Source organism: Equus przewalskii, chromosome 22, assembly GCF_037783145.1.
Source record: "Equus przewalskii isolate Varuska chromosome 22, EquPr2, whole genome shotgun sequence".
NCBI classification, from domain to species: domain Eukaryota; kingdom Metazoa; phylum Chordata; class Mammalia; order Perissodactyla; family Equidae; genus Equus; species Equus przewalskii.
Window position 1 is genome coordinate 8,918,090 of NC_091852.1, and position 60,948 is coordinate 8,979,037.

Sequence of the window (60,948 nt, forward strand, 5' to 3'; positions counted from 1 at the left end):
TTTCCTCTGATATTTTGTCCTATCAAATTTATCTTTCTCAAATTATAAAGATTTCCCACCCTCTCCAATAAAGATATTGCTAAATTTTCTAGGTGAAATTCCTCAGACAGTTCATTACTTGTCTTGATAACATGTGGAGGGTGGGAAGGGGTTTCCATTTTGATATTTTTGAATTTTTTCTCTTTTCACCTAATTTTTAACCCCACTGTTCCCCACGGGACAATCTGGTTTTATAGGTCAAAAATATTAAATATTGGCAATTTTGTATGTTTCAGCCTAATACCTAAAAGTCAAATACAGGGGCCAGCCCTGTGGCATAGTGGTTGAGTTCAGCGCACTCTGCTTCAGCGGCCTGGGTTTGCAGGTTCGAATCCTGGGCACAGACCTACACCACTCATCAACCATGCTGTTGGTTCCTCCACATATAAAGTGGAGGAAGATTGGCACAGATGTTAGTTCAGGACCAATCTTCCTCAGGAAAAAAAAAAGTCAAATACAGTCTCTATTTCTAGGTTTAGGTAGTCAACGATACTGTGAATTTTATTTCTTGCTTCTTTATTTTCTTGGCATACAATATACTTTAAAGTAAATGTGACCAAGCCAAAAGATTTACTGTGTAAATAGCAGTAAATCGTATACAGATATGAGTTAATGGTTTATTAATATGCGTCTTGAATTTCAGTCTCTCACAACACATCTAGAGCACCAGTTTTGGGGTCCCCAGCACTTCCCTGCCTTGTCTGACATGGACACAGTAAGGCACTAGGGGGAGGAATCAATCTACTAAAGAAGTTCGAACCTGTTTGTGACTAAGCAGAGAACTGCAAATTAAGTTTGTAGCAATATGGAGTTGATTGTTGTGCCTAGCAATGACACTGCCAGCAGCCCAGGCTTGGGCAGAGGTCAGAGTTGTAGTGGGCCCTGACAAATGTCCCCTCTCTCCTGATGGGGACCAGCTGGCCCTTCACACGTAAACAAGGAACAGGGAGCTCAGAGTTTGCGATGTCAGCGTGTTAGTGACAGTGCCAGGGAAGGCGGAGAGTCAGGGAATGTGGCTACTGAGCCTACATTTGTTCCCTCAGAGAAAGTGAGTGACTCAAACCACTATCAATCACTCACAAGGGCAGAAAGTCACAAGCAAATCGCAGGCCTCATCAGACATTTCTTGTGCCGATACACCCGTAAGACAACCGACGGGGAGGACTCCCACAGAGTGGTAAAAGTTTATGAGTGAAGTGATTAAAAGCGGCTTTGAATCCAGCTTTTAAAAGTGTGAACAAAGCAGTAACTCAGTAGCAGTTTCCCCAGGACCCCACAGCCAACTATTTCAATCCAGTGAGGGCACACGGAGGGGCAAAGCCTGCCTAGGAGAGGGGACGGCAGTGCCACCAAGCCAGGGGCTCAGGCTGCATTGGTTAGAGCCTCCTTTGTGTCACCTTGAGCAAATGACCCCACTGAGACTCAGTTTCCTCAGCTGCAAAATGGGAGACACCTAAGTCAGTGTTGTGGTGAGAATCAGCGGTGCCTGGTCGTTAGTGTCCTCCAAGCTTACAGAACAGGGCTGGGCATGCAGCAGGAGGTCAGTAAACAAGAAGCAGAATGAACACTTATTTAGCACTTGCTCTGTGCCAGGCATTGTTTGAAGAACTTTAAGTGTACCGTTTATTTAATTTTCTCAATAACACAAAGGCAAGCGCTAATATTATCTGTGTTTTATAAGTGCGAAAACTGAGGCATAGCTGTAAGTTCCCACATCTAGCAAGGGAAGGAGTTGGGCCTCCAACCCAGGCTCTCAATGCATCCCAAAACCCATGCTCTTCACCAATAAGTGGTGACTACCCTTTGTCCTGAGAATGGCCCAGCGAAGACAAGATGACCTTAGAGTCCCTCCTTCCCCTCCCTCCAACTCCCTCCACCCTAGGAACCCCCTCTCCGTGCCCTCACAGGTGGCCTCAGGTCTTTTAGGAGCTCCTAGCCCTGCAGGGATTGCTGAGGCCGAGCTAAACTGTTCTTGGTGGAGGGGACACCATTTGAGAGACTTCAAGCTTTGCTCTGAGAGCTGAGCCTAACCTTCATTTTGTAACTGATTTACTCTACCCGAAGTCAGCTTTGGCTACCTTCTACGAGAACTGGGTGGACTCAGGAAATCCTCAGCTGGCCAACCAGAAAGTTAAATAAGAAAGTCGTCAGGCCCCGAAGCCTAATTTTCAGATGTCAAGCAATTTAGAACAATGAGTCACTCTTTCAAAATAGAAATAGTCATCATCCAGTGTTTAAGTTCTTGCAGCATAACATAGTGTACTGGCTAAAAACAGCCTAAAAGCTTGTGTTTTGGTCCTAGCTCTTGCTGTGTGACCCTGAGCACATTTTTTAACTCTCTGTGCTTCAGTTGCCTCATCTATCACATGGGAAAAATAATAGGCTCTACCTTAGAACTTGTTGTAAGGATTAAGCATCTGTATGTAAATACTTTAGAATTCGCCTGGCACATCATAAGAGCTACATAAATATTAGTTTTTATTATTGTTAATTTGTTCTACTATGTTTCAGTACAGGTAAACAGACTTTGCAGTAGTGTCTTTAAAGACTAACTTTGCTGATGCTTTATCCCTTTTGAAAATGGCTTCTCTATTTTTACCATCCCACTACCCACCATCACCCATCCCCTATAAACCCCCTCCTCACTATCTCCTCTTTTCCTTAAAAGCAAAGGAAATTACATTTAAAAGCCTCGTGGAATTACAACACTCAACATGCTCATAAAAGTCAGGAAATGCAAAAGTTAGAATTCTCTGAAGACGTTAACTCAGAATCGTGGCTTTGACATAATATTTCAGAGGGCGCAGTGGAGCTTCCTGAAGTTTCTGGTGGTGAGCTTTGAGGCCTTCACTAACGGCCCCCTCCTCACCAGCTGCTTCTGTCTTGCAGAATTCCCCCTACAGACATCAGCTGGCCTCTGGACTTGCCATTTCAAAGGAATACCACCCTTGCCCCCAGACTCAACCACCTCACAGGGTAGTGGTTCTCAGACTCGAGTCAGCATCAGATTCCCCCGGAGGGCTTGTGAAAACACAGCTCGCTGGGCCTTGCTCTCAGAGCTTCTGATTCACTGGATCTGGGGTGGGACCTGAGAATTTGTATTTCCAACAAGGGCCTGGTGATGCTGATGCTGCTGGTCGGGACCACACTTCGAGAACCACTGCCATGGGCATTTCTCTCCATATCAACCCCTGTCCTTGCCCTCAACCCCCATAGACCCCTACCAGCCGCATCAAAAATGGAATGAAAAATTCTGTCCATGGATATACATTACTGCTCAATTTTTTGAGAAATGGAAAACAAATTCTGTTCAAAGCCCAACACAGCCTTGACAAAACAAGACTCACTTTGTTTCAGCTGCTTCACTCATTCCACCACCCACCTTTATCCTTCCAGTCAGTTCCCGCCTCTGTCGTTGCACAGATGGTCAGGATTGTGTGTCTGTTTGTACACCGCCAGCCCTGCTTGTTTACATGCACACATTTGTGTGTCTCCTTCTCCCCCATTAAACTATAAAGTCCTTGAATGTCTTTCTCTCTAAGGCTCCACAGCACCTGATGCGGAACACAGTGGGTGCGTAATCCATGCGCTTGACTGATAAATGTTGACTATTTTCTTGAACCTGGAAAGCAGAGTGAGGAAACAGATATTGCCGTGAGAACTTTAAACTTTGAATCAGGGACCAAAGTGTGTTTATCTTTGCAGCATTAATGTAGCCAAAAGATGACTTTCCACTCACATATAAATATGCGATACGTTGCCAATGAGCATTTTAAATGCTTTGATGCCATCCTCAGAATGGCACAGAAATACCATCTGTGCATCTTCTTCTCACATAGTTATCAAAAGTGAGTAATTTAACATAGGAGAGTTTGTTGCATCCTTACAGGGAATTGCAAGAGAGATACCAAGTTCTAGAAACATTAGTGTAACTGTAATCAACTTTTATTTTATGGGAACTTCACGTATGTCCACCAACTACAGCCCAATTTTTTCAGAATTAAATAAAAGAATGGTTAGCCTTGAATGGTTTCTGAGAGTTAATAATTAACCCGGAAGTTATTATTATTATGTACTGATTTACAAATCACATGAACTTGAATCATCAAAGGATGAGATCATTATTGTTTTATCTATTGAACAGCCAAGAGTTGAACTGCACCAAGTTCAGGACACAGTATATTATCAGTCTTTCCCAAGCAAGCAAAGCTGCGAGGGAGCCAATCAGAAGGCAGAGTTTCTGTCTCAATGTCCTCTGAGGTCTAGAATGTACATTCACCATAATGACATTGGAGGTCAAATATTTACCCAATTCTGTTGAAAGAAGTCAGCGTTGTACCTAGTTCCAGTTGACATGACAACGTGTGGCCTTTTAAGATTTTTTTTAAAGGACTTAATGCTACATCTAACCTTCTTCTGATCCTATTCTCTTCCAATCATTAAATTAAGGAGAATTTTGCTGGTGCATTCTGAACACTTGGTTTCTTTCAGTTTAAATCTTTCTAAAGTTCAACCAGGGACCAATAATGAGTTTTAACTGAGAACTAAGTGTAGACTGTTTCTGAATTTTTAAAAAAAGTGATTTCATGCTATTGTTACTTTCACCATAAAACATAGTGACACGTGGGTTGATTTCTTTCCTTGGTCTTAGTCCCACTGGTACTTTCCTCCGCCCAAGTCAGGTCTTGGTTTATAAAAGAAGCTGCACCATGCACTTGACCTAGCCTTTTCTTACACATACCACGGAATTACAGGCAGCACACTTCTCTCCCTTGCAATTAGTTAATCTTTTCCCCCAAAGAAACTAGGACAATAGAGGCCAAAGGATATTCTTTTGTCTTTATAGGTGAAACTCATAGTTGCCATATCATATACAGATTTCAATCCAGACTCTTTTTTTTTGTTTCATTTTTTCAACTGAGATATAATTGACATATTATGTACATTTAAGGAGTACAAAGTGTTGATGTGATATATTACAATATGATTACCACTGCAGCATTAATGCACACCTCTATCACATCACATAATTATCATTTCTTTTTTGTCATGGGAACAATTAAGTTCTAGTCTCTTAGCAACTTTGAAGTTTGTAATCCAACGTTGTTGACTATAATCACTACACTGTACATTAGGTTTCTAGAACTTATTCATCTACTAATTGTAAGTTTGTACCCTTAAACAACTTCTCAATTCCCTGGTAACCAACATTCTACTCTCTGTTTTTACGAGTTCAACTTTTTTAGATTCCACTTATAAGTGATATCATATAGTATTTGTCTTTCTCTGTTCAAGTCAGTCAGACTCTTAGCTCATTGGGATGGCTTTAAAACCAAAAAGGCAGGTGTTTCACATTAAAATGTGCCAAGAACAGCTATGGTCAAGAAAATTGGGAAAATAATCCAGATCCTCCTCTGCTATTCCAGAAGCAAAGTTAAAACTGACTTCAAAGGAAACCAATGCTTGGATCAATTCCGAGGAGATGAGAATTCAATTCAGTTCAACCACTGCCGGAAACTGTGGAGAATATGAAAGTAATAGTCAACACAAGCCCAGTCTTTAAGAAGGTTGGAGAACATTAAAGGGATGATAAGAGAACAAAAGCATTTGTGGCAAAGTACTTTTACTCTTCCAGGATCTTGTTGTGGTTTGTCGTCTAAATTGTGTTGAGTTTCCAGTAAATAGATGCCTCCTAGACGTTGGAATTTAGTAAAAGATTATAATCAGTAGTGTAATTAAGCAACGTGTTTTCATTAATAAATACAGATTTTGAAAAGCCAGTTAATAGCCCTTTGCTGAAGAAATTCTTAATGAGAAACAAATATATTTTTAAATCTTTTTGTTTGTTTACTAAATTTAACTTTGTGGGGCAAAAAAAGAACCAGATCTTTAATGAAAACACCTGGAACTCAGCCCATTTTTTGCATTTTGCTTAAAGGAGAATGCAGGCAACGTAGCATCTCTGCAACTGGGCATTGGTTCATTTGCCACAAGGTAAGATTCATAGAGGGTTTAAGCTATTCACACACAAATTAATTGGGGTTGTTTTAGGCTGAATATTCCACAATTTTTTTTTTTTGCATGCCTCACGTTTGTCCTTGGTTTTTAGTCTTTTTTTACTCCGTTGTTGCCTACTACAAAATTAATTTCATCCCCATATAAAAGTCTTCTCAAGTACCCAAATATAAAATTTCATCCATCAGCAAACTTTCAGAATCTCTCTAGCTATAATAGTTCCATGTGTTTCTAAAGACATGTTCCTTTGAAATGTAATGCTGTTGTGAAAACATGCCTCAGAAACTGTTCAAATTCTATAGTGTTCTTCTCCAGTGCTCTGAGGGTACTATTCAGGGTGATGGATGTTACTTGGCCATATGGCGGAATACGCAGAGGAGCTTTGGAATTGGTGGGTTCAAGCCCCATCTCCACTACTCAGTACCAGTGTGATCTATGAAATTTCACTCTGCTCTTCCAAACCTCAGTTTCCTCATCTGTAAAATAGGGATGTAATAAGAACCTCATGGGAATTACTGTAAAAATTTAAGAAGATAATGCATGTAAGCGACTTTGAAGAGTGTCAGCATACAGGAAACACTCAATAAATGTGACGTTGTTGATTGGCGTTAAGTTACTTCCTTCCTTTAAGAAAGGCTTCCTCTTATTGTAGTGATCATTTCGCAATGTAAACAAATATTGAATGATTGTGGTGTACTCCTGAAACTAATAGAATGTTATATGTCAGTTAAACTTCAGTAAAAAATAAATAACTAAAACATCAATGGTATTAAAAAAAAGTCCTCTTTTCACATCAGTTTAAAAATATAGCAACATTTCCCCCCAGAAATGGCTCATCCACATTACTCTGCTACAACACAGTGCCTAACACTTGTTCACCTACAAATTGATCTTCACTCATTCAAGGTATTTATACATATCCAGTCCACAGTATTTATTGAGTGCTTACTTCATATTGGACGTGGCACCTAGGAAAGAAGGTAAGTCTTCCTAGTAAGATGATAATGCCATCCCTACTTTTCAGGAGCTCACAATTTCATGGAAAAAGGTGGATAATTTTTTTAAATTACAATTCAGTGTAAAAGAATTAAGGAAATGGCTGACAGAGGAATCTTTTTGAAAGAGGACATCTTGAAGGATGAATAGGAGTTTGTCAGGAAGAAAGGATGGAGGCTGGGGGAGAAGGAGACTCCATGCAAAAGTCTTGGGAAAGCCAGGTTATTAATCAGAAGTTGCCTAACGATGACAAAATCAGACAAAAGAGAGAAAATAAATGGCAAGGGGAGCATTCTTGCACCTAAGGATTGAGGGGGGCTCTGAACTGTCTCTAGCTGTCCACAGAGAACAGCTCTCACAGACCAGATTGTGTCTGTTATCCACGTCTCACACCTCTCTGCTTGGAAAGCAACAAGCCTTGCCTCTATGACGCTGTTTTCTATACTGGCCACCTATACTTTCATGAGATATTGTTTCTTTTCTTTCAAATTTATACTCTTTATTTACTAAATGGCTTGCTTATAAATGTAAACGATAAAATCCAGGTGACTTTAGGAAAGAAACAAAAACAAAAAAAATGCTCCTCTAATGTCAGTTCTTTTAACATACCTGCTTTAACTCTGTATTCTGTCCTTGTAACCACCCAGAGGGGCACGTCCATCTTCTGATAAGAGCTGTCGAGTGCTCATACTCGTTACACACCAGTCACTTTCCCTCACCTCAGGCGATCCTCCCACCAGCCTTATGAAGAGGAGGTGTGACTCTTTTCCACGTTGTATACAGATGCACGTACACAGATCCGTGATGCACAAACGGAAGCTTGGGGAAATAATTTGCCCAAGGCCACACACTCTTGACAAGGTGTAGACTTGACCATAGGTCATCTGACTTCATAGCTGAAACACTCCACCACCCAGAGCAGTGGCTCCCAGTCCCAGGTCTTGAACTGGGGCCTGGCAGTAAGGACAAGTTCACCATCTGTTGTAAAATGAAAACATAAAATCCAAAAAGCCAACGTAGTGACATTTACATAGAGATAGCTTTATTAAAGCATAGTTCTTTATTGGGATTATGTCTTACAGTTTTTTGATATCATATTGTCGTTTATTTTAAGGAATGATGAAATTGAAGATGGTAGATGCTTTCTTCAAAATGCCCTACTTACAAAACAAAAAAGCCAAAAAGTTGGCATCTGATGTCAGTTTTTTAATTTACAAAACTTGTTTTCTTTCCCAGAAATTCAAATCTAAAATTTACTACTGGGTGAGTAAATATCTTCCTCCCTGTAAGGCACATGTTTATCTTCTGTTGTTCACATGACTAGCCATTGTCATCTTGAACTTTCAATTTTTCATTGCCTGAGTTTTAAGTGCTGCCACCTCTCTTCCCCAAACATGGACCATTTCTTAAATGCATTTATATTTACAGGAGGAGAGTAAGTGAACAGATAATATAATAGCTTTCTTCTGCTGTGGTTTCCACAAGAGTGAAAAGTCCAGCCTTTTCTTATCATAACTGGCTGGAAACATTCCACACTGGCGATGTCAAGTCATAACAATGTGGAAAAAAAAAAGCCCACTTTGCTCTCAGAGCTACACAGTTCTTCTATAGAGAAGACATTCTTAAAAGCTGTTTGCAATATCCTACATTAATTTCGTCTGGCAAGGCATCTCATACAAAGGGGTCTTATAGATGGATTAAATGTGGTTGGGTGCAGAAGTACAGTAAGCCCTCTGTCACATGCTCTTGAGGGTGGACACCACAAACAGGGGCTTCCTTCATAAGGGTTCCTTGCAAATAGCTGACTTGAAGTTTTGTGACCAGTAATAACCTCCTTAAAAATAAACCACTTATACCATCTGCTTAACAGTGCCCTACAAATTATACCAGGAATGCATGGCTTTTCTACCCTGGCAAATGTCTTCCAAGTTGACAAAAGGATAAACAGAGGGAGGAGGCAAGGGTTGGGCAGTGCTCACTCCTTCAATGCCTTCCCTGCGCACCACGATTGTTTGGCCTCTGCCTACGCTCAGCGTCTTTCTGGGCAGGAATAAGTTTGGGACGGGGAAGAGCAAAACCCACCTCTGCATTTCTAAGACCAGACAAATCAAAGTCGGACGAGGCTAGGTTAGAACGAGCAGGCTGAGGAGCTCGAATGAGCCCTCAGACCTGGAGTGGCCCAGGAGGGTGTTAGTTGTCTTCCGGGCTTTGATTGCTGAGCCAACTGATACACAGATGCAAGAGTGGAAAAGTGATCAAAATATTATTTTAAATATCTGACAAATATGTATTAGAAATAACTACTTGGACTGGAGACCAATAAGGTTTTTATGTCTTCCCTCAAAGTGTAGACGTAGGTAAATCCGTACAGGGAGAGCGAGATTTGCAGAGCAATAGTTATCCAACCCAACTCACATCCATTGAGACGTGGCGTCACTTAGATCCTGCTGAGAACATGAGAGAACCCGGCCACATCTGAGCAGAAACAGCTAACTCAGCCTGCTGAGCAATGAGGACTGTGGGAGGGACTTCTAGCACTTCACATTTTCCCTCTCAGTGGGGAGAGCCCAAAAGAGGGTGAGAGGAGACAGTCATTTCTACCCAATGCCCCTCAGAGAGGAAAGCTTCTTGGAAAGGGTAAGGTAGGCATGTGGAGAAGCGGACAAGCAAGAAATGGCAGCATGAGGAGCCCAGAGATCTCCCCAGCAAGATCATAGTTTCTGTAGAGCAACAACTTCAAAATCCCTCCAAGCTCAAAAAACTTGCTTAGACCACCTTTCTGATGGTAAGAGAACCAATTTGGTCCAACACTTATTCTAAAGTGCTGTGCCTTGAGTCACAGAGTTACATAGTTTTATTTGGCTTTTCTGTAGTTGAGTAATGCAAGCAATAGCCAAGCTAATAAATAAAACTTAATTGAGCCTTTCTCTAATGAAGCCAAAAGTGACAACGACAGTGGAATGACAACATTTTCGAAAAGAAAACTCTCTGTTCAGGAAATAAGAAAATTAAAATATAAGGAAAAATACTTGCACTTACACTAAATAAACCATGTTATGTTGGGCGTCATCCAAGCCAAGATTTTTCTCCAGGAAAGTGCAAACAAGCTCATATGGAATTACAGCCTTCATTCCTCACCCAGTGAGCAGTCTCCCAGAAAGTCCGTCTCCACTCTGTCCTGAAGCACCAGAAGGAGAAGGATGTCCCACTGCTGGCTCCAGCTGGCTGTGTGCTCTCTGAGATTAGAGTTTCAGAGGAGAGCATTACAGTGTCGTGTGTGTGTGTGTATGTGTGTTGGAAGGAGCCAGCAGCAGCATCCAGGTGCGCAGGGAGCATCCCAGGTCCTACCCCTGAAGGGTAGCACGAGCAGCATGTCCTCAGTCTGTGGACCAGTTTCTGGTCAGGTGAGCCTGTGGGCTGCTAGCCTGTCTTTAACACCCTCTCTTTCCTCTCAGGCCCTCTCAGCCCTCGCTCAGACAAGAGAGGGGAAAGCAGGCAGAGGTGACACAGGGCCAGGCAAGAGGTGCACTGTGCATAAAAGAAGGAAGACTGAATTCCAGCCACTCCCAAATCCCACGTGATTTGTTGTTCTCCCTTTCAGAAGATTCTTCAAGGCAAAGCTGGGAGCTGACAGTTAGAAATATGATTGTCAGGATGTTGAGAAGAAGGTATGTAGTGGGAGTAAAGAACAGATGTGAGGCAGAGTCATCTGGATACTTGTCTCTGCTAAATCCCAGCTCAGACACTTCGTTGTTGCACTTGGGCCTCAAATGGTGGCCTTTGGCTGACATTTTGGCACTTCTGGGCTTTCTCGACTGTATTACAGATATTTATGTTGGTAGTTGGGCCTCAATGTCTTCAAATGGTAAAAAAAAAAAAGTCTCTTATTTCATCAAATTTGCAAACAATAACTGCAGAAAAACGCAAAAAGTCCAGAGGCCTAATTGAGTTTCCCTCAAACTTATCATGCTCTCCCCTTTTTCAATTCTTTCTACGTTCCCCGAACTGCCACCGTTTTTATTCTTTTCCTATAACGTATTCAGACATATTTTCCCTGGGACCTATGGTGAATACATCCCTTTTAAATCTAGAAATTAACTGCTCTTGAACATTTCTCAATGCAACATGCTTCCAATTCCAATTCCAATTCCAATATAATAAGCTCCTATTTTGAGCAAAGTATCCCATTTTGTGCTTTGGAAAATACAACATGCTAGTCCTGTGTATTTAGTTATCTATTGCTGCATAATAAATTGCTTCAAAACAGCAACTCAAAGCAATAAACATTTCATAGTTTCTGTGGCTCAGGAATTGAGAAGCAGTTTAACTGGGTGGTTCTAGGTCAGGGTCCCTCACCAGGCTACAAATCAAGGTGTGGGCAGGAGCTGCAGTCACTTTAAGTTTCACCTGTGGTGGGATCCACCGACAGGTTCACTCGCATGTGCCTTTCCACAGGGCTGCCTCCATGCTTCTCCATGTGGCCTCTCATCCTCCAATGCCTCCCTAGCAGGAGAGCCTGAGATAGCCTGGGCTTGTTTACATGGCGGCTGGGCTGGGGAGGGTGGGAGGAGAGGAAAGGGGATGTGGAGAGATGAAGAGAAGGGAGAAGAGGAAGAGAGAGTGAGGAAGGGGAGGGGAGGGAGGCTGAGAGAGAAAGAGAGAGAAGGAGGGAGAAAGGACAAGCAAGAGAATGTGACCAAGGTGGATGCCAGCCTTTTTATAACCTTATCTTGGAATTGGCATCCCATGACTACTGCCATAGAAGTAAGTCAATAAGACCAACCCACACTCAAGAGGAGGGGAAGATGCAGGCTGGGAATACCAACAGATGGGGATCATCAGGGACCATTTTAGAGGCTGCCTACCACAGCCCAGCCAGACTCCACATCTTGGACAAAGATTGGCATATACAGACACAGCAGCTGCAAGGAAGTTCTGCAACAATGGTAGAAGGGAAACACTCCAAGATGGTAGGAAAAGGAGAACTTAATTTCATTTGGGAGATGCTGGGAAGGCTTCTTAAAGAAAGCAAAATTTCAACTATGTCTCAAATAGACCTCAAAAATGCGTTTTATGCAGCCAGGACAGCTTGAGCAGGGGAGTTGGGGGGGAGCAGTGGCAGGTGCAGAGAATTTGCATTTCAGGCAATGCTGATGCCCTTGGTCCAGGGACCACACTTTGAGAAATGCTGGCTTGAGCAAAGGCTTGGAAGTAAAGTGTATTTGGAAAGTAACAAATAGATCTTTTTATTTGTCAATTTGGACTGATTCAATTAGTTTCAAGATCCTCTTAGAATCAGTGGAAATGAAAGGTATTAGTCTGTACTTAATGAATCCCCAAACTATCAACTTTTAGTGCTGCGAAGGATTCAGAGAATCTAAATCCATCACATTACGAATGAGGAAAGTGAGGGTAGGGGACGAGCTCAAACAGATGGTTAGCTTTCTTTAAAATCAGATGGATTTTGTGGTTCCCTCACTCAAGGGCTCCTGGAAGAAATATACTAGAGTCCTTTTCCTTTGGAGTCTGAGTGCTTTCTATTTGAAATAAGCTAATGAGTTTGTGATCGACTCTCCCAATGGAATATTCACTCTGTATAAAATGCCCCTACGTTGGTATGGAAGGGAGGCTGAAAGAATGCTCAGAACACCTCTGGGTCCATTATACACAATTCCTTGTGCAAATGCATCTGTGTAACTCCCGCCTGGCTTCTGCAAAATGAGAAGACTTCAACACACACACACACACACCCCCCCACACTCACGTCTCAGCCTTTGTTGTCCTTTTTCTATCACGAGGCTTCCAGCGTACAAATTTGGTTACCTAAACTTCTCTGCAAAACTTGGATTTAGAATGCTATCTTTTTAAAGTCTAAATAATTGGTAAAATCTAAGTGCAAACTGGGAGGATCCATCTTGACTCCTGCAACATGCTTTCTTTGGAAAGAGGGTAGTGAAACTATGCAGTTTATTCCTTGCAATGTATGCACAAAATTAGCTTGGGGCCTTTGTTCTATTGTCTGCACTTTTGTCACCTTTTATTTGACTGTACTTGGGGAAACAGTATGAAGACATTTAAAAGAAGCCCAAGGGAATCTCATTTGCACATTCAAATACAAACGTTTTCAGCATTATTCCCCTCACCCTGGCTTCCCTTACTCTCTCTCTTCCCCCAATTTACCACCTTCCACCCCGCTCTGACATATATTCCTGCTCCAAAAGCAGAGACAAAGCTTCTGAAGGCAACTGAACTGTCAGCCTCTTTCCACTGTGGTTTCTGCGTAAACTTACTTAAGCCCAGGTGTCTCTTTAATTGTGGCTTTCTGAGACGTCCTGGAGCTCACCACCCACACTTCCTCCCGAGGTGGGACCTGTCCCAAGCTGTAACCTCGAATAAGAAGACAAACTACAGACAGAGTTTAGCCAAAACCTCACTGCATCTTCTCCCATACTCAGACCTGGTTTCTGAGCATCCCTTTGACAACTGGTATGAGAAGACGGGTAACTAATGTCTTCTTGAAAAGCTGAGAAGTGATAAGAGCAAACTGTAAATCCATTTTATTCATTGCCTTTAACACTTCAACCACAGGTTGTTTCCTCTTCTCCCACTGAGCACCACTAATGAGCTGCATCAGGTGTACAATGGAAGCAGTGAACCACAGATGGAGAGAGAACACTTGGGAGCAAGCCCACGGGTCAGAGACCCTGCCTTCCCACTTCCCAGGGCTAGGTCAAGTGACTTAACATCTGCAGGCCTCAGGTTCGTCGTCTGGGCCTTAGGTTTCCTCACCTAAAATGGAGGTGGTAAAATGGAGTTGTGGTGAGGATCATGGACTCTATGTGAGTACCCGAACTCCTCATCCTCTCCCTGGGCGACAGCAGGTGTTCAATAATGGCAGTCGTGATGGACCGGGCAGTAAGCTCAACACGTGACTTCTCTCCCAAAGAAGCTCACAATCTTTGCCTATGTTGTTACCAGCTGGCTTTTATTTTTCACCGGCTCAGAACCACTTTTGTGTATCATACTCTCAATTCCAGGTAAACTAGAGAAATCCAAATTTCCCTGAACATTAGTCCAGGGTCAGCCTCTGACTGAAAACCTCTGCATTGCACTGAAATGCCCAGTGTGCTTTTCCCAACCAAGACCAAGTTATTAACAGCATTATTTCCCAAGTCGTTAGTTAGGAACTGTCAGAAAGGAGTCATTCCCTGTATCTTCTGGGGGTTGACAGAAAAAATGAATTAAAAAATGTTGGAGGCAGAAGCATCAGCCACTGACATATATTCATCAGAAACAAAGACGACTTTTTAAAAACGGAATCTGTGGTGCACGCAGACACAAAAAGAAAGACACTTTGGCTGCAAAATCCCCCATCTTCTCTGGGGAGGCCCCTGCCTCCGCCTGCTGTTCATCAGCCTTGATTTTGATGGGGCGATTTTTAGTCAGCTGCCTCGATCATTTTGGCACAGACAAAAATCCTTTAAAAAATGTTACACTTCATCAAAGTGTATCATGAGACTTCACGGTCATTATCTCAATGGCCGCTCTGATGTGCTACAATTGGCAGAGACACAAACGGTAGGGGGTGTATGAGAAGAAAGCCAGCGTTTCGTGCGGAAAGCTGGCAAGCCCCGCCAAGCTTCTGTCAACAGCTCTGCGGTCTGATCCGATGCACTGAGCGTGCTGATGATGCTCTTGTTTCTGGAGGAAGTAAACAAGAAAATGAATTCCACCGCGCAACACAGCCTCTTTGTATCTTCAAAATGGTGTGACTGGACCCGAGCCAGCCGCGTTGAAAGTTTGGCCATTTATGTCATCAGGGCCCCAGTACTGATGGAGGCTTTGATTGCGACTTGGACCCAGCTATAAGACCCTTCAGGGGCAGCCACGCAGCAAATAAAGGCATTGATTGGTTGTTGGGTCAATTTAGCCATAAGGGTACAGAGCATGGCTCTTTTGAAAAGCCTAATGGATTAGCTACACAACCAGTCCCACTGTAGGCCTTATTTTTCAAGTAACTTCATGACGGTTTTCCAGCTTGGCAGGGAACTAACTCTTCCTCCAGAGCGAGCTTCAGAGCTGTTCTTGTTATCAATAGTGGGGCACAGAGCATTAGACACAGCGGGCTTTACAATTTAATGAAAACAGCTGTTGAAACAACAATTAAGGCAAACAATAGTTTGCATGGAAAACTATTAATTATGTAAAGTTATGCAGAAAGTGGAATACTCTTTTATTCAGGGCCTTCTAAAGCAACCGAGCCGCCTTCATTCCGTGGCGCTCAAGTGTCGGGAAGTGGGGGTGCTTGTAGGAAGCAGCCCCATTGCGTGTGGGTTGAATGTGAGCAGAGCTCCAGGCTGCCAGTTTGCTGCAAAGCCAGTAACGGGTAAAATATTCAGGAAAAGAGTATCAGTTAAATTTACGTTACCTTGGGTACCTCAGATCTTTTCATACAAACTCAGAGCTGTGTTTTCACATGTATCTGAAATTCAATTTGAGCTTTGTAGTTGGGATCTCTACTTTTGGTTTTTTTAAAATAACATTTCTATAATATGCCCCTTTCCGGCCTCACTCACCCTGAGAAGTTATTAACAACAACATTATTTTCTAAGTCATTAGTAAGGCACTGTCAGAAAGGAATCATTGTCGAGGAATTGGTGAAAGAAGGTTTTCATTCCATTAGGATGGACTCTCAACCATTCCTCTCCACCTCCTCCTCTAAATGAACAACTCATCTCTCCTTCCACTCTCTCCTCTTGCAGGGGCTTTTAAATTCATTGCCTGCCTCTCTGCAATTTCCATCCTTGACTAACAGTGCTGGGAACTGACTTATGGCCCCTCACCTACCCTGTGTTCCACATCTCACTTTCTTCCTGGTGTGGGAATCACCAAGCCAAGAAGTCCCATTAAGTAGGTTATTAACTGTATACATAAACATTGCCTCCTGCCTACAGGTAGATTTATTCCTTGTTACTTCCAAGTAACTGGTTTTAACACTCTTTCCAGCACGCCCAACACCTTTTATTTGACTATATTGTTTTAGAAAGTCCTTTGGGAATTTAGCTAATTTCATGCTGGAACTTATTAAGTGGGATTTGACACTCTTTGATAATTCCAATAAACCATTAGTCAAGTCTCACTCCCTTCAGGGAAGGAATGAAAGCTTTATTAGTCAGAGGGTCTCTATTCTAAATATGTCACCTGAATTTAGGAGCGTGTCTGTGGTGAAATGCAATTGACTTTGTGATTGAATAGAACTTTCCTGGAAACTGTAAGAAAGCTGTCACTGGCTATCAACAGTAAGAGAGCATCTGCTTTTTTCAGAAAATTCTCATTAGGTTCACCTGTGCATTTTGAAATAATTCAGTGAACTTAATTTCCTGACCTGTGAATGTTAATAAAATGAACAACACACACACACACACAAATTCTTTCTAAAGTATTTGGTTTAATCCTTTCTTCCACCCAGGATACAAAAATACAGAACAATGTCCTTCTCTTCTATGAATAGTTTAAAAATCTTGAGAGATTATATCTTTAGAAGGCCATAGAACATAACTGAGTGTGCAAATGAAATTCATTACTAGGGTCACAAACAATAATCCAATTAACATGTATTTGCATAATGCTTTGAAAATCATTCTAAACTCAAAACCACATTCATCTTTGAAATATAACGCAAAACAAGGACCATGTCCCAGCATATTCCAGTTCACACTTTGCACTGGAGAGTACAAAACAGCATCAAGATCGCAAAAGCAATTATTCCAGTTATCCAGATGTGATTTTTCAATCATTCTAGGAATTTTTTTTTCAGCAGTCCTTATTCCGTGGCACCACTCACAGCTCTCAGGCTGGCATGGTGCTTACATCTCTTCATTATTAATTCAGCTCATGGAGCTTAATTGGACAAGGCTAGAGCGAATTTGACAAACATCACAGCAGCAGAAAAAGCAATCACTCTTTCAAGATGAAAATTTGTTTGATGTCTTACTGTGTAACTCATTTACTCTCCTCGGGAGTCATGTGACCTGAATGTTAATCAGCCATTGATTGGTTTCTCTCCTTGGACAGTCACGTGACTCGAATATTAATGGGCTGGCACTCGGTAGCGGTTCTGTTAGGCAACCTTGTGATTGGCTGCCAGGTTAAGATACGGAGATAAGTGGGTGCTTGATGAGCACTTGACAGAACTTCACAGAAAATTAAGGCCCTAAAATAGCATGAGAAAGTCTTGTCAAATCAAGCATGATTATCATTGAATGCTTAAGGAATTCATCATCTGCATGAAATTGATACACTTCAGCACCAGCAGGCCCTGGAGTCAGCAGGGACTCATCAGATTTTTATTTATATGTGTTCACCAAATCACATTAATTCTGAGAGCTAAAACATGCTAAGGATGAAGGTTATTTTCTGTTCAATCTAATTTATCTATGACAATAATCATCACTAATAATGTGTCAAATTGGATAGCAGTCATTTTATGCATGCATGCTGATTTGGAAAATAGTGTTAAACCATCCCGCGGTAATTAACAACCGGGAAAGGTATGCCAGGCCCGAAGTAATCAGCATATCTAGATGGAAAATTAAGTTTTATAGAATGGATTTATAGATACATATCCTTATTTAATTCGGAATATAAATTATTCCCGGTAAAAGCCGACATCATTTTTATAACATCATTAAGGCCAATAACCATTGAGGGACTCGCATCCTTAATTTGCTCCATCCTTCATTTTTTCTCTCATTTTCTATGGTTAACTTTCTAATAGGTGTCACTTCCTTCTTGGCAAGTCCTCGTGTTAGCCAGGTTTGGTAGGGCTAAGAGATGAATGAATATGCATTGGTTTAAGTGTTAATCATGGATGAAGGACGCCGCATCATACCTCTTAATACGCAATGCTTTATAATTATTTGTGGGGTTGGCAGGAGGGCATGGCAGAGAATACAAAGAGGGGGGTGGGGCCGGACTTGGCCTTTTGGTGATTTTCTATTCTTTCTCCTCACAAAGGGACAATAGGAAATTTTGCAGATTAACTCATAAGGGATTAATGTTTCTTAGGGAATCATTTAAGCCTAAATTGCTTTTGTTGAAATACCTTTTACGGAGCACAACTTGGTTTGTTTGGATTTTTTGTAATAACCTCCTGCTTTATAGGGAATTATTGGAGTAATGGAATACTAGAGTAATGAAATCTTAAAGAAATGTTCATACCCTTTGGTGAGCGGTGCTAAAACGTTTGAGAGGAGAATTCCACCTCAAAAAGAAGGGGGAAAATAAATGCGTATAACTGTTGTTTCTTTCCCATCACTCCCCCTGGCCCACCCCCATCTTAATCTCCTGTGCAACCAGGACGGCCCCTTATTCTCTCCCCCTCTCTCAGGAGGTCTCTTTATTGATTAAATGAATCTGCTCCAAAGGCTGGCTCCCAGGCTCTTTGATCTAATCCGATCTGATTTTATCCTATCGCTTCAGCAGGACATCGGAGAATTAACAATAAGCAGCTTTACCACAAGTGTTTAATAACTCAACACAATCTCCTTATGGCTCCGAGCTGCTCATGTTCCCATCCAGTCCCCCGGCAAACAGTGTAACAGATTGGCCATCCCCCCGAACCTGAGGAATTTTCATGCACTGTGAAACTAATCGCTTCAAGTTCCTTCATAAATCACACAAAGCAGATTTTAGCATCTTAACAAATTGAAAAAAAAAAAAAAAAAAAACCCTAACCAGCAGAGTGGGTTTGGGGGGTGGGGGGTGGCAGAGAAGACTTGCCTTGCAGCTAGAAGGGGGTGGGAGAGGCAGGCATTCTGATATTGCACTGGGGGAGGGGCAGATGTAAAATGACTTGTCTTCTCATGCAATGTGTTTCTCATCTCCTTAAATTTTAATGTGAATGAAATAATTTGGGCAGGCTCAAACCTAAAAAACGCTCCAAGCTCACAATGACCTTATTTTGTTTTTCCACTGTGATGGAAACGATGTGGTTTCAAACAACAGGCCTCCTATTGTTGTTCCTGTGACAGCCCTTGAAGTATGCAAGAAGCACACAATTAAACAAGGATTGTGCGTCCCGCGTGGTGCAGACAGCTGAGATGTTAGGCTGAAATGGTATGTTCTCTGGATTTCAAGCCAGCGTACATACATAAAGGGGCGTCTTAAATGATCACTCAATTACAAAAGGCTATTCTTGAAATGCCATTTTTTTTCCCAGGGCTGTCCCTGTATATACATCCCTATCTCTAAATTGCAATGGCAGAACTTAATTAATATCTGCCTCCCCTCCAAAAGAATGTGTCACATCCCTCTTTTCTAAATACCACAAGCACAGGTAGTGAAGGTGATTCTGTCCTTTTCTGAGGGCAGAAATTTTGATGTAATGCTCACCCTTGCGCCAGAATAGACGGAGATGGGAGTCTGCGAGAAACTGGGAGGCGAAATGGGCTTGTGAAAACTGCCGGATTATTAGTGCCAAGGGGAAAATATCACTCTAGCACTAATCTAAAATAAAACATCTCTTAGTTGCTCTATTTAATACCTACTGTACATCAGAAGTACCTATAAAAACATGTTTCATAACAGAGAAACAGCTCCATCTCTCTCCCTCGGTCACGGCTCCCTCCATTACCCTGGCAGTTCTGTGATTTCTCGCTACATCAGCAGAGTAACGAAGTGCCCTCGAACTGAACATCTGGGGGCAGAAAGAATTTTATGACTCCGGTTTAGGCCAGATTACTATTACTATAGTGAGATCTTTTTCCATATCCCTGGGGCCCAGGGTACTTTCAAACTCACTCAGATACAGCTGGATGCTTCATTATTGCTTTCCTAAGTAAAAACATTTATTTTTATATCCTTCTCTCCACCCACATCCATTCATCAGTATATCCAGATTTTCCCATCATTATATGAGTCCAGCATTTTGAGACACCTCCCCCTCTCTCTGTGCCCCACTCCCCCAATGTCTACTCTGATCTTGTGATCTACTCAATATGGACTGGAACATGAGCATGAATAGTGTTATTATTTCCTCTTTGGCAATGCCTTTTGCCTTAATTTTTTTTTTCCAGATAAACTATGTCATAACAGAAGAATCCCTGTGAAGTTCTCCAAAGAACTCTATGCTGCTTCCAGACCGGGGAACTGTAATTATGCCTTGCATAATTAAAACAGAAAGAACGTCCCCTGCCAACTGTGAGTGCCCCTGTTTACATCACAAAGAGATAGCAAAATGTACTCAGGAAGGTTCCAGCCAAAGTAATTGAGAGGGCTGCCTGAACCCACCTGTGCCGGTTAGGAGAGGGAGAGACGGGGAGAGGAGGGCCCGTCTAGAGGCATGTTGACTTTTCCCACCTGAGCATGATGTCACAGAGTTCAGTGACTTTGGGGACTGGTGTTGACTGAAATCTTGTTGAGCATTTAGTCCAGGTGCTTCTACTGGAGAGCTTCAGACCTGTCACTCCACTGTGTGGTGGCCTTCAGATGTTCTGGATCCCTGCACTCACCGGCCAAAGTTCAGAGCATTAGGCCAGTGGGGGAACATGTTCTTGACATCAAGCACAGCAAAGAGGAACTGCCTGCAGTTCGGTTCAATTCACAAGCTTGTCTTTCTTTGGATCTTTCTCTGTAGGCTGCTGCAGTTGGAACATGAAAAACAGAGAGAGACAGACAAACTGAGGAAGACAGAGAGAGAGAGAAAAGAAAGGGCATTGAGGAAAAAGGAAAAAAAAAAAAACCAAAGCCACAAGTTGAAAAAAAAAATCCCTATAAAATAGAAGCGCATTATGTTTTTGTATATTTTCAAAATGTAGCCAAACTAAACCATTAAATGAGGATTTTGTTTCACAAAGTCTGCAAACTATTCAACCGCTAACCCACTATACCAAGAATGCGGTGCCAACCAAAATATGTCAAGATTAGTAGTACTCAATAAAATCTCAAAACCAAATGACATGCAAGCTGTATTTCATGATTAGAGAGCTTCCTTATGTCAAGGAACATACATATTAACTTGTTTAAACACAGCGATGGGCTGTCACTCTGTTTGTCAAAAGCAGAGGAAGGAGAAGCTAGTGCTTACCAAACCATCCAGATGATACTTCACGCTTTCTATCCGCCTGGCAGACAGCATGGACACCATCCAATTTATCTTCACATCCTCTGAGAGAAGAGGAGCTGAAGGAGTGGGATGGGGAGAGAGAGAGTGAGAGAGACACCACCTCCCACTTTACAAGATAGGGGAGTAAAAGCAGCGTTTGCAATCCCCTTCCCCAAGGCCCTGACACAAGGACAGAGCTGGGATTAGAAGTGAAAATGCCAGGGCTGGCCCGGTGGCACAGCAGTTAAGTTTGCACATTCCGCTCCGGCGGCCCGCGATTCGCCAGTTCGGTTCCCGGGTGCAGACATGGCACCGCTTCGCAAGCCATGCTGCGGTAGGCACCACACATATAAAGTGGAGGAAGATGGGCATGGATGTTAGCTCGGGGTCAGTCTTCCTCAGCAAAAAGAGGAGGATTGGCAGCAGATGTTACCTCAGGGCTAATCGTCCTCAAAAAAAAAGGAAAAAAAGAAAAAAAAAAGAATTGAAAATGCTTACTTTTTTCTACCAAGTCACCAAGTCACCAAAAATTACAAAATGCAAACACCTCGAATCGGTTTTTTTTAATCCTCGAAACTAACATTTGCATAATGCTTTAACAACTACAAAGGGCTCATTTACATTTTCTCACTGAATCCTCACCATTCCTGTAGTATTATCCCCATTTTACAAAAGAGAAGCCCAAGTCTCAGAGAGATGAAATGACACGCTCAGGCAGCTACAGCCCCAAACAAGCAAAACCAGGGCAGGATGCTTCTGTCTCCCGCCTCCAAACCAAATGGGAACTCCACAAAACAATGCTGTTCGTCCCAAGGCAGCGTCTCTTTCTGCACCAAAATGTGTGAGTTTGAGCAGCATTCTAAAAATGGAGAGGGGTAATTATTTCCTTCTCTGACTGTCAACGGCAACGAGCTGCTGTGTGCTTCTACCTGGCAAGAGAATGAAAGGGAGGCTGTTCGCTCATTTACAAAATACCGTAGAAAGGTATGTGACTGTGTTAGGAACACCTGAGGGGGCTTTCAGACGGAGAGGAAAAACCAGAGCTGGTTTCACCCATTATTTGGGTGCTTCTTCACTTGTGTGAGCCTGGCAAGCCCACCCTGATGCTGCTACAGCAACAGGGGCTGCTCCCACACGCAAACTTTTAGCTGCCTCCATTTTCCCACCCACCTGTCCCCCTACATCCACACATATCCTTGTTCTCATCAGCCCTCGTAATGCTGAGGAACCACTGTCTCCCTTTAACTGCCACGTGACTGCCTCGGGGTGTGGTGGAAGAGAACTGGAATTCAAACCAGTGTCTCCTCTGACATATTACAACGCGGTTCCTTCCAGTCTGCCCTTCACTCCTCAGCCTGAGGGGGCCAGCAGAGCCTAAATGTGCCGGTAGTGTCAATTCCCAGCCATCGACCCCCCTCCTTGGCCTGATGAGAAGCCAGGCCTTTCAAGATCTGGGTGCTGCTTAGCATTCTAGCTTCAGCCCCTGACACTCATCCACATACACCTGACTCTGCTTTACTTAACAGATGACTTCCGTTAGGAGCTGAATGCATCCCCCCACCAAAATTCATGTGTGGATGCCCTAACCCCTAGTAACCGAGAATGTGACTATATTTGGAGACAGGGCCTTTAAAGAGGCAATTGAGGCAAAATGAGGTCATATGGGGAGTCCTAATCCAACAGGACTAGTGTGCTCATAAGAAGAGGAGATTAGGATACAGAGAAAGATCACGTGAAGACACAGAGAAGAGACCACATGAAGACACAGTGAGAAGGCAGCCACCTGCAAGCCAAGGAGAGAAGCCTCAGAAGAAACCAACCCTGCCAACACCTTCATCTTGGACATCTAGCCTTCCGAACTGTGAGCAAATTCATTTCTGTTTTCTCAGCCACTCCATCTATATATTTCATCACAGCAGAAGCCGCCCTTTAGGGTGCCATTCCCCTGGTAACGTCTCTGCCCCCTGGAGTTGTGCATTCCAACTGCCCTGACCAGGAGGGTCTCTGAGGATACCCTACAGGGGTGTTGCCCCTGGTTCAGAAACCACAGATTACCCCCTGGAGAGTCCTACAAATCAACGTTGTATTAAAATTTCAGTTTACTAAAGTTTTACTGGTCTTAATACTTCCGGCTGGGATCACCATGTTACCTGTGGAGTAGAAGGATTTCCTATTCTGTATTCAAACCAGACTTTTCCAGGTTTGTTTGTTTGTTTAACACTGTCTTCAGTGGAGCACCATCTCCTCTCTTGTTTTCTTTGATTCAGAAATGAACATGAAACAAGGACTTAATGGGGCCTGGTAAAGACACATCTAGTTGGCCTGCACCTGCAAAGACTCCTCTTCCAAGACTGTTCGATGACCTACTTACCTGAGCTGGGAGCAGAATGGTTAAAGCGCTCGGAGGAAATCCACTGTAAATAGCAAGGCTGTGGTTAACCTAATCCCCTCCAGAAGACTCTCTCCTGAAGTCCCTGTAATCAACCCTGTAGTATCAGGTGAAGGTTCTTGATTATCTCCCTGTGGCATTACGTCTCGCCACACAGTTGATAACAAACTGATGGATTATCAAACAAGATTACAGCTTTAGCAAATAAAATCATGTTTTGTGTTAAGAGAGAAAATGCTTACTACCCCTATCTGCCTGGCTAAATATTTACTTATCACAGGCTTTCTAGGGTCCCTGTTCTTTCAAATCTGATTTTTAAAAAACAACACAGAGGTTAAGTTAACAAAAAGGGAACACACTGTGCTGTGACACTAAGCTAAATGCCCCTCTGGGAGAAAACAGGGGCTGCCTAAAAGGTCCGACTAAGTCAATCCAAGGGCTCAGGTGCTAGTGAGATCAATGGGGACACGCAACAAAAACAGCTGCATGTGTTAGGAGGGGTCCACACACCAGCCTTAAAGGGAACGTAAGTGAAAGAGAGTAGAAATCCAGAGCATGCATGCGGTTGTGTGTGTGGGTAAGAAGGGGAAGCTGGGCTTGGATAAAGACTCATGCTGATCTAGTGCTTTACACCTTTCAAAGCCCTTTCTCCTCAGGACCTATATTCCTCTCCCCATCCCCCATATCCCATTGTCTCCAATCTCTCCATTTTACAGCGGACACAAGTGAGGCCTGGGAGAAGTCAAGTGACTTGCAAAAGTTCTGGAAGGCAGGACTCAGACCCAAATCTTCTGATTCCTAGTGCGGCCCCCTCTTTGCTCCACCATGGGGATGCTCTCCTAAAGGAAAGGAATGGCACAGGGCTTTTTTAAAGTTTCGTGTATTCCTATTGACAAACCTGAAGTTAAATTATTATCTGGTTTAAGACTCGTGGGTAGAAATGGATGTAACTCAAAACAGGAAACGGGCATTTAAAAGTGCTGATCTTTTAAGAGAGAGAGAGAGAAATAGATTGGTTCGGAAGGTTTATACCGGTCAGTCTGTCTGTTACCATCCCAGGCAAGAGTACAGAGCACCGATAACAGCCAACAAGGCTAGTTGTGGAACAAGTTATTTCAAACGATCTGACTTCCTTCTAGGAACGACAGATCTTGCAAACATGGAAGGGCACAGAGGCGGGATTCTCTGCATGTGAAATTCAGAGAAGCTCTTGGTTCCAGTGACTTTCTCACCTGCCACACACAAAATAGCACTGGGCTGACCTTCGCTGCAAAGGAATTTCTGTTCAGTAGACTAGGGAGATCCACAAAAGCACGGGCACCACGCTCTACGCTTCTGCCTACGCTTTGTCGTGAGGCATGTGGTCTTCCAGGCAAATGGACCAGAGGATCCTGGAGGGAGCACATGCTGCCTCTCAGGCACCACCCCCGAGCATCCAGGCTTCTACACACACATTGGCCACCCAATGAACACTACTGAGGGGAAAAAATAAGTATAACACAATAAAAACATAATACTGTATTTCTCTTTTGTAATGGTATATCATCTACAAAATGTATCAAACATAAACTAGTGAAATCATGACTTTTCCCTTTTAATAATTAGAAGTTTGAAAGGAGATAGAAAATTTTAAAAATACAATAAACAATTCATTTCAAGTTATCTACAAGTTTATATACATATCAGCAATGAGAATACATCTCCCCTCCCCCGCAATCTTTTTCCCCCATCTCCAGAAAGATTATCTCTTTACAGTTTGGTGTGTACCCTTCCAGTTCTGTTTCTATCATATACATGTACCTTCTTTGATTACGCATAATATATTTTATATATACACACACACCTATGTACTTCTACCAATATCCAGTTTAGCTTTGTTTAATATTATATAGATGAGGTTATATTTCATACATGGTTTTGCCACATTATTATTTTTTAATATTACATGTTAAAGATCTTCTCAGGTGAGTAGACAGAACTCTATCTCATTCTTTTTAACTGCCACTTAGCATTCAAGAGTATGGGAGTCCCATAAATTATTATGAATCCTCCTATTGATGGACATTTAGGTCCTTTCCAACTTGGGGCTACTATAATCAACAATACCATAAACATTCACATGTGTATTATTTTGTGGGTGTGGTGAAAATTGTGAGTTGAAAGAAATGGCTGTTTTTAATTTTAATAGACACTGCCAAAATAGCTATCAATTTACACTTCCACCTACAGTATGTGTCTTCCTACCCACCTCACCAACACTGGCTACTATCAAATTTTTAAGCTTTGCAAATTGCATGGGCAAAAACTACTTCCTCTTATTCCTTTTGCTGTTATTTGTCCATTTTCTATGGTTTTTAGGGAGTATTTTTAATGAGTTCTGGGAACTCTATATATTATCAGTCATAATCTATTTTGAATTACAGAGATTACATAATCTATTTTGAAATGTATATTTTGAATTGTCATAAGCTTTTTTGTCTTTTGTCCACAGAAGTTTTAATTTTATATTATGAAAATCTGTTAATCTTTTTTGTAATGGCCCTGAGTTTTGGAATCTTAAAAAGGACTCTTTCCACTATGTTTGTATATTTACCTCCTTGATGCATCTGGAATTCATTTTTACGTATCTAAGAAATAGGGCTCTCACAGTATTTTCTTTCCAAATAAATAGCTAACGTTCCCAGCCCCATTATTAAGTAGTCCAAACTTTGCTCTCTAATCCGAAATGCAAACCTTTCCGTATAGTAAATATCCACACATGCAGGGGACTCTCCAATGTCTATTGAATGATCTCGCTCTCTCTTCTCCAGTCATTCCAACACCATTTCAATTGCTATGTCTGCACGTCAGGTTTTGATATTTGGCAGAACAAGTCCTCCTTCAGTGTTCTTTTTTCAAAATCTTCATAGCTAATATTGTACATTCTCTCATTTTTAAAGCTTTTACTTTTCACATCAAAGAGATAAATATTAATTTTAAAATATGTGAGAGATAGAAAGAATAACAATAAAATGAATACAAATGCAACCCACATCCTACATTTTGTCCTCAAGAAAAATTTTAAAATCAGTGTATTTAATTACATTAAAAATGCCGCTGGAATTATAAGTGGGACTGCATTGGATTTATATATTAACTGGAGAGAACTGACATCTTTTAAATATTAAATGTTCTGAAACATGGTATTTCTCTTAATTTTAAGATACTTTCCATGACCATCAGTTAAATCGTATATTTTTCTTCATTTAAGTGGGCACATTACCTAACAGTTTTTGTTGCTTTTGTGCATACAGCGTTTTAATGATCTTTCTAATTATTTACTGTGGAGATCCAGAGAAGCTAATGGTTTTTACAAGTTGCTATTGTAATTCTTACTAAATACCCTTAAGAGTTTTAATGTTTGAGTTGATTCTTTTGGATTTTTAGACAGAATATAATGTCTATATACACACAATACAGTCATGAACTGCATAATGATGTTTTGGTCAACAATGGATCGCATATGTGACAGTGGTCCCATAAGATTAGTACCATATAGCCTGGGTGTGTAGTAGGCTACACCATCTACGTTTGTGTAAGTACACTTTATGATGTTAGAACAACAATGAAATCGCCTAACAATGCATTTCTCAGAATGTATCCCCAACATCAAGTGACATATGACTGCATGTATTGGGCAGCCCTACCTCTGTCAGACCTGCCAGGGCCCCATATATTTGTTCTGGTCCTGGCTGCAGCTATGTATATCCTGTCTCCTTCAGTCCCCGGGGCCAGTATCGCGATACCATCTGCTTTCGTCAACTGCTATGTCCAGACCCCTCCTGTGAGGTGTGTAATAGCACAACCGTGGAGGTCAATCGGCTGCTGTTCCTGGAGGACCTGGAAGATGATACTGCCTCTGTGTCCTCTCTGGCTTCCACAGCTTCTGGGACTGAGTCATCATTCACTCTGTCCTCTGCCTTCTCAGAAGTCCCTCCAGGAGACCTAACACCATCCCCTCCACCTGACCCTTCCCCACCGCCCCCCTCCGTTCTCTCACCTAACCCAATGACACCCTTAGCTGACTTTCTTTCACCCTCACCACCGGGTCACTCTATGCCACCAGAGCCTTTTCCTCCCTTGGAGTCCAAATTCCCAGCAGACCATTCCCCACCCCAACCCCTTGCCCTTCCCCCTCTCCCACCACATGACACCCAGGCAACGGGTCCTATTCTCCAACCAGAGGCCACTCTGTCTCTGAATACGATCTTCTCTCTTGACCGCACCCTTTCCCAAGATATTAACGCCTTACCAAATTTGTCCCAGATAATGAATCCCAATGATTCACTGGCTTGTCATCACGCACCACCAAGCCTGTCTGTCTCACCACCGACAGACCACCCTTTAACTGTGACTCAATCTAAATCGGTTTCCATCTTATTGAAGTCTGTTCCAGAGAACTCATCTCCAGATAGCCCTGGTGGGTTGTCCACTTATGTCCCAACAGTCAGAGGCACTGACCATTCAAGTCTGTCAATTTCAGAATTCTCTTGTTGTCAGGCTCCTGCCAAGAACATGTTCCTCCCCACATTATCACACTCTGATTTTCAACGAGAGCAAGTTTCCCTCCGTCTACCAGAGACCTGTCTCTGGGGAGACTCTGCTACCAATCACATGGAGGCCAGCAGCCATTCTTTCCTTGGCCTTAACGGCCAGGCATTCTTGGCAAGACAAATAAAAAAGAGAATGGATTTCCAGATATTAGAGAAGAAAGAAAAGGAGGAAGGACTATTTTCAAAACAAATGTGCTCAGAAAACCAACGGATGTCTTCAGGGAATTCATTGCAGCCACTTGACGTACAAGACACCACAGCCCCCAAAACTGGCTGGGACATCACAGGCAAACCAGAGCAGCTGAGCATTTGTCAACAGCTACTGTATGTCAAGACTTTGGGAGAAAACTTGCAGCAGAAATATACCCAGCTCTTTTGGGGTCTTCCCTCTCTGCACAGTGAGTCCCTGGTGGCCACTCTCCTGGTTTCTAGTAGTAGTGCCCCACTAGGGTCTCATTTTGTCTTATTCAATGGAATCTGTAATGCTTCTGCAGTCAAGATGTGGGATCAAGAATCTCCACCACTTCCCCATTCTCACCCTCCTCCCCTCCCCGATGTACATCCGCAACCCTTCTCTCAGACCAACCCCCAATCCCAGCCCCCACCTTTCACTCAGGTCCAGCCCCATGCCCACCTTCAATCCCCACTCTCAATCCTACCATCTTCTTCTCCATCCCAGATTAGGGACCATGGAGTGTCTTTCCATAGATCCCAGATTGAGTCAGACTCTCATATCTCAACTGAAAATCAACACCTGAAATGGCACATGTTGCAGAAGCAACAAGAAAGTCTGTGGGGTTTAGTCCCTGCATTCCAAAAATCTCAAGAAGCCACTTGTCCTCAAGCTCTCACCCCTCCTTTGGTCAGCCAGTCCTCCCATGCCTATGTACCAGTCTCTGTCCTTCCTGGCCATTTTCATATCACCAGTGAACCCCAGGATAAAATGGAGCTCCACATTCCAAGGAGGCTATTCTCACACTGCTGCCTCCATGCCAGTAGGAATCTAGAGTCTCTGTGTAAATGCACAGAAACATCTCAGCAAAAAGGCAGACATGCTCACTCACAGCTCCGTCAGCTTCAGGGCCAGAGTAGCAAGGATCGAGCAGAGACTGAATTGAGTTTCCCAGGAAGCTTCCATGAGACGATCTCAACAAAGTTTCAACTAAGGCAGGACATGAAGAGGAATCTTGGATATATCCTAGAGAAGAGCCCAGAAGATAGTCCTCCAAGGGTCTCAGAATGCTACCTACTAAAGAGTCTGAGGGCTGCCTCAGAGACAAAAAGTAGCTGTGTGTGTCACTCAAGGAATTACTCAGGGAATGAACTCTTAAATGTCTCAAGGAAGGACACAGACCAGAATGAAATGAAAACCATTCTTAGATTACATCTAAGCCAGAAGTTTTGGCAGATCACTGCGGGGAGGAGCCCCCTTGGGGTGTGTCATTCATGGCTGGCTGAGGACAACCCATCCCCTCCTTCTGGGAGTTCCCAGAACAATATGGAAAACAGAAATTTGAAAAACATAACAGTAGGTGGGGTCCACCCCCAGATGACCACTCCAGAGCTTTCTTTTCTGGATCCCAACACCCGACAGGTGCTAGAAGCCCATATTATAAGGTTTCGTGTGAGTCAGAGGTGGGGCCTACCCCTCAAAGTTCTTGAATCCATAAAATCCTATAAGTTGAGAGAAGCCAAAACATGGCCTCTTCCCCAATTTGACTTTCTCTCCTCAGCCACCTATATTTCTGGGGTGGATTCCAAAGCTGAGGTTTCCAAGCCCCTTGAGGGAAGCTCTAAAAGTTTTCAGGGAAATAAGGTGAAAACAACGAATTCAGTCCCCATCCTGGATCTTCCACTCCCTGCTACCTCATCTGTGGGCAACGAAGGACAGGGGGCCCTAAAACCATCCCACTCTGATATCGACCGGGAGCTTGCCAAGGACATCCAGGCAATCGAGCATGGCAGACAGACTTCAGAGATCCTCACACACAGCTTTATAGACAAAGTGAGTCACAGTAAGACTGCACTAGACAATAACAGATGCAGCTGAGAGGTGCCCACAAGGCAAGCTGGGGCTGGACATGTGCCAAGGGATGAGAATGTGAGTTCCAGTGATAGAGAGGACATGATTCAGGGCCAAAAGATAGTGGAGAAGAATTGAAAACATTTTTCCACGTCCACCATGAACTTCAGGGAGATATTCAAGGCTGAGGAGCTGTGCGTTCTTACATCACAATCTTGTGACATCTTGACAACCAACAAGTTGGGAAGCTCCCAAATGGTAAATATCAATGTGAGCAAAGTAGAAACTACCCTGACCAGTGAATGTCCCTCACCAAAAATACCAGTTCCCCAAGATTCCAAACCATCAGACATTAAAAAACAGCTCCCTACCGAGTTGAAGTTTCAATTGAAGAGCAAGGAACATAGCCAGCCTAAAGGCTCTCCCGCTGACATATCCCTTACTTCAGATAGCTTGCCTTCGACTCCTCACTGACTCAGTCCCAGAGCGTCTCCAGTGGGGACATGGGAGCTTCCCAGGTGCTGCAAGTCCACTTGGAGGACAATGGAGATTGGCGGGAACCCTGGGCCTCTAAGCATGTCTCATGGAAATGCCAGGATAGGAATTTCCCACCAGCTGCAAAGACAGTGAGACCTCTGGACTCCAGAGCAGGAGAATGTGGAAGCGAGGATTCAGGAGTTGGGACGTCTAAAGCCAGAAAGAAGAGCCACTCTATTGAGGACAGAGAATTAGAGGGCACTTCCCCGTATCTGTCACAGAATGAACAGTTTCCTCCTGAAAGTTACTTCAGAAAAAAAATGAGGCAGTTTTTTCAGTGGATTAATTCCAAGAAAAAAATCACAGGGCAGGAAAGTCCCCAGCAAAAAGCCAAGTTCACGTCAACCTTTGCACCGCTCTGAGACCCAGCTCAAAGTGAAGCTCTCGTGAGCTGTGGGCCTCCTGAAGCTCATGAGCTCATGGCAGCCATCGGGAAGATCCTAGAGGAGAAACTGGCATGGAGATACGAACCTGAGGCTGCAGAGTTAAGTCAGCAGAAGGGGGAACTGCAGGCCCAGGTAGAGCCTGACGAGGGGCATCCCTCCAACTACGGGGCTCTCTCTGACCCACAGCCAGGGGAATGGGCAAGGACCACATCCTGCAGCCAAGATGCTGTCCCTCCTGACAAGAGTTTTCGTACAAGGGTTAGACAGAAAAGAGACAGGATCAGACAGCCCTGGAAAGTTGTGGCCTTCAAGGACCAGCATTTATGCCAGAGTCAACCCCCTTCCCCACCCTACAGGGAGTCTGTGCCCCATCCAAGACCCACCTGCATGCATGATGTATGCCACGTCCCTCCGGCCACCCTCACCTCTAATGAAAGCACTGTGTTCAGAGATCTGACTCTTCTATTCAAACAGGAAATGCTTCTCCAACACTTCCAGGGAGGAAAAATGTCCCCAAAGAAATCATTCAGTCCTTGTTGAGAAAGCATTGCAGTTTTCACGAGAACACATCCTCTGATGAGAACCATGGTTAGCACAACCAAGGATACTGATCGTCCTCAATAAATGTTTCTGCTAGGAGAGAGTAGTGTTCTCTGTGTGGTGCTTTGGGGGAGTGGGTTTGGGGTTCCCAGCGCTTATGCTCAGGGAAAGGAAGGAGGGAAGTCAGCTCTGACTGATTTCCTCTTTTGGTTTCTGCAAGATGACCAGTCCCTTGTAGGGGGCCTGACAGTGGCTTTCTCAGTTTTATCTTGGGTCCTGTATTTGACCTTATTCAGATGTCCTGTACTTAAAACACTTTACTTTTTCATAAAAAGTACAAAAAGTTTACTCTAAAAACTTCCGGGCCTTTTCAAAATGAGAAAAACCCTTCAAGTCCAGAACTTGGCTCAACTTGTCTTTCCATCTGCTCCCTCACTATCCTGAACTATACACAGCTGCAGGGTGGGATGCGTTCCTCTGGAAGGATACAGCCAGAATTTCCCCTTGTTGCCTCAGAAAGTTTTGGAATTGGAAGTGTGGGGGTGTTTAGGCCCTGAGGTGAGTGGCAGGGGGAAATGTTGCTCTTGGATCTCTTGGTGAGGAATGAATGTCACCTGCTCCTAAGAGCCTTTCTCTCCCTCAGGAAGTCTGGGTGGTGGGCCACGTCCCCACGCCTCAGCTGACCCTAACGAAAATGGGGAGCAGTTCACCCTTCCCCTTCCTCTACCCTTCCTGGAGCAGAAGGGAGGAGAGAACTCGCAGCTCTGAAAAGGACCAGAGATATGAATATTTTCCTGAAAACGGTAACTTACCTTCATTTAGAAAAAGTTGCTGATTCCTGAGTATCTCACAGGTGAGCAGTCAGTGCAGGTGTGTGTATGGATGGGTTTTGCGATTGTGGACACTGGAGTGGCCAGGGCAGGGTCCAGGAACTGGGTGGGTCCCGCCGAAGAATCTGTTATATGTGGGGTGTTAATCTGTCTGGAAGGCACATTCTGAGCTCAACAATGAGGTCTCCCTGCATGTGAGGACACCTCAAGGAATGGGAAGAGCCGCTCCCGAGGGAAACTTCCTCAGGAGGCCCAGCTTGGTAGAATTATTGCAAGACCAAGAGATCACCTGGCTATCATTTGTAGGAATGGTCGTCGGGCAGCCACCCAGAATTTGGGGCAAAAGGAGAAAACAAGTAGGGAAAAAGGAATGGTGGAGTGAGTGGAAAAGGAAGGAAAAAATGAGGAGGGGAAGAATGACCTTATCATCACTCCTCATGATCCCTGAGGGTCACTTCGAGCTCACAATGTCCCTTCCAGACAGATTAACACCCCACATCCTGGCCATCCACTCCACCCAGCACTACCTTACCTAGGCCTCACCTCCTGGAGACTAATCAGGGCTGGGGGGAGCACAATGATACCACTGCAGCTAAGAGAATTGGGGATAGTCTTCGAGATTGAAGACAGTATCTCCAGGAATGTTGTCAAGGAGGTTGTCCTCTCATTTGGTGCCTGCCTTCCCAGCCATGCTACATCTTACACCAAGGTTACAGTAATTTAGGGGTGTGTTAGTTACTATATAACAAATACCCCAAAAGTTAGTGGCTTAAAAAACCAAGTATTTATTAATTCATAGTTTCTGTTGGTGAGGAATCTAGGCAAGGCCTACCTGGGTTCTCTGCTCCAAGGTCTCTCACAAGGCTGCAATTAAGGTGTCAGCTGGGGCTGGGGTCTCAGCTGAAGGCTTGACTGGGGAAATACACACTTCTTCGCTCACTTCTATAGCTGCTGGCTGGATGCAGTTCCTCAAGGCCTGTTGGACTGAGAGCCTCAATTCCTGGATGGCTGTTGGCTGGAGTTGGCCGGAGGCAACCTTCAGTTCCTTGTCATGTAGGCCTCTCCAACATGGCAGCTTGCTTCATCAAAGCCAGGAGAGAGTCTGCTAGCAAGACACAAGTCACAATCTTGTAAACTAATGAGGGAAATGATATCCCATCACCTTTCCCTTATCCTATTAGTCAGAAGCAAATCATGAGGTCCAGCTTACACTCAAGGGGAGCAGTTTATACAAGGGTGTGACTAGCAAAAGAAGGGATCTTTGGAACCTTCTTAGAACTCTTCCTAACACAAGGGTTTCTTCTTGGACATCCCACTGAGTTCACTGAAGCAAAAGTGACCAAAGGGACCAAGTGGATCCTTGTGCTCATCCATATCCACGTCATCAAAGTTAAAGCTGTTTAATGGCTAAGCGGAGTAACGTCTGGTAAGAAAAACATCAAAGAGATTGAAGCATCCAAAGAAGGAGGGAAAGGTGGCATGGAGGTAAAGGCGGTGTGGGGTCATCATGAACGGTAAAGTGAAAGGAGCCCTTAGAACCACCTGCCTCACCACTGCCAGTATTCAGACTTAGAGGGGAGGAAAAATTAGGTGCAAGACGGCTCATCCTCGCTCCGCCACCGTATCTCCACTCTGCTCTAGCTCCCCGACTACAGGCCTAAAGAAGCAACCTTCAGTTCCCATAGAGATAGCCAGGCTTATAGAGGAAGCAAACCCTACAGCTTGCAAGGTTTAACTTCTGCTCTTATTGATATATTTAATATAGCACATCCATCATTTCAAATTTGCTTCTCACAGCTTGAACATCAGAGAGGATGAATCACACAATCGATGGCAAAGCCAGTACTAGGGAATTCAGCATGTAGCTCCCATTCTGGGATGTTTTCCATGAACCCATTGCCAAAGAGCTTCTAACCAAGGGAGAGGTGGTGGCTCAAAAGGGCTGACTTACTGGCTGGGGTCACAAAACAAGTCATACCTGGTGCCCAGATATTTGCTTCTATTCAGAGAAACACTGGATGAGGCAACGAGACAGAATTTGCACACTCAGCACATCTAGGCAGTGAACTGTCCAAATGAGGTGACAGTACCACCCAGGAGTGATCCCACACTCTTGTTCTGCTTCTAGTACTGTTTTCCTTTTTCCCAGATTCCAGTTCCTATGGGAAAGCAGGACTCTTACCAAAAGAAGGAAAACGTATTAGCTGAACAGTGACTGGAGAGATGAGGATGAATTTCTCTAGAAACAGATTTCATGGGCTTGCTGCTTATACCCAGAGATCAGTGCTGTGCAGCTTGGGGGGCGTGGGGGGTGGGGGTGGGGGTCTCATTTACATGATATTCTGTGGCGCCTGAAGAATTTTCAGTGACATAGAATGTGATGGGAATGGGTTACCTGAATTTTTATACCCTCAAGCCCACACTCCAAACCTAATGTCAGGGCGAATAAAATGCATGAATTGACTGGTACCTTGATGTGGCTTGGGTATGGGAACCCCAGATCCCAGCTTCAGGTACTGTGAATTTCTCTGGTACCAGGTGCTGCCTAAGGGAATCAGCTTTCTTGAGGCAGCCTTCACATGGATTAACACTCAGAACTGTGCCCTAATCTGCAGCCACAATGAAGGGGCCAAGGCTATGAGAAGGGGCTCTTCTCTCTCTCTCTTTTTTTTTTTTAAAGATTGGCACCTGAGCTAACAACTGTTGCCAATCTTCTTCTTCTTTTTTCTTTTTTCTCCCCAAATCCCCTCAGTACATAGTTGTATATTTCAGTTGTGGGTCCCTCTAGTTGTGGCATGTGGGACGCCGCCTCAACGTGGCCTGATGAGCAGTGCCATGTCCACACCCAGGATCCGAACCAGTGAAACCCTGGGCCGCCAATGCGGAGCGTGCGAACTTAACCACTTGGCCACGGGGCTGGCCCCGGGGCTCCTCTTGAGGCCTTTCCTCTGGAACTTCCATTGGCCCTGGATCAGAGCCTAAATTAGGCTATTTTCCTGGGGTCACAAGGACACGTTTGGTCTTCCTTAGGGAGGCCAAGTGGAAGCTCAGAGATTTGTGGAGGCTGCCTCCCTATCTCTCCCAGGAGACTCGGGGTCTGTTCCTTCCTTCTATGGGGGCCAGGAGGTAGAGAAGGAACTGAGTATTATGCAAGTTTAGCAATGCTTCACTGTGGGAGGGGGTTGGGCTGACAAGAGTAGGTAATTTTCCTTTGCAGGGATTCTTGCCCAGCTTGAGGCAACCTTCATTTGAAGCAGGATAATGCTGTTTCTACCCTCCACCTGAGGGGACTCCAGAAGGAATAAAAGTTACCTTTCCTCATTTGTCTTACAGGAAGTTCTGGGCTTCTGGGTTCAGGAGTTATTAATGGCTTTCATGTTTCCTGAACCCAAGGAGAAGTTGTGAGACACCTGTTGTACAGTCCTGTCCAGACCCTCATGTGGGAGGAGACTTTAGCTGGCTGCTCCAAGGAGAGAGGAGATAGGGGTTGACACAAGTGCTGGGGTGAGAGAAGGAGAGTTGCCTAAAGGTAGCAGTGGCTCCAAGACCCTGAGAATCAGGATGTAGACACGAGTCCCTTAGGTGGACGGGTTCTGTGTGGAAGTCCTCTAGGAGACAGCACAATGTTTTAAGGGATGAAGTGATGATGCTGAGATGACTAATCATCAAGCCCCATCATCTTGAGAGCTGTCGCAAGACACGGCATTGCTCACACTTAGCACAGAGGCTGTGCAGCCACTGGCCTTTCAATGGGCCTGAAGGGCTTGGGCAATGAAAATCCCAGGGGCAACCAAGATGGACTCAAGATCACAGGCTCTTACCTACATATTTGATGGTGAATACTTAACTAAATAGGCAAAAAGCTCCCATTAATGACTACTATTGTATATCTTCCTACCCTTTAAAATGGGGTCTTTGAGCCAGATTTAATTTAATTTAGAAAAATTAAGTACTGCTTATTGTACTTCAATGTTGTGAAACAAATTTATGCTTTTTATGTATATTATCCCATTTAAACTTTACAATGCTTTGAAGTAGGTTTCTTTACCCTCTTTTATAGAAGGGCACGACCTGAAGGACAGAGAAGGTAATATATATTCAGAGTGCTAGCACAGAAGAGGGAGCCAGGGATGGAGAGCCCCCTTACGCTGTGAGGGATTCTTTGGATGTAAATGATGGCAAGTACAATTCAACTGACTTTAAAAACAGGATCTGTTGACTCAGGCACCTGAAAAAGGTCTGGGAGTAAGGCTGCCCTCAGGCAGGAGGATTCATATTGGGGCTCAGCTGATGTCATCAAGTTTCAGTTTCTATCCATTTCTCTGCTCTAGATTCTGGACTGGCTACCTTGTAAGTCTGTCTGGCAAGTTCGTAGCTACATCTTCCAAACTAAAAGCACAGCTAAAAATGGGTTGTTTCTCCCACTAGTCCCTTCAAAAGTCCCACTGTGCCTTATTGTCTCCAGTTGGGTCACATGCCCATCCCTGACCAATCACTGTTGCCAAAAGCATGGACCAATCTTTTTGGCCAAGCCTGACTTCAATGCCCTCCTTTAAAGTAAGAGCGTTAGTGATAAACAACTCCACTTGACATGGACTGAAACTGACAACGGGGTTAGATCCCCAGAGGGCAAAAGAAGGACTATTTTTAGAAGGTGAGTGAATGCTGAGTGTCAAAATAAAAACAAAAACAAAACGGATGTCTACTTCAGCCCTCTCTCTCACCACCCCATTTCTGCCTTCTTGTCCAGAGTCATGCCATGGACTGAAGGTTAGAGTTAGAGGAAATGCCAATTCTGTGGAGGACAGGAAAGGAACTCAAAGTGGAAGGAATCAATCAGAGGCCCCAACATCCATGCGGATAGACCATCCAATGATCTGATCTCTCACTGTCTGCTCCTTCTCATCTTAGAGTCCTTTACCTTCATTCCAGTTCAGTTATGGCCATATCCTAGAACTTATCACCAGCAACACTTGTGTGTTCTGAAAAAATACAGTCTGACATTCCACCCTTTATCCTCTCAGCTTATGCCCTCAGCATGCTAATTCCTCAACCTATTCAGGAACTACAAGCCACTCTATACTTTCCCCTGCTCACCTGACAACCTTTGTCTTCATTTCCTCCCTCTCCAAGGAAAACTTCATGGGGCATCACTTAATCCTAAACCTAAATATACTGCTCTGCTCTAAACAGCCTACCCCCTTCTTTCATTCGTCCTGTCTAGCAAAATCCAACTCTGCCTGTTTTAGAACTGCCTTCAAATAAGGGCCTGCTTCCTCTTGGATAAAATCACACAAGTGTGTTTGTGCCCCATAAACTTCTGTTCTACATTTGTTGCTCAGCTCCACCACTGCCTCAGAATCCAGTCATTCCTCCTGTGTTACCATGTGCCAGACGCTCTTCCAAGCACTTGGGACACCCAGTGGAGGCAACAAACAGAGGCCCTGTCTCGGGGGAGCTTCTGTGATTGTTTTCTCAGTCAACTCGCTTGCCTAAGTTCTCAAAACAATTCCACTTTCCTACACCTTGTCCACACTCCTCGCTCATTGATCATATGTGCTGGACCACCAGAGGGAAACAGAGAAGTCATCAGATGGGAACTTTTCTTCATAAAAACTTCAAAACAAAACAAAACCAAAACCAAAATGAGATCCTCCATCTCTTCTTTCCTCCTTCCTTCCCACCATACTGAAAGGTTTCCCTCAATGCTTTCCTTAATCCTCCCAACCTGGGATCTGCCCGCCCTTTCCAAGTCACAACACTTTCACATGTGTGGACTATCTGCCTTAATTATCTACTTTTCCAGAGGACCAAGACTACATTTACCTCATCACAGCTGGAAACACCAAGCAGAGCTCAGAATCCTCTGGAGGAATACATTGGCAATGGGAGGGATCTATGGGGAGGTCCTGCCCAGCATGCTCTGGGGCGGGGCCACGTCCGGGGGCAGGGCCTGAGAGACTCTGAGAGCCTGTTTGGCTTCTTGAGGGCGACGGCACCAGCAACATGGCCAGACATCTCACCTCAGGCTTCTGGAAGATATGAGTTGAGATTTAATTCAAAGACAGGTTCTGAGGAAGGTTTCTGGATGCCTGAGTGACCTTCCCCACTGCCCAGCCTGAAGGATCCTTTCCTCCATCTGCCATTTCCATTACGGTGGGCAGGCCCTCACAGCCCCTGGGCCCCCAAACTCTCACTCCAGGCCCAGCCTTAGAAGGCGCTCAGAGGCCTGGGGGCAGGGCTGTGCCTGCCCAACACCACCCCCTTTGACGATGGCACTCTTAGGAACTCCACCAAGGTGAGAATAGTAATAAATAGAGTAACAATATTGACAACTGTTAAGGCTTCACCTTACACTGGCTGCCTGGCCTTGCACAAGTAGCCTGAGTCTCAGATCTCATCTATTATGTGCAGATACTGATGTGTACTGATAGGGTTGGTCCTCGGAACTGGAATGAATGAGTAAAGAGTTTTGAACAGTGTTAGGGCTGATGTTCAGGGATGGGCAGGGGGCCCTGATGCAGTTACCATGTGGACCTTGCCACCCTCCAGAGCCCAGTGCCTTGGAAGTGCCTGCACGGGTCAGAAGGGCAGTGAGACAGTCGAGGTGGGAGTCCATACACTAAGAAGTCATCATCTCTGATTCTCTGCAGGACAAGTGACTAGAAGGATGCTCACAGTCTGCTGGTTGTTGTTTTTTCAGAGGAGCCAACAGGAGCTTTAACTCCCCCTGGGACCCATCAGAGAGTCTAATAGGAATGGTTCCTGGGAACCCCAGGTAAAGGCGTTAATGTCAGTGGACAGAGACGGTAGAGGCAGAACTGTTCGTCACGCCCTGGAAGATCCAGGACGGCAGGACACGCGGCTCTCCAGCACACAGGATGGCAGGCTTTTTATAGGACAGAATATATCAGGCAACTGCCTTCAGGTGCAGGTATTGATACAGCCATGCATGTATTGAGGGCCCACTATGTGTCCAGGTTCTGTGTTAATTAGGAACCGTAACCGTGGTTAGCTTAGTAAGGAGTGGAAGAGAATCCTTTTTGTGACTGTTTCCCCTGTCAGAAAGTATTATTTAGTGAATTTGAAAGATACAGCAAAGTAGAAGGAAGAACCTCATAGACTCACACCTTTAAAACAACTGCTGTTAACTTTTTTTTTTGAGGAAGATTAGCCCTGAGCTAACATCGGCTGCCAATCCTCCTCTTTTTGCTGAGGAAGATTGGCCCTGAGCTAACATCTGTGCCCATCTTCCTCTACTTTATATGTGGGACGCCTGCCACAGCATGGCGTGCCAACAGTGCCGTGTCCGCATCCGGGATCCGAACTGGTGAACTGCGGGCCACCAAAGCGGAACGTGCATACTTAACACCTGCACCACGGGTTGGCCCCGCTGTTAACTTTTTGATGTAGCTCCCTCCAGATTTTGCTATGCCTATTTTTACTTTGCTCAAATAATATGTGCTATAGAAGAAAAACACACAGTATCATAAGCATTTTTTATTATAAACTTTCATAAGTAACATTTTAATGATATCACATTAAGTGGTAGAATATTGAATTCTACTTTTTGTTTCTAGTTTTTTGAAATTTTAATATTTCATTGTTTCCCATGTTTGGTCATAATTGTGCTTGCTTATGAACTGTCCTGTTCCAAACAGCATAAAGCTTTTCCTAAATGTCTGATTAACCCAAGCTTCTGCCCTGGGCCAATCAGCTTCTCTTCCTCCAGCCTCTTTAGATGATTTATCTACTCATGCGGTTAGCTAAGTCTCAAGCCATTGAAAGCAACTGCTTGCTAAACATCCTCAATGGACAATCTTCCAAACTTAACCCATTGCTTCCTCTGCCCCCACCTCCTATTCCTCTTATATTCCTAGTATCAGTTAGTAGCACATGAACACCCAAGCAAGAAACACAAGAGCCATCCTATACTCCTCCCTCTTTATTTTCCCCATAGCTAGTCAGCTACTGTGTGTTGAGATGGAAACATACGCTGGGTAGAGAAATCCTAGAGTTCTCACAGTCCACTCCATTCTCCCCAAATAGATGGTTAGGTCATGAGCTGTATTTTTTAAATTAATTTTTAATTAATAATATATTCACGTTATCAGAGTCAAAATGAAAACATTCCCATTGCAATGAAATGTCTTATTTCACATGAAATTTTTAATTTCTTTCTTGACTTACTTGCTATTTATGGCAATATAGACTCTTGATTTCCTACTTATTCAATTCAGTTTCTTATGGTATTATCGCTATTTATTTTGCCACCCAAATTGTCACAAATTGACCTAGTTACTTCAGTCTGCCTTCTGTGTTCTCCTGATTTCTAGCATTTCTTACTTTCCGACACAATCAGGTGTTTCAAGCTCTTCATCTACTTTTCTCTGCATCAGCCCTTGGTTCATCCATTTCTCCAAGTAGCCCTGATTCCTTTAATGGAATTTAGAAGCCAAGGTCAAGGGGCTAGATGGGCTCATTATTATTAGGATGTTGCTGCTTCTAGGTCCTGTCAGTGGACAGAGCTAGGGCATATGTATACGTCTACGTATACACACATTTAGTCTTAATTTATTTCTTTATGTGTCTATGTGTTGAAATCATGAGTTCACACCAATAACTCCACTTGCAATATAATGCCACAGGGTTGATTCTTGGTTTCTCTTTCCAAGTTTGTAATTTCTTTCTCTAACAATGAGAAATCTGGTTCCATGATCCTTAATATATTTACATCACCAATCTGGATGTAAGCAATCTCTCATCGCCACCACCGTCCCCTCCATGTATGGCTGTCCTCTTCTGCCACTTGTGTTTAGACATCAACACGCCTGGCAGCTGTGTTATGCAGACACCAACACCTGCACCATGCAACCAGTCTATGCAAAGGTCCTCTTCACCCGCTTGGGCTCTGACACTCTGCTCTGGGACAGTGCAACACGTCTCTAACTACCCCCACCATCCCCCTTTTGTGTGGATGCCTATTATTCTTGGCTCATCTAAGAGCTGTAAGACTGAATTATTCAGGAAGGGAAAAGAAAGAGAAATGCTATATCCCCCCCCCCCCAGCTTTATTGAAGGATAACTTACATGCAAAAAACTGCATGTATTTAAAGTGCACAACTTAGTGAGTTTTGATAATAAAGTCACAAGATAGCAAACACATGCATATCCCCCATTCAGAGTTTTTTAAAATTAAACTTTTTATTTTGAGATGTGTCGATTCATATGCAGTTCTAAGAAATAGTAGAGAGATCTCATGTACACTTTATCATTTCCCTTATTCAAAACATCGTATAATACTATAGTATAATACCACAACCAAGATGATGACATTGATATAGTCAACCTCCAGAACATTTCTATCACCACAAGTGCCCCTCATGTTGCCATTTTATAGACACAGTCGTTTGCCTTCTGCCCCATCCCTTCTCTAAGCTGTTTTCCATTTTGATAATTTTGCTAATTCAATAATATTTTATATATATGGACCATATACCATATAACTTGCTGGTATTGGCTTTTTCTACTCAGCTGAATTCTCTGGAGAGTCATCTAGGCTGTTGTGTGTATCAGCGACTCATTCTTTTTCATTGCTGAGTAGTATTCCATGGCATCAACGTACTACAGTCTGTTTAACCACGAGTTGAATATTAGCTTGGTTGTTTCCAGTTTGGGCTGTTACATTTGTGTCTAGCTTTTTGTGTGAACATAAGCCTTCATTTCTTTGTGACAAATGCCCAGTAATGTAATGACTGAGTTGTGTGGTAGCTGCAAGGTTAGTTTCTTTAAGAATCTGTGAAACCATGGCTGTACCGTTTTACATTTCCATGAGCAACATATTATGAGTAATCCAGTTTCTCCTCATCCCTGTCAGCTTTTGGTGTTGTCATTATTTAAAATTTCTTTCTGGCCATTCTGATAAGTGTATAGTGATATCTCATTGTGGCTTTAATTTGGATTTCCTGAGTGACTGAAGATAGTGAACATTTTTCATGTGCTTATTCGCCATCTGTATATCTTCTTGGGTGGAATTTCTCTTCATGTTTTTGCTCATGTTCTAATTGGGCTGTTTGCTTTCTTACTGTTGAGTTGCCAGAGTTCTTTATATAATGTTGATACCAGCCTTATGTTGGATATGCGGTTTGCAAATATTTTCTCCCAGTCTGCAACTTGTCTTTTCACCTTCTTAACAGGATCTTTTGCAGAGCAATAGTTTTCAAGTTTGATGAAGTTCAATATATCAGTTTTCCCTTTTACGTTCATGCTTTTGGTGTCACATCTAAGAACTTGTTGCATAGCCTTAGATCCTGAAGACTTCCTCCTATTTTTTTCTAAAAGTTTTATAGTTTTATGTTTTGCATTTAAGTCTGTGGTCCATTTTGAGTTAATTTCTATGTAAGGTATGAGACTTAGGCCAAGGTTCTTTTGTTTCTTTTTTTTTTTCTTTTTCTTTTTGCCTTATGGATGGGCACTTGCTCGAGTACTATTTATTGAAAGCCTATCTTTACTCCATTGATTTGTTTTTTGTACTTTGTTAAAAATTTACCGAACAGATTTGTGTGGGTTTATTTCTGGGTTCTCTATTCTGTTCCACTGATGTATGTATCTACCTTTCTGTTAATACCACATAATTTTGATTACTGTAGCTACAGTAAGCTAAATCAGTCTTAAAATTAGGTAGACTCATTTTTCCCAATTTCTTCTCCTTTTTCAAAATTGTTTTAACTATTCCAGTTCCTTTGTCTTTCCATATAAATTATGGAAAATCTTGTCTACAAAAAATCTGCTGGGATTTCGACAGCACTTGTGTGAAATGTGTATATCAATTTGGGGAGAACTGACATCTTTAATATGTTGAATCTTCCAACTCATGAACATGGTATGGCTGTCCATTTATTCAGGTCTTCTTGAATTTCTTTGACCACATTGTATAGTTTTCAGCATACAAGTCCTGTACATGTTTTGTGAGATTACAACTAAGTATTTTATTTTCTTAGTGATGGTAAGTGATACTGCATTTAAAATTTTTGTATCTACATACTCATTGATAGTATATGGAAATACAATAAATTTTGTACGCTTATTTTATATTCTTTGACCTTGCTAAACTCACATATAAATTCTAGGAGGTTTTTTTGTAGATTCCTTGAGATTTTCTATGTAGCCAATCATGTCATCTGCCAATAGGAGAAGTTTTATTTCCTCCTTTCTGATCTCTACGGCTTATTGCACTGGCTACAACTTCCAACATTAGGTTGAATAAGAGCGTTGAGGGTAGACATCCTTGCATTGTTCCTGATCTGAGAGTAAAAGCATTCAGTCTTTCACCACAGATACCATGCTAATTGTTGGGGGTTTTTGTTTGTTTGTTTTCTTTATCAAGTTGAAGGAGTTCCCCTCTTCTGGTATTTTTCTCAGAGTTTTTATCCGGAATGGGTATTTAATTTTGTCAGAATTTCTCTCCAATAATTGATAAGATCCTGTGATTTTTCTTCTATAGCCTGTTAGGGCGAGTTACATTGTTTGATATTCTAACATTGAACCAGCCTTACATCCATGGAATAAATGCTACTTAGTTCTGGCATATAATTCTTATCATATATTGCCAAATTCTGTTTGCTACTATTTTCTTATGAATATTTGCATATACATATTTGAAGAATATTGCTCTGTAATTTTCTTATTTTTATACTGACTTTGTCTTGTTTTGGTATCAAGGTCATATTCACTCTATAAAATGAATTGAAAAATGTTCCCTCCTCTATTTTCTGAAAGAGATTTTGTAAAATTGGTGTTAATTCTTCTTTAAACATTTGGATGAATTCTCAAGTGCAACCATCTGGGTCTGGAGATTTCTTTCTTGGGAGTTTTTAAAATAAAAATTCATTTCCTTTATAGTTATAGAATTACTTAAATTATCTATTTCATGCTGGATGAGTTGTGATAGTTTGTGTTCTTTTAAGAAATGTATTTATTTCACCTAAGTTTTCAGACTTAGTGGTGAGAAGTTGAGAAAATACCCTTACTACTCTTTAAATGTCTTTAGGATCTGTAGTGATGTTCCATCTGGCATTCCTGATATTGGCAATGTGTGTCTTCTTCTTTAGTTATTATCTAGTAAGTCTAGCTAGAGGTTTATCAATTTTATTGATCTTTTCAGAAAACTAGCTGTTAGTTTCCTTGATTTTTCTCTATTTTTTCTGTTTTTTATTTCATTGATTTCTACTCTTGTTTTTATTATTTCCTCTCTTTTACTTACTTTGGGTTTAATTTGCCCTTCTTTTTTTAGTCACTTAAGATAGAAGCTAAAGTCATTGATTTGAGACCTTTCCTTCTAATATAGCCATCTACTGCTATAAATTTTTCTCTAAACATTTCTTTAACTGCATTCCAGAAATTTCAGTATGTTGTATTTTATTTTAACTCTATTCCAAATACTTTCTAATTGCTCTTTTGACTTCTTTGATCCATGGGCTACTTAGAAGTGTTTTATTTAATTTCCAAATATTTTGAGATTTTCACAGATTTTTCTGATATTGATATTTTAAAAATTCCATTGTGGTAGGAGAAGCTACTTTGTCTAATTTGAATAGTTTAAATTTGTTTAGTGATTTGTGTGTGTGTGTGATTTATGTTATAACCTAGAATATGTTCTGTCTTGGCAAATCTTGTCTGTGCACTTGTTTATTCTTCTATTGTTGAGTGGAATGTTGATAAAAACAGTAACATACAAACGTACTGAGTTTTTATCTACCTGTTCTATCAATTATTGAGAGAGCGCTACTGAACTTTTTGACTATCTAGTGGATTTGTTGATTTCTCCTTGGAGCGCTGTTTTTCCTTCACTTATTTTGAACTCTGTTATTAGGTGCACCAATGTTTAGAGTTCTTATATCTTATGGATTGATGGAACACTTTATATTTATAAAAGGATTCTCATTCTCTCCTGTAATCTTCGTTTGTCTGTAATTTACTTTGTCTGACACTAAGGTAGGTACGTCTGCTTCCTTTTTGCTCCCTGCTCCTCAGCCTAGATATTTTCATTCACATATCCTTAAGTTTGCTGATTCGTCCTTCTGCCTGCCCAAATCAGCCAAAGTTACCCAAGTAAATTGCCTGATGTCACTCACATATAAAATAGATTTAATAATACCTAATTTTCAGAGCTGCTGGGAGGTTTAAATGAGATCATGGGCAGAAAGTAGTTAGTACGGTACCCAGCACACAGTAGATGCTTAGTAAACAGTGACAGTACTAACTTTTCTAGAGTCACCTAACAAGGTAAGTCTTCTCCTGTCACAACACTCACTTTTCTAGGTGTAACTGGGGTGTGACACTCTGTAAACTTGTTCCACAAGGTACTGCAGTGGACCCAACAGATAGAAATGTATTCAAAGTAACGAACTTGTGCATTATCTTGCCAATGTCATGGGCCCATCAGACAGGATCCACACTAATCCTGGGAACGAAGAGAGAAAGGCAGTGCTATTGAGCCCAGGTTTTTGGTGGGGCAACTCTTCCCATAAGATGTCTCTTCTAGACTCCTCTTTGCCTCATTTGCTTTTTCCACCGCTGTGCACAGAGCCAGAGCTGTGTGTCCTTTCATTCCCAGTGCTCTCGTGTTCCTTTTTGCTCACCTAGTAAAATGTAGTGGGCTTAAGACAAGTTCAGTTAAAATGAAACATAAATATTTTCTTACTTTCTGTGTCATTAAAAACTCTCCCCCCACTCCCCAACGTTACTCGGCACCCACCCAAAGGAAACACTTTCCCTCTTGGCCCCAGAGTTTAAAGCAGAGAGGAAACAGATCCACTTAGTCTGTCTCGACAGGATCCTCACATGTGGAGAGGAGCAGAGGTTTCAAAGGACTGGAAAATAGAGCACAAAGTAGAAAAGTAAGTGAAGAGAAAAAGGATGGAGAATGGAAGCTAAAGGGGAGAGAAGAAAATGATTTCCTAGAACAAGCCTAGAATGGACAATTTTCGGAAGATGGCGTCTTACCTGGGGTTTCTTCACTGGAGGGATAAAGCTCACTGTTAGGTGATGTGCTCCCCCAGAAGAGAGTCCAGTAAGCATTATTCCTGGTTATTCCTGGTGGATTCCAACATGACTCGGCATAGCTGGTACTTGAGGTTTACACTCTCAGGTGACAGAACATCATCTCCAGCAGCAGTAGCACTAATATTTATTGAGCATTTACTACGTGCTATGAAGTTAACAAGCATTAGTTTCTTTAATCCTTAAAAAAATTCTTATGAGCTAGATAGGATTATAATTCCAACTTTAAATATGGGAAATCTGAAGTCAGGGAGGCTGCAATTAGCGGATGATGGAGCCTGGATTCAAACCCCAGCAGGTGGACCCCAGAGCTTGTACCTGTGTCTCATTCTACGGTACACTCCATGGTTTTGACAACTTTTCCAAGTTCTTCGTACCACAACTCCTCTCCCTCCTCCTCCTCTTCATCTTCTGCCTCCCCCTCTTTACGTAGATCCCAAACATGGAGTCAGGTTCCATTTTGTTGGTGGTGGATGACTCAATTCTATTTCCTATCACAGAGCTAAGGTATTCCTACTGGTCATCTTTCCAGTAGTTACTAATGCAGTGAAATGACTATCAGTCTTCACAAAAAATTCAAATAGAGGGAATTACTCCATCTAGAGTTCCATTTCCAAACAAGTGATTTGTTCCATCCATGGAGTTCCCTTCCTCCCTTCGCCGGAAGCCTCTGCTCAGTCTAAATATGAGGCTTTCTTTTTTTTCTTAAAGATTGGCACCTGAGCTAACATCTGTTGCCAGTCTTCTTTCTTTTTTCTGCTGCTGCTTCTCCCCAAAGCCCCCCAGTACATAGTTGTATATTCTAGTTGTAGGTCCTTCTAGTTGTGGCATGTGGGACGCCACCTCAGCATGGCCTGATGAGTGGTGCCATGTCCATGTGGAGGATCCAAACTGGCAAAACTCTGGGCCACCAAAACTGAGCCTGCAAACATAGCCACTCAGCCACAGGGCTGGCCCCAACACGAGGCTTTCTGTTCCAGGCTAGGCCCCAAACACACTGATTGACGGTAGCATGCACAGCCCAAGGCCTCCTGAAGATACTGGGAGGGCAGCACATTCCTTTTCTTCTTCTCTTTCCTAAACAATTATGTCTCTATTCAACCTTTCTTCCTAGGAAATGGCTCTTCCCTTCCTCCTCTCTTTCTCTCTTTCTTTCCTCCAGTCATTTAGTATCTGCAATTTCTGTTCTGCTCACGTTAACACAATACAGTCAAAACTGAGGTGATGGGGCTATTGCTTTACACTGTGCTTATTTTAATTGGTCCATCCTTACGTTCATGTAGAAAAATTTCACGCTGAAAAGCGACAGAAGTAGCTGAAACCCTGGGAAGAGCTTCTCTGATCCTCATCTATGGAGGAGGCTGACACATCTGTAAAGAGGACAGAGTTTTTCACTTTCAAACTCCAATTCCAAAGTGGTGAATCCCTGACCCTTAAAAGCAGTAGTTGCTAAAACTCAGAAAAGGAGTTGAGCAAAATGGTTCCCAGGGCAGACTGGCTTCTTGCGGTATGTGTGATCATAGTATCTCCACAGTTGTGAGGTGTATTGCACTTGCCAGCTTGTGATTTGGGGTAGTTATCTCTATGCAGCTCAGTTTCCTCACCTTTGAAATGAGGATAATAACAATAAATACCTCATAGGGTTCCCATGAAGAATAAATTATAAATATATCTTAGGACTTTACGTCTTTAGTCCAGTATGAGTTACCTATTGATATCATTCATTTAGTATGCTAGACCTCCTCTTTCTTATTTTAGTAGTAACTATTTGCCATCCCTCCTTCCTTCATTCCTTCCTTTGGAAAGAATGTATTTATTTAGTACCTAGCAAGTGCCAGAAACTGTGATAGGCTCTGGAATACAATGAAAAGCAAAAGGAGGTAGAGTTCCTGCCTTCATGGATCTTATAGTCTAGTGAGGACACCAAGCAGAAATTAAGCAATCACACAAGATCCTGTAAACGTCCTGTGATACATTCTATGAAGGGTTATTGAGCTGGTTGATGATGCCAAGGGAGTTTAAAACATGGGGATTTGGCCTAACCAGGGAGGAGGGGTCTTCCTCAAGCGTCTCTCAGGAGCTAATATGAGTGAAGACTAAAAGCTGAGGAGGCAACTCAGCAAAGCAGGGAGGGAGGAGTGTTCGAGGCAGGGGAATCTGGGTGAGAGAGCACCTAATGAGCAGGGAGGAATGTGATGCACCAAGAAGAGGACAAAGCACAGGGGACACAGATTATGCAGAGCTCTCTGGGCCAAATCAGCTAGTTAAGACTTTGGAGCAATGGGGAGCCAGGGGAAAATTTTAAGTTAGGTTTTATGTGTAGGTGTAGGGTACTGACAGTGGAAAGTCCGGCACCCAGAGCTGCAGCTGTGAAAACACTTGCTCCTCTCCAGAACTATTAGTACTTCTGGGAAACATATCCCAGTGCCAACCACTCACTGGTCCTGAAGTGACCCTATTATTTGGGGAGGTAGCAAAGGAAACGGTATTTCCAAAACCCCAAGAGGCACTCTCTTTGGGCACTGAAAGGTGTAAGTGATAAAATGCTCACTGGACTTAAGACCAGGGAGCAAGCAGGAGCTGGCTGCTGCCCAGACTCTGTGTGTCAGCGAAACATGATTGAGTTCAGTGAAGTAAGCCAGGACCAAGTGTTCCCCTCAGTGGAATAATCAGACAACAGAGTGGTCAATTTAGAAAAGCTACCTATCTTATTCTGTCCCGGCTTTTGATTTCTTATTACAAAGAAAACCCAATCCTTAGGCAGATTTCAGAGCACAGGACAAAGACTGCTAGATGTTGAACTGCTGTGAGCGGAGCCCATGTTTTATTCATCTTTGCATCCAAGCTCATCCACGGTGCTCGTCACGTGATAGATTCTCAGGGAATGTAGGTGGATAAAGGATTCCTCTAGGTTTTCGTGGGGTATTTCTGTGGTACAGGGAGTTAATCACATTTTGCCCCACTCAGTAGAGATGGATGCTTCCTGTACTCTGTATTTATTTTGAACACTTTTTAGCTACAAGGATGTTCTAAAATGAAATAAGGAAATCAGTTTTAGTATGATTTTATATATACAGACACATACACTTTCTGACTAGGTGCAGATATGGATGCTCTCCCTGGAAGATGCTTTTGCAATCTATATTGCACTAGAAAGAATTTTTTGATGTGGGAGCAAGGTAAAGTAAGAAAATCTCACAGCTTAATTTCTAGACAGAATTGCCATTTAAAAAATGGATTTCAGGTGCCTCTCGTGTACCTGGCACAGACACTGGAGATTTAGCAGTGGTTTGTGATTTGACATGACCCAGAATACGGTCCAGTGGTCCCCTGTTCTCTGAAGCAGTTGGTCTGTTCCTTTGATCATTGTTCTGTACTTTCTCACATCACCTCCCCTTCACGGCCCCATTCCTTCTGCTCTGTCCTGGTAGAAGGGTCTCTTGACCTCAATTCTCCCACTACTCTAGTCTCAACTTCTCCTTGTTGCTAGATTACTCTGTTACCAGTTCTCAAATCATGGTTCCCAGACCAGCAGCATTAGCACTGTCTGGGGACTTATTAGAAATGGAAATCCTTGGGTCTCACCCTGAACCTGCTCAGGAAGGAACTCTGGCTGTGGGGTGGGGCCCAGCAATTTTGTTTCAACAAGCAGGTCACCTCCAAGGCGAGAACCACTGCTGTAGGTAGAGCTCAGTGCTGAGCATATCACCCCTTTGCCCAACACACTTTACTGCCTTCCTGCCAACAAGCACGTGAGCGTGTGTGTGCGTGTCCTTCTATCCAAGCCCCTCTGCAGTCAAGCACCAGCTCATGTGTCCCCATCCACGGAGGTGTCTTGTACACTGTCATCCTCATGGGTTACCTGCTCCTCCCTCTGCTCTCCTGCTTCCTCTGTGTTAATGCTGGGTCCCCTGCTACAACCATCCCTCTCCTCCCTCTCCTTGGAGAAACCTTACTCATTCTTTAAAGCCCACTTAATAGTTAATATTCATCTAAGGAAATCATACCTGTGCCTTTAATCAAATAGTACTGAAGGCTTTATAAAGAGCCACAACAGGCCCTCCCTCACCTCACAACCCCAATCCTTCCTATCCCCCCAGTTCCTTTCCCCACAGAAACCACTTTAGCCATTTCTATTGTAGTTCTTCTTGCGTTTACCTCTATTTATATAACTAATATGCAAATACTTCTATTTAAAAGTAATTTAAAAACATTATCTACTAATTTCTTGCCATGGTAGATAAAATTTGAATAGATAAAATAGTAGGTGGATAAAATTTGGCCAACACCCCATTCCCCTCTTCCCTCTTCTCAATCTCTCCTTAGTTAAATCTTGCTCATTGCAAGTTCATCTTGGCGTGGAAGGTGACCCCTTTGCTGGAATGTTTTCAGATACTGCTCCTCCCCTGCTCCCACAGAGCTCTGTATCTCTTAGCGCACTCTCCCCCCAGTCCTTGTATTATAGCCCCGTTTGTAGGTATGTGTCTCCCATCCCCACCAGGTGGTAAGAGCCAGGGAAATCTAACATGTCTTTTACTTTCTCTGAATCCTCCCAGGGCAAAGCACAGGGCCTGGGATATAGTACACACTGAGTAAATGTGGCCAATTTAACCATAATGTAAAATATCTGCCTGACCTTTGAAGCTTGGCACCAGTGTGACAACAGTACTAGGAATGAGTCTTCCCTTCCCCATGTGGTTTTCCAACGTTATTGTGGGGAATAGTAAACTGGAGTCAGGAGACTTGAGCCAGACCATCTTCTTGGTCACTTCTTCCAAGACCTTGAGAAAGGCACTTAATGGCTTTGCTTCCATTCTTCTGTTTATAAAGTGGCAACAATAATAGCCATGGGCAGAGTTGTAGGGAGGACCACAAGCAACAGCACAAGTTATCAAATATAAGATATTGCATTGATTCTTTAGGTTTAAAACAAAAAGACAACCCATTTTCCAGTTCCGCATAAGGTTATAAAGACATAAAAAACAATATTTAAATAGAAAACTTCATTTTTAGATTATCCAGAGGGCCTTTCTTCCAAGATCAGCCTAAGATTTTTCTCAGGGGTAATTGTATTCTCATGATCTGAAATTTGAAGCAAGAAAATTCAAACATTTAGGCCCATTTGTCTACTCTTACTTGTGGATGTGAAATCAGCATTACTGCCAACCTTTCGGACTTTGGGGAGACTTCAAGCTTTATCTTGACTTGATGGTTGAAAACAATCAACCAAAGGCTCATTTTCTAAGCCCTTGTCTGGCGCTACCCATTAGAAAAGTGTGAGCTACTGTTCTATCAAAAGTAATTAAACCTTAAATGTACAATCAACTCTCAATTACTAAGGTTAATGGGACTACCTGCATACATAATTGTGTCTTACATTATACAGTTCTTTCAACTTCTTCAAAGTACTTTTCACTGTATTGTATATATGAAACTTTTTTGAAATCTGCAAATAAGTTAAAAAAGAAATGTTGGAATCAATAATTTCAACTTTGTACCTTTCCAAAGCTATTAGAACTAGTAAAATTGTCACCCTACTCTCTTCTCGACCCCACTCAACCAAAGGCAAAAAATGACTGAAAGATCTGAGGAATCTCCAGGAGAGAGGAAGCCACAGAGAGAAGGAAGTCAAGGACCTGGGCAATCCAAAAACTAGGTCATTAGGTCCAGGGTAACTGAGAAAAATTGATTGTATGTGTGACTATGGCCAGAAAGTCTAGAAAAAGATGAAAAAGCATAGGAAATAATGCATGAGTAACAGTATTTACAGGGCTCTATCACTGTTATTCTCTCAAAAGCATTGAGCACCTACTATATATGCCAGGTACTTTCAACAAAGAGGATGGATACAGCAATGAACAACCTGGGCAAGACTGCTACTCTCATGGAGATGACCTTCCTGAATGGTGCAGACAGACAACAAACAAGAACACAAACACACAAACAGACAACTTCAGGTGGCACTAAGCTCTGTGAAGTCCATAAACACAGGAATGTAACAGAGCCTTGGGGAGAGGATGCTGCTGTAGATAAGGTCGCCAAGGAAGGCATCTCAGGGTATTTGAGCTGCAACCCGCAAGAGGAGCCCACCCTGTGGAGGTCTGCTAACCAGATAGTGGAATGAGTGAACTCACCAAGTATGCTAGAGGGAGGGGGCTCCAGGCCAGTCACAGTCCTGTGGTTATTCACTTTGTGTTCTTTAGAGGATATGTCTAAAACTCGCTAGGACCCCTGAATTATTGCCTCTACAGTGGGGGTTGCTAATACTCATCACTATGACAGGTACTCTGAGGAATAATGGGTTGTCATGAGGAGCTACATAAATGCTGACTAGTGATCACAATAAGAACCTTTCATTAAAGTCAGCACATGATAGGCAGATCACACTTAGATGCCTCAGCAAGTGTGGAAATCAACACAACTGCTCCTTGTGCACACCAGCACTATCCTTTAAAACAGAAAAACTAAATGAGCCACTGGTCCAGATATTCAAAGTGGTTAGTGATCAACTAACTGTCCGGAGAGAAAGCTGATGTGTGAAGTGTAAAACGGGAGAAGGAAGATAATGGCACATCACAGCCCAGCGCAGGCAGAGGGTAACTGGTGAATCGACTGGATGTTTGCTGCTGCACACGCCACCCACCACAGAGTGGTAATTCTAACCTCGTCAGGACTAGGTGCTGCCACCAAAAGCCCTGGCAGATGGAAAGTGGGGATGAGAAGGAGCCGGGTCAGCAGCATCTCTGGCAGCAGCCCCCTCTGGCCCTCTTGGCCTTGGTAAGCCTCCCTGGGGGTGGACTGAGCAGCCAGCACCAAGGGGCTCTACCTTGGAAAGGCACCAAGGAAGTGGGGAGAGAGGAAGGGGGATGGGCATTGCATTTTCTCCTTTCTAGAATGAAATATCCCAATGCTGTGAGAGACTTCAGTTGTCTTCAGAGCTGAGCCTCCCCACACAGAGATATGAATCCACCCCCAGCAGCTCCTCTTCCATCCCCCCAAACCTCTGCCCAAAATATAAAATTAACACTACAAAAAATGAATTCCTTTTTGTGGGTCCTACCATCTCTTTGATATAAATATGCACATGCCTACACATTCTTTCCTGTCTCCCATCGCACATCGGCAATCACATTGTGTGACACACACACACACACACACACACACACAAGCACATGCATACCCCCCAACCCCTTTTTAAGCCCTGGCTAAGCTCTTACAGAGTGCCTGTGGAGGGTGGGTGACATAGGAGAAAAGTTCAAATTATTGTTGCTGCTTCTCTGAAAAGCAGAAAGGAAGAAAAGAGAATTAAAAAAATATATTTAAGGCTGATAGTAAACACTTTGCTCCACGTTGACTGAGCAGGTCACTTTCCCACTGTGGAGCGGGGAGAATTGAGATGATCTGAGCTGCTACGAACCCGCGGTGCAGACTTCATGTTTTGAGGCTTGACTAGAAATGATGGGAGTGCAAAAGAATATGGCAAGATAATCCTAGTCTTCAGGAGATTATGGTTTAAACTGGATGGGGAAGGATCAAGATCCTCAAAAAAATCTAATTGATTTTAACCAAATGGAGTAACTTTAAACCACTAAATACACTGCGATATCAATCGTATTAAAGTATTCTGGACGAACATGCTGCATGGGACATGGTAAGTGCTGAGTCAGTTTCCTGCTGCTAAGGGAGGTATTTCTATCTGCCAGTGTCTCAGGCTGCTCAGACCTGAACTATTCATTTAGGTAGACCATTTGTCCAAGTGCGTCATTTCCCAAAATAGCCAATGGAGGAATCCAGGGAGAACTGTCCTGAGGAGATGTGGTCATCCTCAAGGCCAAATCAGTCTAGACTAAGATGGTTCTTAGCAAGACTGCCCAAAGGGCTTCTAGACTTTGTTTGGTAAGTGTTGTTAATGCCTTGGTAACAATGGACTGTTGATAAGGTGGGAGATAATGTCAGAAGGAAGGAAGGTACCCGCTCACATCTTTTGCTTTTAACTTAAGCTAACCCATAAAATCCATTATCAAACCCCAAGGAATGCTCCCAATTATTGTCTTGGACCCTTCATTTTGCTTTGCTTTGTTTTTTTTTTTTCAACTCTCTATTTCTGTTTTTACCTGGCACTGACTTGCTTGACTCCTCTTCTCCTCTCAGCTTCTGGCTCTGTGCTCCCCCTTTAGACTTGATGAGTAATTTTGGTTTTCCTGCTTTTCACCTTTGGCACCCCTTCAAAAATGGGTTAGGTTTATCTTCTGGCTCTTTCTACTTCTGACTGCTTGGAAGTTTGGATCATACTTAGCCAAGTTTTGATCCCAGGACCTTTCCCTGGCTTTGACCTGTCTCAGTGGCATCTGTGCTGGGCTTGACTCCTCCAGGTGAGGGCGTCGGCAAGAGGGAGGATCAAGCAAAGATCAAGCAAGGAAACAGGAAGAATATCTGGCTCAGCTTAAACTGTGCAGGGCACTGAGGCCTTGCTGGCCGTCCAGTCTCTGCCTCCTTCTTCCTCTGCTGCTTTCATTCCCTCCCGTCTCTGACTTTCAATTTTTATTAAGTTTCCACCTTCTGACTGGTCAATCCTCTTCTAGCATCCCTTTGTAAGATTGAAATGGGAGTGGGAGTGATATCCATTAGCCAAAATAAGTTCGATAGCTGGGAGAAACTGCTGAATCTCTGGTGTCTTTATAGCACTTATCAAATCCCAATTAACCATATTAGTTGGCAAACTGCTCTGGCTTCCCAGGGAGTCAGCTGGTAGGTGAGTCAATAAATATCTGTCAGATGAATGGATGCACACACACTAGTTGTGTAGCATGGCATCAGGTACTTTAAATAATACAAAGTATAAGACTTCATCCTTGGCTGAAGAAGGACATCTTCTCACGGCCATTCACAAAAGGACTGTTTGGAAATATCACCAAGCGCTAGACCAGCTTCGCTATTTCTTCTAGAAAACAAGAAGAAATCTCTTGTTTCAAGAGATGTTTGTGTCATCTCTTAATGCACAACTGGCTTCATGTGGGCAAAAGGGAACGTGAGCAAAGCCCTGGTTAAAGCATAACAGACACCCTTGGGCTAATGAACTGTCGAAGGTATTAGTGTCAGCGGATTTTCTACATAACTGCTTTGTAAACAGCAACACGCATAAACCATAAACAAGGAGAATGAAGTGAGCACCCACAGACCCACCACTCATGTCAAATCATACAATGTTGATATCACCCCAGAAGCCTCCACTCTCCTGTCTGATAATCTTTCACTTACTTTTCTTTATAATTTCATCACCTTTATAAACTCCCATAAAACATTTAGTTATATCCAGTTTGGGGATCAAAATAGATTAAAAAACAACAATTGCAGGTGCATTCAACATTGGACATGAAAAAGAAAACTGGTTTTTTAATAAGATACTTGAAGTGTACACTTTCCGTAGGTGATCAAGACATTTACTCTTTCGTCCATTTTTATGTTTGCTGACTGCCAATCACTCTACTCCTTAATACTTCAAAGGTATTTTTCCCAAAGCTGCCTTTTGTCTTACACTAATGCTTTCCCGGACTCAAGTGAATTTTGAAGGAGACTGAGCTCATCATGATGAAATGGATGTTGACATTCCATAACCATCATTGTAATTATTCCTAATTTGTACTTTGCTTCAAAAACTCTCTTCCCTTGCCCCCTAAAGTCTGTACTTTCAGAATAGCATCTACAGCTTTAATTATACCTGACAATAAACTACTCTCACCACAAAATCTTGTTAATCACGGTGTATGTTACTATCTTCAAATATCCTGTTTTTTTAAAACTGCATTTATATCAGGTTCCCAAAGAGTTACAATATTAGCAATGAATGTTTTAACTGTTTCTGTAATTACTGTTTGTAATTACTACAAATCAAAGTTATACAAACTTTGGATTGGAGGCTGGTTGAATTATCTACCAAACTGGGGTGAATGGTCCTTTAATCAACCGTATACTGAACAAATCTACAGAGTAAAAACTGAGATGGAATTTGAGTGACTTGGTGTCCATCGAGAATCAAATCTGATGCTGTAGTGTTAACAAGGGACTTCAGGTCCAGAATAATTCTGTTAATCACACTTCTTCCAAATTAGTCAGTTAATGTTGTGGGTCCTGATGAGACAGGATTTAGGAAGGCAGAGAGCGGCGGGGAATGCTCCTGGTGATAGGATCCTTAGAGCAAAGGACAGAAGACAAAAGGAGAAGGCTGTATTCGTGAGAAGTGAGCTGGACCATAACCGCTATAATTATAAGCTTATAATGTCACCACACTGCTTTCTGTAATGTAATATTTTTGTTGTCTGTTATTTTCCTTGATTCAGGTTTTGTATTTTTCATGATGTAATAGTGAGATCTAGTCTCATTTTTCTGTGTATTTGGATACATTGAGTAGAGTGCTCTGGCTGAGTAAAGAGTTTCACATATGGGAGACTTGAGAAACAAGAGTGGCAAGGAAAGTTAGGTCAGATTATGAAAATTCTTAAAATGTTTATATTGGACTTAATCCTTCAGAAGTCATTTAGTGTTCTCTTTTCTTTTTTTGTAATTGAGAGCACCAGGAGGAAAGGAGTGTTTTTGTTGGTTTCTAAGGGGTAAAAACTAGGCAGGGAGATTAGGTAAGATGATATAGCAAAAATTCAGGCATTAAGAAATAAGGTTAGACTAGGCTGGCGATGGCGGCCATGGATTGGAAAGGAAGGAAGGATGGATGCAGCATCATAAGGGAAAAATTTGCTTCTTTCCCTTTGTCTTTTCAGCCATTTGGGCTTAACGGTGTTCAGTGCTCCTGATTTATTTCCCTTCCCATTTATATTTTCCTTCTTCCCTTGATAATCTACTTTTGCTTTCCCATTTTTCCCTCTCTTCTCTCCTTTGCTTGCATTCTTATCACCTTCCCTGATAGGACGATGACTGAATCAGGCAGGTAGACATCAAATGGGAGATCTGAGTAGAAACTAACTATAAGATTTACTAATTAGAGTATGTTGCTGCTTAAAACATTTTTTTTAACCTTTCATCTGCAGTTAAAAGGAGTAGAGAGGAAAAGGGAGAGACTCATTTATCCATTCATTCAAGAAGTGCTGTGTTTCCAGAGAAAGAGAGAGTGCCAAAGAGATAGAGAAAAACCACACAATAATTTGTGTTATTGTAGTTGTATCATCTATTTCCCCTTCTAACTCAGTTGGGTAAAGTAGAGATGCCAGATGGGAGGCTAAAGACTAAGGTGAGATGGGCAGTCTCCCTCCCTCCCTTATTGCCTGCTGCTTCTCATATCAAAAGATGGAGTCTACATCCCTCCCCCTAGGCCTCAGTGACTGGCTCAACCAATAGGATGCTGTGGAGGTGACTTTCTGGGACTTCTGAGGCTAGGCTGTAAGAAGCCTGGTCTTTTGGAATATTTCCTCTTGGGATGCTTTCTTTTGGAACCCAGCCACCACTTTGAGAGATGCCCAAGTCACATGAAGAGGCCACATGCAGGCCCTCCAGTTGGCAGCCCCGAATAAGATAACAGCCAGCATCCTCAGCAAACACAGAAATGAACCATCTTGACATCCAGCACAATAGAGGCAAAGAGGATTTCAGCCCAAGATGACATCTGACTGTACTTCCTAGGAAACCCCAAGCAAGAACTGCCCAGCGAATCCCAGCCAATCCACAGAACAATAAGAGACAAGAATAAGTTACTGTTTCAAGCTACTCCACTTTGTTGTGGTTTGTTATACAGCAATAGATAACTTTTTTCATCCTTACACGAGACACAAAGAATATCGAAAGTTTGAAGATTCATAATGCCACCCGGAATGCATGTATATTTTTTACGTATTTTTTTCCTTTTAAAGGTCACTTTCTTATTCATTAGCCTTGAAATTGGAATTTGAATTGACCTTGATCAGAAATCCTAAGAAATGCTTAAGCAAATATTTTAAGCACTATCATATTTTGAGTACTAGTTCAGGATAAAGTGGTATTGATGTGACAAGAATAATGGATGTGTAATTAGAAGATGGAGTTTAAGTCCTAGTTCTGTCATTTATTACTGTGTGGCCTACAACAAGTTATTTAACATTTCTGCTTCCTAGTTTCCAATGCTATAATGTAATCGAAGGTATTTAGTGATGCATGACAAAACACAGACATTCAGTGAATTTCCATTTCTTTCCTTCCTATGAAAGTCCTGTACTCATAAGTGCAACCATATCAGAGCCTATCATACTGCTTCCTAAAACTAAATATTTTTATTATGTATCAAATATTTCCCTTGATAACTATTTCATAAGCTTCCATAGTGTTGCCTTTACTAGTGTGATCTGCCTCACTTTTCCTGTGGGATAGTTTATTTAATAGATTTTGGGGACTCATTCTGTTGCTGGATTCTTACAAAGACTCTTTTGTGATAACCTTCTTTGGTTTTCAAGGACATGACCCTGTTTCTCGAGTGTGGTTCCCTACTGTAGCATAAATGTTAACAAGTTAAATGCATATCACATAAGAATTTTAATTGTTCATCATATGTTTATGTATTGAAATATAGAGTCGAATTGATATAATTGGTAACATTACCCATTTGCTTTGATTTGAGATGTCAAGTGATTGAAAAAATTTTTAATTCAGAATTGAATTACCTTGCTTATTTGAATTTATCATTTTTGCGGATAATTAGGATGAACATAATTTAATTTGCAGTTATCCTTAAATGACTTAACTGATGTCTGCTGAGGTTCTCAAGGCCACAGGATTATGGAGTCATGCTGAACATCACTCTGTCTCTTAGGGTTGGAAGTACAAGTGCACCTTGTGAAGCCTGGAGACAGAAGTTACAAGCTTGATTTTTTCTCCATTAATGTTTTTTTTCTGTTTTGTCCCCCTCACCTCACTCTAGGCTGCTGTCATGTTTCCCAGAAGGACCACATATTGCATTTGGAGGTGGTCCTCCTTTTCCAACTTTGTTCTGATTTTATGTCATTTTTACTTGGTGTTGAGCTCACATCTCAGTTCTGCAAAGGAAAGCTGGTTATTTATCTGGTAACTTATGGTTGGAATCCCCAAGACAGTGCTCTTTATAGAGACTGAGGGTCCTTTAGCAAATATTGCTTTTTGATGATGCATTTTAATAAGCCTTTTAAAAATCTGGATACCAGACTACCGGCTAGGGTACCTGGAAGCAATAATTTTAAAATAGTGTTTTTCAAACTGCAGGTCCTGACCCACTAGTGGATTATGAAATAATTCTAGAGGGTGTGACAAGCACTTAAAAAACAATGAAACAAAATGGAATAGATAATATTAGAGTGTATTACACGTAAAAAGGTAAGAACAGTTTCATAAAATTTTTATATTCTTTTGGTGTGTGTGCGTATATACTGATTTACGATAAAAAATAATTTATAGATTTATTTTGTGAGTTGCCATCAAAAGAATTTGAAAGTCACTGCCATGGATTTAAAGTTATCTGAAACAGTTTTGTAATATAGCAGTTTGAAATGAAGCCCCAACAATATATGTAACAAATAAAAGTGTAGATAGGTTTTAGTTGCAAATTTTAAAGGGACTGGCAAGTTACTTTTCCTGAGAAGTCTAGCCCTGGGATGACTGGGTATTTTCCAAAGGGCCAGGAACCAGTTATCCCAATAAATGGTAGGGGCCTAAATGCTCTCTCCCTGGGAGGCTCTGAGGTAACGTTCCTCATCTCACTTGTAATGCTGCTGTTGCCCTGCTGCAGTGGCTGTTGGAAGTACTGCGTCTTCCCTAACCAGATCAGAAGGACCCAGTTTTCCCAAAGTCTTGGTCTGCCAGAAAGATGGCATTGCACTTCTCCCCGATTTGTGGGACCTGCACCCAGCTTGGAGAGCTGGAAAACTCCAGCCCTTAACTCCCCTCTTTGCTAGGGAACCACGTTTTCCTTCCCACTGGGTCCTTGGAAGATGGGAAGCAGCAGTAAGGTTACTTGTGTTTTATCCACACCATGTGAGTCTGTGTTTTTGTGTGAAGGCTGACTCATGTGGAGGAAAGTTCTCTGCCTAGAATTATAAAATTAATGCTAATCAGAGTAATGCAGCATCCCACTTCCAATCTGCTAATGAGCTTTGGGGAGAGATGGCACATCTTCCTGCAGCTGATGGATGCCCCTTTTAGAGGATCTACAACATCCTCCCCAGGTCTTCACTCAGCTGGGCTAACACACTTCAGAACAAAAGAATCCTCAGGGCAGGATGGGACCCCTTGCTTTTCTGGTTCTTGTCCCTTGAATTTTCCAAACTTCTCCTCACTTTTCAGTCTACTCTCTCTGCCACTAAAATGGCTGCCTATTAAACTCATCAGTGGAATCTGCCATACTGTGTCACTTAAACTTTTTCCATCTGCTTATGGTTTTTACTTGTTTTTCATAGAAAGCCCTGACCTAAATCTCTACTCTTCTTTTAT

At 42.6% G+C, this 60,948-nt stretch overlaps 2 long non-coding RNA genes across 2 annotated transcripts; both read right to left on the bottom strand.

Moving 5' to 3' along the window:
- Positions 1–16,478: 16,478 nt before the first annotated feature.
- On the bottom strand, positions 16,479–24,162 carry LOC139078788 (uncharacterized). The gene is made up of 3 exons (XR_011531901.1): positions 23,526–24,162; positions 21,137–21,231; positions 16,479–20,729 (listed from the first exon to the last, which is right to left on the bottom strand). It is a non-coding gene; the product is annotated as an uncharacterized lncRNA (long non-coding RNA).
- A 3,183-nt stretch (positions 24,163–27,345) lies between these two features.
- Positions 27,346–59,221, bottom strand: LOC103544945 (uncharacterized). Its single transcript, XR_011531903.1, has 6 exons — positions 54,627–59,221; positions 52,900–52,960; positions 51,497–51,594; positions 38,278–38,480; positions 33,284–33,556; positions 27,346–27,364 (listed from the first exon to the last, which is right to left on the bottom strand). It is a non-coding gene; the product is annotated as an uncharacterized lncRNA (long non-coding RNA).
- Positions 59,222–60,948: the final 1,727 nt, after the last annotated feature.